General features: G+C 38.0%; 1 protein-coding gene across 1 annotated transcript; it reads right to left on the bottom strand.

The window, feature by feature from the left end:
• Positions 1-42,366: 42,366 nt before the first annotated feature.
• elfn1a (extracellular leucine-rich repeat and fibronectin type III domain containing 1a) lies at positions 42,367-44,838 on the bottom strand. The gene has a single exon (XM_085405256.1). The coding sequence runs from the start codon at positions 44,836-44,838 to the stop codon at positions 42,466-42,468; it is 2,373 nt and encodes a 790-aa protein (XP_085261382.1). The 3' UTR covers positions 42,367-42,465.
• Between the last annotated feature and the right edge of the window lie 27,251 nt (positions 44,839-72,089).

The raw sequence follows: 72,089 nt of genomic DNA, 5'->3' as shown, positions 1-72,089 counted from the left end.
CTGTGTTAGGCCTGTGATTGTGTGAAGACATGTCCATGGTGTTCAGTGATTTACCTTGTTACAACCCTTGCTGGATTGGCTGTTTTTGGATGCAGCTGGAAGTCGGATTTAGTCGTTCGTTGCATCACATACAGATATTTTGGGATCAAATTTAGCCCACGTCACAATCACATAGTTTAAAAAAGCAATAAAATGAACTCTATGCTAAAAGTTCATTGCCATAATATTTTGCTGTGCAATCGTTTGGATCATTATTGGTTGCACATGTCTTTCCCTTCAAAGAGTTGATAATACAAATTTGTTGGCAGTATACAATTGGAAAGTAGAATGGAAATATTGGAAATATCTCAGAACCAATGTTTTCACACTATTTCAGCTGATATTGTGAACATCTATGTTAAAGTCAAATTATATTTTGCTGGGATCAGTTTTCATTGTAAGTCAGCTTCTTCCACTCCCTGTGTAGGCCTTCATATCTGCTACAGAAGCAACATGTCCAGCTTGTCAGCTCATCTGCTTTCATTAAGTGGTGCTCTCCCCTTTTACAATAATTGACATGTTGGTGAGCAATGACTTACAGTGTGGAGTTTCACAGACAAGCCAGCTGAAGTGTGTATCAAGAACCAATCAATATCGATAACAAACAACCCAAATTAGAAGAGCAGACTGCTGGGAGGGAGTTTCTGTTTAACAGTCTGCAAGAGCGGACCGAGAGACTTCATGGGTAGCACTGGGAGTTTTAATAGCATAGAATCAATGAGCACTACCCGCAAACCTTTCACGGTGAAGTTATTAATTGGCAGTGGAACAATGCAAAACTGCAGAGCTGCAGTGCTGTGGGCTTCCAGCAATTTAAACAGGGTCCATTTACCACGACAGGAAGGATCCGTGTCTGATTTGTAATGATGCTTTGCAGTACTCAGCCAAGCTATGGCCACTCTCTCTCCTCTCTGTGTAGTTAACACCCATGGATTTGGAAGATGTGGAGAAATTCAGTCTGTGGTCTCCCGTGTAAAATGATGTTGTGAGAAACACCCTTTCAGTGTCTTGTTACTTCTCTATATGATCTAGAGGTTGCAGAGTAGGAGAGCTTTGTCCTGACAGTCCAGCATTACTCACCAAACAAAGCAGAGTGATTTATCTCAAAATCTATTATCAAAATGAGTAGGCAGAAACCAGGGCTCATAATTCAATTGACACTTTATGATGTTTGTTATTGGGAGCAGAGGGGTGGGAACAGATGTTAAAATATGGCTGCTGACAGAGTCACTAATAGAGCCGCTGCTCTACGAATATAAAACACACACTGCAGTGCCCTCATTTTGAAAGTATCTACCTGACCAGAGTGTGGATGAGAGAGAAAAACTGAATACTGTGTTTTATTTATTTATTTATTTTAAAATCAGAATCATCCTGAACCCATGTCTTGATGGACCTTTAGATTTAAAAGAAAGAAAATGAATTTGTGCATTTTTGAAACAATATGATTCTGCTTAGTTAATTTGTTACACAGGATTTTAAGGTGTTTCTTTACATTTCTGCAGTCCTTCCTCACAGCAACAAAAAAGGACCCTAGGAGACAAACCTAAATCCTGCAAAAGCCAAGGTTGGCCTACGTGTGCAAAAGGACAATCCAGAATAATTTACTTTGTTCTTAAAGGTAGAAAAGCCAAATGGCTGCTCTCTGGGACGCTGTTCACATAACAACACATCAAATGCCAAAATGACGATAATGGAAAGCAGACTCTGAAGCAAAACCCAGGACATGCAGTTTCACTGGTATATTGAATCAAGGTGGATTTGCACTGCAGAGAATGTCAACGAAGAAAGTTCGAGGAGACTGAGTGTGTTACTGGGAGAGGTGTCAATGAGAAAAAAGAGAGGTAGGTTAGTCCAGGTGTATCTTGCCCAGGTTTAAATAGAGATTCTAGAGAGATGTTTCAAATAATGATTTGGAAAATAAGTAATGTAGCTTACTTTGCAACTCCAGAGAGGGTAATCGGAGGGAGACCACTAATTAGTGGGCAGGCAGGTGAGTTGATGCAGTGAGTTCTCCAGTGTGGGATCTAAGATGGAATGGCTCAGCTCGACAAGAACAGATAAGATGAAATGAAAAGGGAATTGCTCTTTGGCCATTTGGAGAATATTGGAAATGACAAAACAAGGACTTGAGAGCAGAGAGTTTAATAGTCTGGACAGATAGACAATCCAGAGCTGGTCCTTAAGTACTGGTTGTTTACAATCACACTATAACTTTTGAAATAAATTTTATGAAATGGTGTTAAATGTGTTAAACAGTCAAAATTACTATTGATACTTAATAAGGATATTCAATATTTGAATAATATTGTCAAAATAAAAATGGGATCTGACTTAAATACTCCCATGGGAGTCAAAATACTTGGTAAGTCTTTGACCGTTTCTGTAATTTCCTTTGAAAGGTACTCAAAGACACCTTTGCCAATCATTATAATTAAGATAAGATAACTCTTTATTGTCATTGCACAGTCATACATAGTACAGTAGTACAATGAAATTGGAAAAACTGTCCTACGTCGGCACTACATATAACACAACACGACACGATATGACACATCACAACGTAACAAACAACACAACACAGTATATTAACTTAGTATAAAAAAGAAGAATAAGTGTATGTGTATTGTACACTGTTATTATTGCACATTAATTATTATTGCACCTTGTTATAAATATAAATATTATTGTTATTGTTTTAAACATTGTTACCTCCCCCTAAAAAGTCCAGGGAGGTATCCAGTCAGGTCAGCTATTTACATTGATCAGGGCTATTGCCCTGTTGTAAAAGCTGTCCTTGAGTCTATTTGTTCGGGACCTCAGCAGCCTGAACCTCCTGCCAGACGGCAGCAGCTTAAACACCCGGTGTCCTGGGTGTGTGCAGTCCCGTAGGATGCTGCGTGCCCTCTTGAGACAGCGAGTGCTGTACAGGTCCTTCAGGGAGGGAAGAGGATGTCCAATGATTTTTTGGGCCATGTTGATGACCCTCTGGAGTGCCTTTCTGTGTGCTGTGGTGCAGCTGGAGAACCACGCACCGATGCAATATGTCAGCACACTTTCAATGGAGCAGCGGTAGAAGACGGTCAGCAGCTCCTTCTTCAGGTCCATTTTTCTGAGGATTCTCAGAAAGTGGAGACGCTGTTGGGCCTTCTTTAAGACCGCAGAGGTGTTAGAGCTCCATTGGAGGTCTGTGTCTATGTGCACACCCAGAAACTTGAAACTGGAGACCCTTTCCACGCACTCCCCGTTGATGCTGACAGGCTGCAGCTCGGACTTCCTAATTGGCCCATCTGGACATAATGTGCCTCTAATAAGAAGAATAACAGCACAGGCAGATCGCTGAAGTCATGCTGGATTTGGCTGATTTGCATCATTATAACCTGACACCGCTCACTATTACTCTACTGATGAGCTCATGTCAAACTGTTTCCTGCATCATCTCACTCCACCTGCTCTTTACCATTTAATGTGCTATTATTGAGATTAGACTGAGGTTCTTGTTCATTTACAATACTTAATTAATGTTTGTTAAATAGTGGGCTGTCGGTTCAAAGTTGAGAGCAGTTTTATTTGAGTTCTTTTTTATTTACACACTTACATGCCGGTGATGTATCAGAGGACATTTGGAATTCAGTATTTGCCCAAGGACAACTACATGCAGACAAAAGGAGCCGCAGGTCACATCACTGACCTTCTGATTAAAGTATCTGATATGGTTCACCCGCTCCACGCTCTGAGTCACATGCACTCTCAGCATCCGTGCACTTGTGCTGATCCAACTTTTTCCATTTCCTATACATTAACCAATACTGCGACTTAAGGTATCTTTCAATGTAAAGATGCCTGATTAACAAGTACCAATCTGATTAATAAACACTATCCTCCACGTCTTTTGTGTAAGACAACATCTCACTCAAGTTAAACATTGTTATTGCTCCTCCTTTATCTTTAAAATGCAATGTTAAATTTAAAACAAAATTAAAAATTAAAATTGATTGTCAAGCGCGGCCTTTTATGATGTTTCTGATTTGCATCATTGTGCTTTGACTCTACATGAGAAGTCCTTTGATGTCAGTGCGGTGCATAAATAGACCAGGCACCTCTGTAAATGGTGCAGAGACTCCCATCCCTATAATTTCAGAGACTGATTAGAGATCTTATCTCATGTGAATTGGCCATTAACATTACAGATGCCCTATGATAGAAATTACTTTGTGACAGCCCAATCTGTTCATAAGGGACTTAAGATCATTATGAAGAGCTTTGTCAAAGTTGTGTATATTCACGCTGTGCTCTTGTGTTGCTTTGTTTTCTGAGTTGGGGTGCATCATGGCTGAACCCATTAATCATCTTCAGCATGGTAATGAATGCAGTCTTGCCAGCCTGTGCTGTTTGTTCTTCAAATAATTATAAGAAGACTACACCTAAAGTTCACAAGGCTTATTAGATCAGTGATACTGAGTACATAGAAACTGACACTTTTGATGTTATATGAATGTCACATGGATGCTGACATTTGGCATTTTGTCACAGTGACACGTTCCATTCTGCAGAAAGTGCAGGTGTTTCAGGAGAGTGGCTACAATGGCCACCTTAACCCAGTCAGCTGCTGCAGGAAGACGATGAACTAAATAGGCTTTAGGCTTCAGGTGCTTGGCTGATCTGTCGTTGAAAGTCAAAACCAACAAAGGTGAGAGGGTTGCAGTAAGTGCAATCGAGTTCAAATCCTTAGCTTAGAATAGAGTTTCAGCATGAATTAATGCCATTGTGCTTGAGGGACTATAATATAAATGGGTTTCATGAGGACTGAAAAGATCAATGCACAAAATAGTGGGGCAGCTGTGTGATGTTGAAACAACCTAGAGTGGTAATTTCCTGAGAGGCATTGTACTTAAATGCAATGTGAATGTTCAGATAGTAAACATAATTGTATTGGCAGACATGAAATGACACCTGTGTAACTCTAATGGCTTAAAGGTCCCAAGAAATGAAAAATGTATTTTCTGTAGTGTTAGCCTGTGGCCCTTGGTCTGTTGTTCTGATTTCACATGGCAGAAATCAATGTTTGATCCATGTTTTGTATCTAAACATTTTTCCCCAATAAAATAATGACTCTATTTTTCATTGAGCACAAATGTATTCATAGAAATATATAAAACAGAATCTGTGATATAAGTACAGCCAACCTGGAATTGGACACAACACTTAAGCAACAGCCACTTCCATGAGGAAATGTCATCTTATTTGCCGACAAATCGACGACCGTCAACAAGGCAAATATCAGCTCATCGGATGTTTGGATGAATCTTTAAATATCTGTTTTGTAAATTAAAAAAGTGAGAAGTCTGAGCCTGTGTGCTCTTTATTTAATCAGCAAGCTTAATATTCACACAGTAACATGAACACCTGGGAGCTGCCCAAATGAACCATTATGTTCCGAGTCAATTTTAGACCAATTAGCAGCTCTACTGGAGCCAATAGTGGTGGTAATACTTTGCTCAAGGGCACTTTGGTAGCTGAGGAAACTTGTGCTAATTTTTATTTTTTGAATTTATTTTTTTAATTCCAGGGAGTTTGGCTGTGGGGGTTCAAATTGTAACATAGCACTAGCACTTGACAATAACATCCTGGCTCTATATTAATATCATACTGTTTACTTTTACTGGGACACTGTGAGCAACAATGTAACATTTTATTACATTGCATATTTGATGCAATTTTAAACAATCGAATAATTTTAGGAGTGCAGTATAACAATTAAACCGTTTTATGTAGGCTACAGAATAATATATTCACAATTTTAATGAAAATTAGACTGAGAACTAACATTGTGTGGCTTTTACACCTTTTTGTTGGAAGGTTTTGATTGTCATACGTTCCATCTAGTCAGTCAGGTTTACAGCCTAGAGCTGACAGCATGAGTAAGTAGTGCCACTAAAGCTGTCATTTCAGTGAGAGAAATTACTGCTGTCTGCCAGTTATTGTCGAGGGTTGAAACCTGTGTTACTCAGGTTATTGTCACCTGTGCACACTCCTACGCTTTTTATTTACATTTATTTAATCATGCCGTCACTGATGAATTGCATAGCTATATTTAATATTTCAGTTATTGTTTTAATTTTTAATCAAGATGCGTAAAGATCAAGATGTGTAAATAAGAAAAGAAAACATAGTTTAACAAGACAGGTAACGCAGAAAAAGTCATGGTAATGAAGTCTGTAGGAGGCAGTTATTTATGATGAAAATCATCATTTCTTCGACAGGATTTTAAAGACATTGACATAAGACAGTCTGTGATAAAACACTAAACATATTCTGACCATAATGAAGTTACATAATAAATAGCACTAAAGGAAACGGATTTAGTCATTTAAGTACACTTCACCGATAATCCCCATTTTCTGAAATATCACACCCTACAAAATTATATTGTAATGTATTATTATATTGTATTTAAGTGCAAAGAAAGTGAAGAAGAGTTGTTTTATGTGTTCAAAAATATATTCAGTGCTGTGCAAAAGCTTTATACAATTCAGATCACACAAAAAGACTCACCCTTGACATTTATTTTTACGCCGTCTGCATAAGTATATAAGTATTTGAATATACTAGGCTATAATATATAATATAATGTATGATATTTCCAATGAACTACTGCAAACTAAGAAATATGCCAGTATCATACCTTTATGTAAGACAGTCCACTTTCCAGATGAAAAATCCAAAGCATAATTAACCAGAAAACTAAAACATGTTTATTCTTTTTTATATTGTGGAAAAAAACACACACTAAAGTTTAATGTGATGTTAAAGAAACTTGTTTCATCAAAATTTTTTATCCCATGGCAACAGTGAACACAGCAACAAGACACATGCTGGTCATCGTGCATCAGCCAGTTCTGTCAGGCAGAAAATTTGCAGCAGACAGGTGTTGCCAGATATTGGCTCTTCTACAGAAGCACAAAGGAAAGGACATGGTTGAGGACTGCAAACTGAGGAACTGGCAAAGAAAACCAAGCACAGCAGACTAAAGACAGATCAAGCTGACTTCCTTTCGAAAATGACCAGCAGCAACATCAGCACTGGACTGGCAGAAACCAGTAGGACCCTGGTACACCCGTACAGCTCACTGAAGCCAAGTGACTCAGCTATGCATGAAAACACAAAAACCTGTGTGTGGATAAATTGATGCAAGTCATCTGAATTGAAGAATGGAAATTTTAAATATTTGGCTCAGAAGGCACTTTGTTCACCCGAAGGAGTGCAACAATGAAGTAAGCTGGCTACCCCATTTCAGGTTTGGTGGGGTAGTTTTGCTACTGCAGTTAGGGACGCTGTGAACACTGAAATAAAATGATGCACAATGTGAAGCAGTCACCTTAGAAATAAACAGCACCACAGAGAGATAAAATAATTAACTGGAATTAAATTGTTTATCTTACCACTCTGTGCACTAAAACGCCAGATTAATGATTTGCCACAACATTCATCACTTGTCCCTTTTACAACATTGTTGCAATTTACTGGTGTGTATATATATATATATATATATATATATATATATATATATATATATATATATATATATATATATATATATATATTTGTGTGTGTGTGTGTGTGTGTGTGTTGTTGTAGGTGGCACTAATAGGGATGATTTTCTTTGGAAGAAAAGTCATATAGCCTGCAAAACGTCCCATTTAGATTGGTTAGATGCTGCCAAGACCACCTCTTATATGTAAATGTGCTAATAGTGCTTAATAATATGTATAAGAGCCCCCTTTATTGTACAAATGTACAAATTGAAAATGTTCACATTCAGTGATTACAAAACAGATGATTAAAAGCCTGAAATAAGGCACTCAAGAGAAATAAGTACAATTAAGCAAAATGTTTCCAATCAGCTGCTGTTAGTTGTACGTTACAATTTTCTATATCACAAAGGATCTACAAAGCACAGATGTCAGGTTTTTGATAGAAGCAACATTATTTCAAAATTTTATCACCCAAACAATTACATTCTTATAATTTTTCTTGTATAGTAATGAGGCTTTCCTCACAGCTGGAATAGCACTTCATTTTATTGATAAAATTTTAATGACGCCTCTGCAAATTTCCCACTTGGCAAAGCAATTTAGTGGGACGTATTGGTCCCTGCGGCCAGCCGGTTTTGGCTCTTGGGCCACATATTAGACCGTGATAAACATAAACATGGAGGATTTTTTAAAAATGATCTACTCTTGTTGAGTACAGACATTCAGATTCGCGAGGTCACTTGTCTGGAAAATGTGACCTTACAGTAAGTCAGCTTGATCAAACAAATTATGGGGAAAACTTCCATCTATACATTTAATGAATCACAGCACATATAAGAAAAATAAGCCCATTTCCATACTTTCAGACAGATGAGTGAGTCCTTGTCTACTTTGTTATGTCTAGTCGCTCCAATGTGATGACCTTAGGTCGTCAGCACAGTTAAAGACAGGCAGCCTTGTAAATTTCCCTCACTTCAGTCTTTTCCTCTCTCTTAGGTTAGATTTTCAGAACCTGCCTTTATAATGAAAAGTGAAAATATTACATCAGATTTAGTTACACAGGGTTATAATTTTACCACACATGTTTGAGCTGTTTATTTTGCACAGGAAAAATCTGCTGTACCTTAACACAGATATTTGTTTTTGTTTCAAGTCTTGGTCACAGCCCATTTGCCACTGCTGTGATTTATGCCACAATCTAATTTCGAGTCTTTTATTATCCTGGTTGTTTAAATCATGCTACACGAGCACAAGGGAGATGTGGGAAGCATCAGCAAAGAGAAAGTGAAGAAGAATTCAAAGAGTCTGTAAGAGCGCGAACTGTCCCCTGCCTCAATGAGTTCATTTTACACAAATAAGACCTCCAAATCTTTAAAATAATCTGTGTGTTTCACAGAGAGGGGGGAAAAAATCTCTCTGCTTTAACCCTCCTGCCATCCTTTAAAAAACTCACACCCATCACCCTAGGGACCATTCTCAGCCACGCCATAAAAAGACCATATATCCATATTTTATTCCACTTTAAATTAGCCAACCTTGTAAAACTACTTCTCCCTGAAATATTCATGTAAAGTTTTAATTATATTTTCGTTGTTTTAACCCTTCAAATCCCAGTGTTATTACATGAGCGCCCTGTGTTATAAGCCCCAAAAACCAAAAAACGAAACTAAATATTTCCACAAAAAACCAGTTGAAGTAATATGTGATTGTCATTATAAGTAGGCCTTTAGATGGACCAAAGATTGGCACCAACATACATTTTGACCTGCCATTATTTTTTTTGCATTTTTTTTGCAATTTAAAAATTAAAACTTCAAGGCCCTGAGTCTTCATTGACATCCAAGAAAAGAAGAAAAAATAAAATCATATGATGATAATTTGGGGTTGAAAAATAGCGTTTATAATGGAAGTCAATGGGCAGAAAATGGTCCCCAGGGTGATGGGTGTGGGGATTTCTGCTGCTCAGCCATTTTAGGCTGATTTAAGGAATTCACACTGGAATATTAACATTGACAGGTAAAAACTATCCTGTGGCAAGTTTGGTTATATTCCACTGAACACAGTGGAAATGGCAGCCATTTAACACATAGCAGTGGCACAAAAAGGTCCCAAGAAGGCAGGAAGGTTAAACAATACTTCTTTTAGCTTTTGTTTTCTATTTTGAGTCTTAGATAACACATCTATGAAAGAACACTGAGCGTCAGTATCTCTCGCAAGAAACATTTTTACCAAAGAGGAATTGCACTGTTTCACTGATGTGCTTCTCTTTGTTTAATGTCCTTGCATTATAATCACATTAGTGCATTGTCCATCTTGTTAGGAAACTTGCTGTGCGATTTCCAGCTATATGTGTAGATCAGAGCCAAGGGAAGTTAAATGAGAGCATTTCATTTTAATCTCATTCTCATTTGCAATGAAATACTTATTGACTTTTATTGGGATATATACATACTCCAGCCACATAGTGCCCAGAAAATAAAAGCTGTTTGTTATGTCATAATATAAAAGCAAAATATGTATTGTGTACATACTTCTAATCATTAGTTTGATTGATTTATACAATATTCAGATTTAAAATCTGTGTTCTATGTTTTTGTGTATTTTATTGGTTCGTATATTTATTCGGCCATCATTTCTTTTATTCATCACAGTGATAACGATTTATCATTTGGATTCTGGTGTGGATGATGTTAGGACATTTATAAAAACAGCTCTAATACACCGTATGTCCTTGGTTTATATACTTGAGTCATCTAATTTGCTGGATCTTTCCTTCATGTGTCAAGTCAGATCAAATCTATGAAACTGGTTATTTTGCTTTTAAGTCAGAAAGTGCAGAGGCCAGAATTTGTTGAAAGAGATCTTATCAAACAAGCTAACAAGACACTGGGAAAGTTTGCAGTTGAGCATTCATCTTACTACCCCCGCAGAAGCGTTAAAAAATGTCTACCGCTGCCACTGCTGCACCATGACCACAAGTAACACAAGATTAAACAACTGTGAAAATAAACGTGGATTGTTGGAGCTTATTTTGAAGCAGTCTGTATATTGGTGCTTACCAGGGCTTGAAATGAGCACTTACCTTCAATTAATAAGAGTGTAATTGTTGGGAGCAGTGAAATTTGCTACCCAATTTGACACGTGACAAATTACCTGTGTTGAATATACCTATGCAAAGTATAGTCACCTGAATAAATTCTGTGAATTTAGTCTTACTTAGTCATCCCGTGGAGCTTGATGACTTGACAGCATGCTCACATCACAGCAGCACATTAATATAGAATAATGATAAGACCCACTTTGTAAAAGCTATATCCTCTTATCTGAAATTAAACATCCCTCAAGTCATTCTGAATCAAGAATTTATTGCACCCACGGTGCAAAAGTGATTACATTTATTAGATCTAAAATTGTGTGATCCTGTTGTTAGGACCAATGAGAATTTGAGACCCAAAAGCAGATTTAGGCTAAGAAAAGTACTTTAACAAGGTTTAAAGCATAATAACATGAAGCTGCAGTGCTAGTGGTGGTTGGGTGACTAAGAGGATGAGAAGAATGCTGCATGCAGCTCTGTGACGAGTGAGAAGAGCTGGCATGGCTGATGAGGCAAGCTTGGTTGAAGCAGAGTTGGAGGCGGAGAGGAAGAGTAGGAACCTGAAGCACAGATGCAGACCTAGGAAGCCCGAGAGAATCTGCTAGCTAAGTACAGTGAGCAATCTTGTGAACAATGACTGAAAAACTGGGATCTAAATGCTGTTTGCTGATGAGATGAGGAATGAGGAAGAACATGCAATTTGGCAGAGGCATTGAGGACCAGGTGTATTGGCTGATGCAATCTGAAGGAGGTGTCACACCCAAACACAAAACAAACAAAAGCCACAAAAGCTGAAACCATATCGAGCAGGCACTAAGCAAAAGCAAAGAAGAGGGGAGAAAACTAACAGCATGGCCTAAGCAGTGAGACTTAGAAGAATAATGCCAGAGTTATTGAGCCTATTGCTCATCTCAAAGAAGAGAAATGGCTTTCTTTCCTCCACAGATATTTTGGTTCTATTCTCTGCACCAGAGGCTTTGATCTTAGATGTACTTACCTAATATCTCCCAGTGCCTACTCAGTGCATTTAAATGTTTATATAATTTGGATTTAGTCGTAGTTACTTGCAGTATTCCCATGTGAGCACAAAAAGAGCTTGACTGCTCTATTTCTATTTCGCTCTGCGTTTTACCTGCTAACGAAAAAAAAAAAAATCAGTGGATTAGATGATGAAAGATTGGATCCCTTGATTTTCTTGCAGTCTGTCTGTCTTTCTGTCTGTCCTCCCATCCATAAATAAGCTGGAACATTGTAAGAGCAGCATATAATCACCACATTGTGCTCTTCAGTCCACCTACACTTTTTTTATATAAAGACTGCTGCCAGGAGCCAAAATATGAAACTATTCTGTTCAGAGAGCTGACAAACGCGACAAGGATGTCAGAATCGAAGCTCCTTAGTGACTGATGTAGCGACCTGAAACAGTGAATTAACAGTAAATTGGTCCCGTTTTTGAAGACCTAACTTTAATACAATTGATCAATAACTGCAGAGGTCCCAACTCTCTGTGCTATTGTTAATTACCACTACCAGTGTACCGGCCAGGGCTGTGCTTAGATATATCACTTGTTTAAGTCACGATGCTCTCTGCAATGAATTTTGTTTAAATGCAGGGCAGCATTTGTTCTGGAACTCTGCTTAATGGTTTTAAACTTCATATAATTGTACTTGTCAGCGTAAAAACTAGCCACTGTCCACCATAATAATCATTTCTAGGAATTACTATAAACAGTTGTGGAATAAAATATGTGTATTTTGATCTGTGTTCAACTGGAGAAAAATTTACAATGCTGAGTGGAGTTTAGGGGTTCCTCTCATTTTCTACAGACTCCAATCTTCCCTCTTGATCACCACTGGAGTGAAGGGTGAAGTACTTTTGTGTTTTAACTGCCTTTTGTGCCATGTAGAGTCTTGATATCTGTCAGAATGAACAGAGTAGGTGATGAGAAATTTTTCCTTTTGTGTGACGGTGTTTGATTTCAGTATAATTTTCTTTTTTATGTATTTTAAAGCAGGACACATTGGGGTAATTTAAAGCTGAATATTGTACTATTGTGATTTTGTAAGGACATGTTAGTAAAATAAAATATTAGGAGGGTTGCGAAAAAGACTAAAGCATGTTACATATAGCACAACAAAGCACACATGTCAGAACAAGTATCCTGTACAATGTTTCATCTTTTAAGAGGTCCTCACTGGGGAAAACAGTGGCTTTGACTCTGATGATTACTGGCAATGTATGCACTGCTCCTAATTAAAAATTTCAATAAGCATATCTCTTTGTGAATCACAGTATGGGCAAAGAATCCAAGAGACACCCTCATTTGTAATGTAGTTTGTAATTTTCTGTTTAAAATAACAGATTAAGTGTACATCTTCTTTCATATCTTTCACTTCAACACACCTGCAGCAATTTTAATCAGAAGTTAAGTTCATCGATCTTCCAGATCTGTGCACTGCTTTTAATACATCTGTAAAAATTGTAGGATTAGAGGCATAATGGGAACAACCAGCAGATTGGACACACTGCTAATTTGCAGCTGCAGTGATATGCATATGAATATGGCTTTAATTTATGCATAACATTATAATGCACACTTAATATTTTGCATTTTCAGTAGTTTGCAATGTAAAAAATATTTATGAAAATATTCAGATTGCACAAATGGTCATAAAAGGACAGACTCACCACTGGAAATTCCATTTAAATTTATATTTAAGCGCCTCTTTATAGTCAAAGCAGGTCATCGAAAAAGTTGTCGACCTGAAACTGATGATGTGCTGTCTTGAGTGCAGAAGCTGTGAAGGATTTTGAGTTTAAATATGCACATAGACTGAGTCTGTGCCCAGAACTGACCAGAGAACACTAATAGGAGCACAGGAGGCACTGGCTGAGGGACACTGTGTCTGACCATTGGGTACAATTACAGAGTTTCAGATTGCTTTATTGATTGTTGTTGTAAAAGGGCATTACCTTTAACTAAGTTTATTTTGAAATAGAGTAGCTATTAAGGCTGGGATAAAGACAATTGTCACTTGGCATACACAAGATTAATAATCACTAAAACAACACTGGCTTTACTTTGATATAAGTTTTCAATTTAAGGATCTGCTAATAGACCCCAGAGGCAGCACTGTTAGCCCTGATAAAGGATATTAAAGCCAAAACAGGAATAATCTTAGAAATCCAGCTAATGTTCCTTTTTCCTTTGATTATGTTTTGGGCTTTTCTTGCCTTAATTTGATAGTTGAAAGCAGGCAGGACCCATACACTAAAATATACACCACAAACACAATCAGGAGATTCCGTTTTGTGGCTTGAAATAGTTGAGATGAGTAAAATTAGACTTTACCTAACTCCTAATTTCAATTACTGAATTAAACAAAAATATTTCCTGTATTGATAACACAACTGAGGAAGTTATAGCAGATGAAGAGATTTTTTTTTAAAGGAGCCTGTAAAGTTGTCTCAAGCCTGCCAATAAGCTGGAACCAACAGGCAATTTAGTTTGCCATTTATTTTTATCAATGAATGCCATGCATGATTAATCAATTTTAAAAATTGTTAGGAATTAATTTTCTGATTACTATTAATCATTCCACTTACACAACTGCATTATTGTGTCCATGAAATCTAATCTTGTCATTATTAACAATGCAAAGAAATGCTAGATATCGCAGTGAAGATTTGGGGTGGTATCAATAGAAGAGAGGTCAGAATGAATACATTTGATGGGAAAATCCAGCTTTTTTTTCAGCACAGAAAGAAATAAACAGGATTAACAGAGGTTTTTGTTTTCCACACTTGATCATCCTTTCTGCACATGTCCCACCGACCTGCTGGACAGATTTCCAACTACTTCTGAGCCAACTCATTTCAGAGTAAATCAAAACCAGTCAGTACTTGAGTAGCTTGTGTGCAGTACTTCACAGTAATGAAGTGAATATATTCCAGTACAAATGGACACTTCACCCTCTCATTGAGACAGCCTACTTGCAGTAGTCCTAAAAAGAGAGTGAAAAATTAAAGCAGGAACCAGTCACTCAAGTTTTTTTTTAAACCTTTAGCCCAGTTTGATTTGAGAAGAGCTGATAGTGGAGTACAGTTAATTATATTCTGCACATATAATACTACATAATTAATGATGTAATTTGATTGCCCAGTATGGCAGTGAGACAGCATGCACAATACCATAAAACCTGAACAGGAAAAGCTATGAAGCTGAATATCTAATAATATTATTAGGTGACGAGAACATACATTTTCCTTATGCTTAGTTTTTGGGCAATTATAACTTGTAAATGCACTGGTATCAAATTGGTGTCATTTCAGTACCTGATTATAGTTGCCATGTTTGCCCCTAACATTTTAAAGATGATGATTAGGAGTCCAAAGTCTCTACACGCTGTGCTCCAGAGACTAAACTGAATGTTCGTTTAGTGAATAGTGAATGAGTAAAGTTGAGAGTGACAACCAGCCACCATGAAAAATACTTCAACCCTTAAACTTGAGCAGTTCAATAGAGTTCAGCCTTCATTAATTTTATTATTTACACAAGTACATTTTTCACCTCGACATGTTAAAATGTCTTTATTGAAAAAGGCACTGAAGCAGTGATTCAGTATTGTACTGCATAGCTTTACAGAGATTTGAGTGAGTTGTTAGCATCAGGTAGTCTTAGCCTGCAGCTACCAATAAGAACAGTACAATACAGTCAATGCGACTTTATTATTACAGCGTTAACATTGTTAACATTTTCCCAAACAAAACAGCTGGTCCTTGAAGAAATACCATCACAAATAGAACTGGCATATTTTAACAATAAATCCATTGTAAGAGCTCCTATCAAGTTTCAAGGTTGTCCTTAAATTTATGGCATATTACAGTGAGTGTTCCTTCCTGTCTATAAACATGCCCACACATATAAACTCAAAGCTGCAGAATGTTGCTGAGAGAAGGTAGGGCTATTAACATGTATATTTTTCTGTGTATGCCTTCTTGAACAGATACTTTATTTGTCTTTGAACTATGTAACTGAGCTTAATTTAAAATACCACTTTGCTACTGCTTTGATGTTTTCACTTACGAAATCCAAGGTCATTACTACTTATTTTCAGTGTCGCAAAAGCTTCTACTGAGATCTAATAGAGATTCTTAGGACTCTATTTGTGAAACTACAGTTGGCTATAAAATGCCTTTTGAATTTATCAGTGTGAAGTTGCATCTTTGCAGCTTACGCATGTACGGGTGTTTTTTGGATGGTCCACATCTCCCATCCAACTCTCATCCTGCTCAGGTTCAGATGGGGCCTGACTATATCCCAGTAAGCAATCGGTAAGAGGTACCAGCACCTTCACACTCACATTCACAGCTACAGGCAATTTATAATTTCTTTTACCTGACCTGAAAGTCTTTGGGCTGTGGGAGGAAAACAGATCACTGACAAAGCATTCAAAAGAACCTCAAGACAGATGAAATAAAATAAATTCCCTTACTGTACAACCTGGCAAATTCCATCATTCATTGTGCAGCACATTTAAAAAAACAATCCATAAGTGCTCAATACTTGCTTTTGTTTCTATTATTTTAAAATATATATATTTTTATGCTTTATTACCAGTTAGAAACTGGGCCTTATTCACAACCACCTACAGAAGCTTTAATCTTAGAATTCAGAATGCATGCCAGAGATGAAAAACACAGAACAAAGCCTTATTTTAGTCACAGTACATACTAACACACCATTCCCTGGTCTGATGCACCTCATTCTCTATTCAGCATGAGTGTTGCTGCTAAGTAGAATGCAGAGGAGGTTGAGTCCAAATTATCACTAGCTTTTCTTTTTTTTTGTACACTTTATCCTTCAAAACTAGATTTTGTTGCAGTGACAAAGCACATTCTTATGTCAAAAAAATCTACAAAGAGCAATGGCTTGAAGGCCAAGTGATTTTTTCATAGTGGTCTTTCATACACAGTATTTAGTCACAGTATGAAGTCAGCATTTGTTATTCGTGTGAAGTTTGTTCAAAGTACCCAAAGGATTGAATGGAAGCACAAGCAGGGCCAATGGGCCCTCATACAATCTGATTGGCTGGCCCTGATCACAAAGGGATTCCTATGAAGAATAAAACAGATACAAACACCTCCAAAAACACTGCAGAGAGATATAAAATAATAATTTGCACACAACTTTGAAAAAACCATAATACATAATCTATGGCAGTCTGCAAATTCCTATGATCAGGAGCTGACAAAGCAACCTTGCCACACAACTAAGCTTCTGAAGATTATTATCTATGTCAGATATTACAGTGTCATCATGCTGTGTCGCAACTACTTAATTACAGGCTAAAATAACCTCTTACACAAGCACTGTATTGTAATTTCATGGCAATAGCATCTAATTACATCTACAAAACTTATGATGCACACTCATCTGCCACTCTATTAGGCACACCTATTCAGCTGCTTATTAACACAACTATCTAATCAATCAATCACATGGCAACAACTCAATGAATTTAGGCATGTAGAGCTGATCAAAACTGTTCAAACTGCCGAAGTTCAAACTGAAGATCAGAATGGATTATAAACATTGGTCTTTTCAAAAGCTGATAATCTACTATCTGTTTTCCCACACAACCATTTCTAGACTTACAGAGAATGGTCTGATGAGAAACCATCCAGTGAGCAGAAGTTCCCTTGATGCCAGAGGTCAGAAGATAATAGACTGACTGCTTTGAGCTGATAGGAACTCATTACAACCAAGCTATGAGGAAGAGGATTTCTGAAAGCTTACTGCAGTTTATTATTATTATTATTATTATTATTATTCCTTAGCTCCAGACCCCCTTTTGTCTGATCCATCATATTTAAAAGTCAGTGTCCTTCATGCTGTCTCCGTGCAGATGTTCCATTCATGCTAATCCCCCCCAAATGGTTCTAAGCTATTCTATTACAGCTTAATGTTTGGATTCTTATGTCAAAGAAGAGAGAAAAGAACACAAGAGTTCAGCATTTGCAAAAAAGTGTGACAGTGAGCAGACTGAGAGCTCCTGCATATGAGAATCATGGCACTTCCTTCCTTCTCGGTGTGAGTAAATACTTAGTACATAAAGAATGATAAAGAAATGTTTCTTCCTAAAAGGAGAAAATGTATTTAGAGAAATCTTAACATGGTCTTATCAGAAATTCTTAGCAGTTTGATGTACATGCTGTTAAACATAATATAAAGACTAAAATAACATAATTCAGATCAACTTAGATCGTATAAAGAATAAAGTTAGCTAATATGGAGACACTGCAAGCTGTGTATTAAAGCTATTTATTTATCTAGATTTTTTAAATACTGTTAGATTCCAGTTAATAATGTGAGCCAATTATTTTTTATTTACTTTTCTTTATGTTTTCAAAAATCATGTCACTATCAGGGCAATCAGGGACACCTTCCAGTGACTTTATGATTATTGAACAGCTCAGAGTACTGTAGTATGCATCAGAGCCTCATCCAGGAAATAATAAGTGCCTCAGCAATCAGAAACATGTCCTCTGGAGAAGAAAAAAACCCAGTGATTGCAGTGCTTTGAGATTAAAAGACATCACACTGAGGACATTGCTGTGGTGAATTCCCAGCTGGAAAAGCACCAACAAGTATGGGAGAAAGAAATCTCACATTTTGTGACATCGCTGTTCAAGAACATGCAGTGTTCACAAAAATCTAAAGGCATTTTATTTTATTTTATTTCGTTTCCAGAAAAACGTAGCTATTCTTATTGGGTAATGCATTTTATTTTATATTTAAAAATTGCAGATAAACACTGAAATGTGTGTAGACATCTGCACAATATGTTGAACACTGTATTGTGTACAGCCATGTCATTTGTTATCTGGACCACTCCCTTTTACTTTTATTTTTTTTGGTTTTTCACCTTTTTTTTTGACATTTTACCACCACTTGAAAATTGTTGTGAAACCGTTCCATCTATTTTCTTAAACTTATCCAATTTATTGTCATGGGGGTCCTGGACCCTATCACTGTTTTCATAGGGAAAGAGGCTGGTTCACCTGGACAAGTTACCAATCTGTCACAGGGTAACCATCCATACCTATGGCCAATTTAGAAGCAAATTACTGGACGTGGGTTCCAGGAGAAACCCACAAGGACACAGGGATAACATCCAAGCTCCACATACCAAGCCCCAGGCTCCATTAAAACCCAGAATCTTCTTGTTATGAGGCAGTAGTGCTAATCATTGGCAGGAATACAAATGAATTGCATGTGCATCCTTGTGAATGACAAAAGACAAAACAGGTAGTGTTACAAACAACAAAATCTTCAGAGCGTACCTTCACAGGTATGGTTGTTATGGTTATTACAAACACTTTATTAAACACAACCACACACATTACTTATAATAACACAAAGCCATACAGGGGCTGCAACTTAATATTATATACAAACAGAGAAACAAACAAAACCCTGAAAATGTTTCGTTTACATAGCATATTGGTGCAATAACATCCAGGGCTCACTCTGGTTAGGTCAGAAATTTTCTTTGAGGAGTTTGGATGGCAAAAATACAACAGAAGTCTGTGGCACAACTTCACCTTTCAAAGTGTGCAGAGAGGAACAAAAAGTCTAAAGAGGTTAAAGCTCCAGCAACACTTGTAGCATAAAAAACGTTATAGTCTTTCTTATGCAGGCCTGTACCTGGGTATATAGGAAGAAGACTTTGTTTTTACTTAGGAGAAAAATACAGTTTGGTGGGAGCTCTACACTGATGATATTTTCCTGGTTTGGATCATAGGGAGAGCTATAGGCTGTTTAAATGTGTTTTTATTACATTAATCTCAATATTTAGCTATTTTTGCATAGCAACAACACATATGAAAACCAACAGACAGAAACAGTTCAATCAATTTCAATGTGTGAGGAGAATGTGTAACCAGGAAAGAAAGTCTGAAGCAAAATCTGAGGAAATGGATTCATATTTTCAGGATTACGGATATAAACCAAAACCAAATTGTGGCAGATGGATGCCCCTCCCAGAGGCTGGTTCTGCCACAGGTTTCTTCCTTTAAAATGGAGTTTTTCCTTCTTACTGTTGCCAAATGCTTGCTCATAGGGGGTCGTTTGATGGTTGAGGTTTTCACTGTATTGTCGTAGACTTTCTACCTTACAATATAAAGTACTTTGAGGCAACTGCTGTTGTTATTTGATGCTATATAAATCAAATTGAATTGAATTGAAATGAAAGACAGCCTACGCTAAGGCCAAACAGGCAACGACAACAAAATCTTCCCAAACAAACAAAAGATAGAGCAGCCTTTGTCACGACACAAACACTTATAGAGTTAATTATTTAATAGGTATATAGTAAATATTTAAACAGATAATTAAAAGGGAGTAGAGTATTATTGAGAGTGATGATGCAATGAGCCAGATCTTCCTTGAATCACTATTAATTACTTTTAGGAGACTTCCCACTCTGCAGGATAAACTTGCACATAGCCATCTTCAGCCAGACTCCCAGGAAACGTGACTGGACCCTAAACCTAGAGAATCCTAGAAGATCATTGCAGTGATAACTCAGATGTAGTACAGAGCTAGTCATTTGTTGATTCCACTTCTCAAAATAAGATTGCTCTAAAATCCTTATTTGTACTCTATGGAAGGCCCTTCTTGGTAAAACGGCACTAAAATATATTCAGTGTGTTCATGTACTCTTATTTCTATTGGTTAACGCCTATATGCTGAAATGCATTGGAAATGCATTAAATATATGCATGCCGTGAACATAAAGGTGATTAAATTTCATATCTGAAGAGTGTCTTGGAGTTTTTTTGATCAGGAGGTAGGGCAGTTCATCTGCTGATTGGAAGGTTGGTGGTTCGATCCCTGGCTCTTCCAGTCTGCATGTCAAATATCTTTGGGTATGATACTATCCCCAAAATATGTGAATGTTAAATACAAAGCACTCAGTACTCCGAAAGAGTAGAAAAGCACTATATAAGACACTCCATTTACCATTAATATTTAACCAGTGCATTCTGGTTTGTACCTTGTGACCCCGATAAAGACTACAGGGTGAAATGTGCCTGTCAGTTGAAATAAATTATAATTGCTGCTCTTTATACAAGCATACAAGTGCTGCTAAAGTACAGTGTTTCCCATGGCAATGGCTCTGAATTACATTTTCATCACACAATGAACAGGCACAGTAAACACATACAGTAGCAACCTGAAATGGGCTAATTAAGAACCTCCCCTCCAAACCCCCAAACTTTTATTAACATGCTATACAGTCACACTCACCATGTGGCCATCAGATTGATATCAGGGTTTTCGCTGATACTGTAAGATTAAAAGTGATTTTTTTTTACCGTGAGTGAGACAAATGAGCAAGATGAAACTCTCATAAAGGTTCTCACCCATCTCTGACACACATGCACATAGTGAGCAGCAGAAAAAGGCAGCATTGTAGCTGAAGATAACCGAGGAGAAGTAAATGAGTCTGTTATTCTAAGAGTAATCAAAATGTACAGAATACACCACATTTTCAACAAATATTTTTTTGACATTTTTTGAGATGACTGGCAGTAACCAATGTCATAGTTTTTTATGAATTTTTAAATCCATGAACTGCCTGTTGTGCCCAACAGTGTTGGGTACCCAATACTATAAAGTAAATTGTAATACATTTGATTGCAATGACCTTTTGTTAACTTTTAATGATGAAATTAAAACACTAATCAAAAAACAAACAAATAAAGAATCAAAGGATAAAGACTGTTGATTAAAAACAAGAGTCAAGATAGTTTAAATAGATTTCCTGCCTTTAATACAGTCACATAGCCACATGGGGCGATCGTGGCTCAAGAGTTGGGAGGTTGCCTTGTAATCGGAAGGTTGCCGGTTCGAGCCCCGGCTTGGACAGTCTCGGTCGTTGTGTCCTTGGGCAAGACACTTCACCCATTGCCTACTGGTGGTGGTCAGAGGGCCCGGTGGCGCCAGTGTCCGGCAGCCTCGCCTCTGTCAGTGCGCCCCAGGGTGGCTGTGGCTGCAATGTAGCTTGCCATGTGTGTGTGAATGGGTGGATGACTGGATATGTAAAGCGCTTTGGGGTCCTTAGGGACTAGTAAAGCGCTATATAAATACAGTCCATTTACATAATTAGCATGATATTTTAGATGTGGTCAAAGAATGCGTAATGATCCAGCCTATTGTATCTGTGTTCAAGGAAGTCCTCAACTTTTATTTGAGTAGTAAGCAAATTCATAAAGAGACAAGGGGGAGATAATTACAACCTAAAAGCTTTTTATCTTCTACAAGAATGAAACCATTGATTTTTTTTTTTTTTTGGCTCCTCTCATGTGTACTCCGCTATGATCAGAGGACTCTTTGTTTGACAGCAAAAAAGAAGAGGAGGACTGAAGATGAGGGGAAGAGAAAGGATGGCTCATTATTTCTGGAAGCAAAAGTTTGGGGAACAGAAGTCACGTGAACTGTGTGGTTACACGTCTCATGTTTCCTAGTGTGTGAAAACTCTTTGATTTCCTCTCACTTTCATATCATAATCAACCGTTCAGACTCTCCTGTTCCTGTTCTCTGCCAGTAGTGTTGACCGGTGGTCCCTGTGACCTGCCTCTGCATGATGCTTATTTGAAAGATCATTCACGTAATTCGCTCGGTGCACACCGAAGCGTTCGTCTGGAGCTGCTGTGCCGTGTATTAATGAGCAGGTCTTGTGTCTATTTGTCATCTATCAGCATAAATCTCCTTAACAAGAGTGAAGAGTTTTAGCCCATCAAAATGAAGGTGCTCGTAGATCACAGTCTTCAACACCCTTTGGTAAAAACATGATAGATTCATTCATAATGTTCTTTCTTGGGCAATAAGCCAGAACAGTAGGCATAATCCTTTAGCTGTAGTACAATGCTAACGGTGAACAACCTGAATAAAGTCCTGTGCTTTGTTGCTAAGGCACCAATAGCACCATTTAGTCGGCTGTTTCACAGTTGAGAAGCTTAAAAAAGTTAAATTAAGTGTGAAATTATCAATGGGAGGATAAAAATGGCATATGTAAATTTAAAAATATTATAACAATAATAATAATTAATATTTTGATGACTTAATTGATTAAAAGTGAAAATAATTATCCATTAACCAGTAATGAAAGCAGTCAGCAGTCCTTGAATGTTTTTGGTTTTTTAAAATAATTTTTGAAATGCATAACTTACTCTTGGGTAATTTAAAATTGGTGTTATCACATAGATTTTGTCCAACAGAGCAGCTCCAACTGCTTTGTTTAGAATACCTTTAGTCCTGCCTGCTGCACATACAGCAAATGACAAATTGCAATAGACTGGTGTAGAGTCAAGGGGCATGCTTACACTAACTTGATAAAATACGTGACATACATAGCAGGAGAGGTAAGAAACAAGGATTCAGTTTTCAGGATTTCTTCCAGAAAATGTGTTATTTTCAGCTCTGGCTACTTTTTTCTGTGCAGACACATTATTACTGATGAAAGCTGAAACAGTACAAACTAGGCCTGACCCACCGCCTCCCACTACCTAAGCATAGGGTAATGTCATTTTTAAGATGTTTGGTAGTGTCATGTTTAAGATTTGCTTTGATTCAGTCACAGGTCTCATAGTTTCTTTGTCCAGTGGAAAAGTGGAACATGTTGTTCTTCAGCAGTGACATCTGTAACAGACTTCACTTTTTGCTGACATTTTTTGATGCTTTACAAGCATACCGTGACAAGGAATGTCAAACAGTGTAAAGGAAAAAAAAAGAACAAGAAAAAAGTACAGTGTAACCTGAATAAATATACTTTTTTACAATACACAGTAAAAAAAATTATATGAAAGGTTTATTTGCGTGAGAGCCTGGTTGTTTCATTTCAGGTCATCAAAACCTGGATGTTGCTGTGGAATTCATCAGTTTTCAAAGCAGCTCTAAACAAACTCACTCTGCTAACTATTCTAACTATCTGACCTTTGTGCATATGTCATTTGTAGAGATTGCTGTAAATGCAAATTCTTTTAAATTGATTAACCACATCCAGTTATTCAATTATTTTGACAAGAATTCAAGAACTTTGCTTCCCCTCTTTAAATAGTTCAAGATTAATGCATTCTTCTATGTCCAGATATGTGCCATGTCTCATCACCAGTGTTGGGAAGGTTACTTTTAAAATGTATTCCAATACAGAATACAGAATACATGCCCCAAAATGTATTCTGTAACATATTCCGTTACGTTACTCAATGACAGTAACGTATTCTGAATACTTTGGATTACTTACTATATTATCATGCTTTTTACAACAACGTGAATGTACTATTGCTGCGATTTATTACTATTACTGAAGGTCCGCGACTCCGAACTGTAGTAAAGGGACCTCTGACTAATACTGGGTCCCTGTCGGCTCGTAGCCGAAAAATAGCTTTACTTTGTTGTGTGGGTCAACTTTTCTTGCGAGAGACAGAGAGAGGCGTTGAAAGGCTGCTCCAACGGAACTTATTGTTTTCGGAGGAAAACACGAACACAGCGTACAGTCGAGTCTTAATAGCTTACTTACAACTGGGCTCGTCAGGCACTCTTCTTGGCTGAAGTGGTTATTATTATATTTACATGCTTCCAGCTCCCGTTTTTCACTGCGGTCAAGTGAGCCCTCACTTACGAAGTCGCAGTCAAGCTAGCCGCCCCGCCAGCCGCACCGAAAATGTGGTTGCACTACTCTTACGTATATTACGGTATGGGTGAAAACCGGCTTAGAAACGCAGTGTTTTGTGTCCTGACACTATTTTACTTCACAATCCACTCCCATTTTTAGTGTATCTCCACTTTCCCCCCTGTGATCCACAGCCCAAATTACTGTATGATTCAGAGAAAATTAACAATAAAATTTACCCAATTTACTCAACTATACTTTTAATGTCCTCATCTTTGACCTCAGATTACAGGAAAACTGTAAGAGGTGACGCAGATATTTCACTGGATTATGACTCTGGGTGACCCCCACTCTGCACCCTGTGATCCACAGCCAAAATTACTATACGGATTTTGAGAAAATTCATAGCAAAATCTTCCCATTGTGCTTTACTGTACTCCACATATTAACATCTTTGAGCTCCGATTACAGGAAAATTGTAAGAGGTGACGCAGATATTTCACTGGATTCTGACTCTAGGCTGTCGCCACTCTTCACCCTGTGATCCACAGCCAAAATTACTGTATGGATTTTGAGAAAATTCATAGCAAAATCTTCCCATTATGCTTTACTGTACTCCACATATTGACATCTTTGAGCTCTGATTACAGGAAAACTGTAAGAGGTGACACAGATATTTCACTGGATTCTGACTCTGGGGGACCCCCACTCTGCACCCTGTGATCCACAGCCAAAATTACTGTACGGATTTTGAGAAAATTGATAGTAAACTTTGCACAATTTACTCTACTGTACTCTATATATTCTCATCTTTGAGCTTAGATTAAAGGAAAACTGTAAGAGGTGACGCAGATATCTCACTGGATTATGACTCTGGGTGACCCCCACTCTGCACCCTGTGATCCACAGCCAAAATTACTGTACGGTTTTTGAGAAAATTGATAGTAAACTTTGCACAATTTACTCTACTGTACTCTATATATTCTCATCTTTGAGCTCCGATTACAGGAAAACTGTAAGAGGTGACGCAGATATTTCACTGGGTTATGAATCTAGGCTGTCGCCACTCTGCACCCTGTCATCCACAGCCAAAATTACTGTACAGTTTTTGAGAAAATTGATAGTAAACTTTGCACAATTTACTGTACTATACTCTATATATTCTCATCTTTGAGCTCAGATTACAGAAAAACTGTAAGAGGTGATGCAGATATTTCACTGGATTATGAATCTAGGCCATCTCCACTCTGCACCCTGTGATCCACAGCCAAAATTACTGTACGGTTTTTGGGAAAATCCATAGTAAATATGCACAATTTACTCTACTGTACTCTATATATTCTCATCTTTGAGCTCAGATTACAGGGAAACTGTAAGAGGTGACGCAGATATCTCACTGGATTCTGACTCTAGGCTGTCGCCACTCTTCACCCTGTGATCCACAGCCAAAATTACTGTACGGTTTTTGAGAAAATTGATAGTAAACTTTGCACAATTTACTCTACTGTACTTTTAATATCCTCGTCTTTAACCTCAGATTACAGGAAAACTGTAAGAGGTGACGCAGATATTTCACTGGATTATGACTCTGGGTGACCCCCACTCTGCACCCTGTGATCCACAGCAAAAATTACTGTACGGATTTTGAGAAAATTGATAGTAAACTTTGCACAATTTACTGTACTATACTCTATATATTCTCATTTTTGAGCTCAGATTACAGGAAAACCATAAGAGGTGACGCAGATATTTCACTGGATTATGAATCTAGGCTGTCGCCACTCTGCACCCTGTGATCCACAGCAAAAATTACTGTATGGATTTTGAGAAAATTCATAGCAAAATCTTCCCATTTTGCTTTACTGTACTCTACATATTGACATCTTTGGCCTCAGATTACAGGAAAACTATAAGAGGTGACGCAGATATCTCACTGGATTCTGACTCTAGGCTGTCGCCACTCTTCACCCTGTGATCCACAGCCAAAATTACTGTACGGTTTTTGAGAAAATTGATAGTAAACTTTGCACAATTTACTCTACTGTACTTTTAATATCCTCGTCTTTAACCTCAGATTACAGGAAAACTGTAAGAGGTGACGCAGATATTTCACTGGATTCTGACTCTGGGTGACCCCCACTCTGCATGCTGTGATCCACAGCCAAAATTACTGTACAGTTTTTGAGAAAATTGATAGTAAACTTTGCACAATTTACTGTACTGTACTCTATATATTCTCATCTTTGAGCTCAGATTACAGGAAAACTATAAGAGGTGACGCAGATATCTCACTGGATTCTGACTCTGGGTGACCCCCACTCTGCATGCTGTGATCCACAGCCAAAATTACTGTACAGTTTTTGAGAAAATTGATAGTAAAATCTTCCCATTTTGCTTTACTGTACTCTACATATTGACATCTTTGGCCTCAGATTACAGGAAAACTATAAGAGGTGACGCAGATATCTCACTGTATTCTGACTCTAGGCTGTCGCCACTCTTCACCCTGTGATCCACAGCAAAATTACTGTACGGTTTTTGAGAAAATTGATAGTAAACTTTGCACAATTTACTCTACTGTACTTTTAATATCCTCGTCTTTAACCTCAGATTACAGGAAAACTGTAAGAGGTGACGCAGATATTTCACTGGATTATGACTCTGGGTGACCCCCACTCTGCACCCTGTGATCCACAGCAAAAATTACTGTACGGATTTTGAGAAAATTGATAGTAAACTTTGCACAATTTACTCTACTGTACTCTATATATTCTCATCTTTGAGCTTAGATTACAGGAAAACTATAAGAGGTGACGCAGATATCTCACTGGATTATGACTCTGGGTGACCCCCACTCTGCATGCTGTGATCCACAGCAAAAATTACTGTATGGATTTTGAGAAAATTCATAGCAAAATCTTCCCATTTTGCTTTACTGTACTCTACATATTGACATCTTTGGCCTCAGATTACAGGAAAACTATAAGAGGTGACGCAGATATCTCACTGGATTATGACTCTAGGCTGTCGCCACTCTTCACCCTGTGATCCACAGCCAAAATTACTGTACGGATTTTGAGAAAATTGATAGTAAACTTTGCACAATTTACTCTACTGTACTCTATATATTCTCATCTTTGATCTTAGATTACAGGAAAACTGTAAGAGGTGACGCAGATATCTCACTGTATTCTGACTCTAGGCTGTCGCCACTCTTCACCCTGTGATCCACAGCCAAAATTACTGTACGGTTTTTGAGAAAATTGATAGTAAACTTTGCACAATTTACTCTACTGTACTTTTAATATCCTCGTCTTTAACCTCAGATTACAGGAAAACTGTAAGAGGTGACGCAGATATTTCACTGGATTATGACTCTGGGTGACCCCCACTCTGCACCCTGTGATCCACAGCAAAAATTACTGTATGGATTTTGAGAAAATTCATAGCAAAATCTTCCCATTTTGCTTTACTGTACTCTACATATTGACATCTTTGGCCTCAGATTACAGGAAAACTATAAGAGGTGACGCAGATATCTCACTGGATTATGACTCTGGGTGACCCCCACTCTGCACCCTGTGATCCACAGCCAAAATTACTGTATGGATTTTGAGAAAATTCATAGCAAAATCTTCCCATTTTGCTTTACTGTACTCTACATATTGACATCTTTGGCCTCAGATTACAGGAAAACTATAAGAGGTGACGCAGATATCTCACTGGATTATGACTCTAGGCTGTCGCCACTCTTCACCCTGTGATCCACAGCCAAAATTACTGTACGGATTTTGAGAAAATTGATAGTAAACTTTGCACAATTTACTCTACTGTACTCTATATATTCTCATCTTTGATCTTAGATTACAGGAAAACTGTAAGAGGTGACGCAGATATCTCACTGGATTATGACTCTGGGTGACCCCCACTCTGCACCCTGTGATCCACAGCCAAAATTACTGTACGGATTTCTGATGAAATTAAATCCTATTCCATTACCAAACAAAATGAGTTCATTGAAGTATTTGCTTAACTACAAGAAATGTCTTTCCACACACAATTTAAATTTTTCAAAATGTCATTCACACACCACCTCAAGTATCAACTTCAGTTTTAGACATTATTTATTCAGTGCTTAATCACAACAATAGTCAACTTAAGGCACTTACATAATAAGTTAAACCTTACAATAATACATACAGAGAAAAACCCAACAATCATATGACCCCCTATGAGCAACAGTGGGAAGGAAAAACTCCCTTTTAACAGGAAGAAACCTCCGGCAGAACCAGGCTCAGGGAGGGGCGGCCATCTGCCTCAACCGGTCAGGGTGAGAAATTACATTTCTCAGATTACTGATTTCTCATATTACTACTACACAGTTTAGATACACTCAACAAAAATATAAACGCAACACCTTTGTTACTGCTCCCATTCCCCATGGGATGGACATAGAGACCGAAAATTCATTCCAGATACACAATATAACCATCCCTCCCAAACAGTGGTCACAAATCAGTCCAAATGTGTGGTAGTGGGCACATCTGCCATATTGAGATAATCCATCCCACCTCACAGGTGTGCCACATCAGGATGCTGATCTGACATCATGAGTAGTGCACAGGTGTACCTCAGACTGCCCACAACAAAAGGCCACCCTGGAATGTGCAGTTTTGTCTCACAGCAAAATGCCACAGATGCCACAAGCAATGAGGGAGCGTGCAATTGGCATGCTGACAGCAGGAATGTCAACCAGATCTGTCGCCCGTGCATTGAATGTTCATTTCTCAACCATAAGCCGTCTCCACAGGCGTTTCAGAGAATATGGCAGCACATCCAACCGGCCTCACAACCGCAGACCTCGTGTAACCACACCAGCCCAGGACCTCCACATCCAGCAGGTTCACCTCCAAGATCGTCTGAGACCAGCCACCCAGACAGCTGCTGGAACAATTGGTTTGCACAACCAAACAATTTCTGCACAAACTGTCAGAAACCGTCTCAGGGAAGCTCAACTGCATGCCCGTCGTCCTCATCGGGGTCTTGACCTGACTCCAGCTCGTCGCCGTAACAGACTTGTGTGGGCAAATGCTCACATTCGATGGCATCTGGCACGTTGGAGAGGTGTGCGCTTCACGGATGAATCATGGTTCACATTGTTCAGGGCAGATGGCAGCTGAGAATGTCCCAGTTCTTGCATGGCCAGCATACTCACCGGACATGTCACCCATTGAGCATGTTCGGGATGTGCTTGACCGGCGTATACGACAGCGTGTACCAGTTCCCACGAATATCCAACAACCTCGCACAGCCATTGAAGTGGAGTGGACCAACATTCCAAAGGCCACAATTGACAATCTGATAGACTCCATGCGACGATGTGTTGCACTGCATGAGGCAAATGGTGGTCACACCAGATACTGACCGGTTCTGGGTCCCCAGACCCCCAATAGCGCAAAAAACTGCACATTCCAGGGTGGCCTTTTGTTGTGGGCAGTCTGAGGCACACCTGTGCACTACTCATGATGTCAGATCAGTATCCTGATGTGGCACACCTGTGAGGTGGGATGGATTATCTCAATATGGCAGATGTGCCCACTACCACACATTTGGACTGATTTGTGACCACTGTTTGGGAGGGATGGTTATATTGTGTATCTGGAATGAATTTTCGGTCTCTACGTCCATCCCATGGGGAATGGGAGCAGTAACAAAGGTGTTGCGTTTATATTTTTGTTGAGTGTATCTAAACTGTGTAGTAGTAATATGAGAAATCAGTAATCTGAGAAATGTAATTTCTCACCCTGACCGGTTGAGGCAGATGGCCGCCCCTCCCTGAGCCTGGTTCTGCCGGAGGTTTCTTCCTGTTAAAAGGGAGTTTTTCCTTCCCACTGTTGCTCATAGGGGGTCATATGATTGTTGGGTTTTTCTCTGTATGTATTATTGTAAGGTTTAACTTATTATGTAAGTGCCTTAAGTTGACTATTGTTGTGATTAAGCACTGAATAAATAATGTCTAAAACTGAAGTTGATACTTGAGGTGGTGTGTGAATGACATTTTGAAAAATTTAAATTGTGTGTGGAAAGACATTTCTTGTAGTTAAGCAAATACTTCAATGAACTCATTTTGTTTGGTAATGGAATAGGATTTAATTTTATCAGAAATCCGTACAGTAATTTTGGCTGTGGATCACAGGGTGCAGAGTGGGGGTCACCCAGAGTCATAATCCAGTGAGATATCTGCGTCACCTCTTACAGTTTTCCTGTAATCTGAGGTCAAAGATGAGAATATTAAAAGTACAGTAGAGTAAATTGTGCAAAGTTTACTATCAATTTTCTCAAAAACCGTACAGTAATTTTTGCTGTGGATCACAGGGTGAAGAGTGGCGACAGCCTAGAGTCATAATCCAGTGAGATATCTGCGTCACCTCTTATAGTTTTCCTGTAATCTGAGGCCAAAGATGTCAATATGTAGAGTACAGTAAAGCAAAATGGGAAGATTTTGCTATGAATTTTCTCAAAATCCATACAGTAATTTTTGCTGTGGATCACAGGGTGCAGAGTGGGGGTCACCCAGAGTCATAATCCAGTGAGATATCTGCGTCACCTCTTACAGTTTTCCTGTAATCTAAGATCAAAGATGAGAATATATAGAGTACAGTAGAGTAAATTGTGCAAAGTTTACTATCAATTTTCTCAAAATCCGTACAGTAATTTTGGCTGTGGATCACAGGGTGAAGAGTGGCGACAGCCTAGAGTCAGAATACAGTGAGATATCTGCGTCACCTCTTATAGTTTTCCTGTAATCTGAGGCCAAAGATGTCAATATGTAGAGTACAGTAAAGCAAAATGGGAAGATTTTACTATCAATTTTCTCAAAAACTGTACAGTAATTTTGGCTGTGGATCACAGCATGCAGAGTGGGGGTCACCCAGAGTCAGAATCCAGTGAGATATCTGCGTCACCTCTTATAGTTTTCCTGTAATCTGAGCTCAAAGATGAGAATATATAGAGTACAGTACAGTAAATTGTGCAAAGTTTACTATCAATTTTCTCAAAAACTGTACAGTAATTTTGGCTGTGGATCACAGCATGCAGAGTGGGGGTCACCCAGAGTCAGAATCCAGTGAAATATCTGCGTCACCTCTTACAGTTTTCCTGTAATCTGAGGTTAAAGACGAGGATATTAAAAGTACAGTAGAGTAAATTGTGCAAAGTTTACTATCAATTTTCTCAAAAACCGTACAGTAATTTTGGCTGTGGATCACAGGGTGAAGAGTGGCGACAGCCTAGAGTCAGAATCCAGTGAGATATCTGCGTCACCTCTTATAGTTTTCCTGTAATCTGAGGCCAAAGATGTCAATATGTAGAGTACAGTAAAGCAAAATGGGAAGATTTTGCTATGAATTTTCTCAAAATCCATACAGTAATTTTTGCTGTGGATCACAGGGTGCAGAGTGGCGACAGCCTAGATTCATAATCCAGTGAAATATCTGCGTCACCTCTTATGGTTTTCCTGTAATCTGAGCTCAAAAATGAGAATATATAGAGTATAGTACAGTAAATTGTGCAAAGTTTACTATCAATTTTCTCAAAATCCGTACAGTAATTTTTGCTGTGGATCACAGGGTGCAGAGTGGGGGTCACCCAGAGTCATAATCCAGTGAAATATCTGCGTCACCTCTTACAGTTTTCCTGTAATCTGAGGTTAAAGACGAGGATATTAAAAGTACAGTAGAGTAAATTGTGCAAAGTTTACTATCAATTTTCTCAAAAACCGTACAGTAATTTTGGCTGTGGATCACAGGGTGAAGAGTGGCGACAGCCTAGAGTCAGAATCCAGTGAGATATCTGCGTCACCTCTTATAGTTTTCCTGTAATCTGAGGCCAAAGATGTCAATATGTAGAGTACAGTAAAGCAAAATGGGAAGATTTTGCTATCAATTTTCTCAAAATCCATACAGTAATTTTTGCTTTGGATCACAGGGTGCAGAGTGGGGGTCACCCAGAGTCATAATCCAGTGAGATATCTGCGTCACCTCTTACAGTTTTCCTGTAATCGGAGATCAAAGATGTCAATATGTAGAGTACAGTAAAGCAAAATGGGAAGATTTTACTATCAATTTTCTCAAAAACTGTACAGTAATTTTGGCTGTGGATCACAGCATGCAGAGTGGGGGTCACCCAGAGTCAGAATCCAGTGAGATATCTGCGTCACCTCTTTCAGTTTTCCTGTAATCTGAGCTCAAAGATGAGGACATTAAAAGTATAGTTGAGTAAATTAGGTAAATTTTATTGTTAATTTTCTCTGAATCATACAGTAATTTGGGCTGTGGATCACAGGGGGGAAAGTGGAGATACACTAAAAATGGGAGTGGATTGTGAAGTAAAATAGTGTCAGGACAGAAAACACTGCGTTTCTAAGCCAGTCGGCACCTATACCGTAATATGCGTAAGAGTAGTGCAACAACATTTTAGGTGCGGCTGGCGGGGCGGCTAGCTTGACTGCGACTTCGTAAGTGAGGGCTCACTTGACCGCAGTCGTTTTTCCTCGATGACAGCTCGTACCTTTCCACTCCCCTTTTTCTCCCTCCTCGCTCACAGACACATAACGTGTATGGCAGTCCATTCTCCCTGCAGCACGGACTACACTGCCCACGATGCTACATTCTTTAGAGCTATGCTTGTAGCATTCTGCCTGTTAGCTTAGCACAACAACAACAACAACAACAACAACGAAAAGGCGCTCTCTCACCTAGGAAGCACACAGTCGCAGAGAGAGAGAGAGCGTCGCCCTGTAACCATGGCAACCGTAATGCTGCCGCCTGGAACAACAGATCGTAGCTGTCAAACAAAACCCAAACAGTCCTGACCCGCGACAATATGAAACAGGAAAGTACCGCAGTGTAATCCATTTATTTCAACAAAGTAACTGTATTCTGAATACCACCTTTTTAAACGGTAACTGTAACGGAATACAGTTACTCATATTTTGTATTTTAAATACGTAACGGCGGTACATGTATTCCGTTACTCCCCAACACTGCTCATCACTAAACTTCTTTGTGGCTCATGTTCAAGTGTAAATGATTATTTTGTTGTTGTTTGTTTTTAGATAAAAATCAGTGATTAACATGAACATAAACCCTTGAATAATTTCTCAGTTCTGTCATTGGAGCACTGCGACTTTTCAAAGAATTATATCTATGGCTCCTCTTTCAGTTTGCGCTGTGTCCAAACCCACTCATCAAATAATTAGCCCATACGTTATAAACACTTAGCGGGTTATTTATTAAAGAAGCAGCAATTTAGACTTTTATGAATCATCTGGCATTAATCTAAAATACAAGCCTTGTAGACTCAGTAGGTACAGCTAGAGGAGCTGAGTCTTTGAAATACAATACTCACCCAAATATCAGCGAGCACACTGCACCGTTTAATTTTGATAGACTGTTGACTCTGCATTTAGTGTGTCGATCAAGATGCCATTGTTGGCCTGTCAATTCTGCAGTTGTTACATGAAAATAAGTCTTCCACTTTTGTCCCAGACTGCCATGTTCTGGCAATTACTTGTGTTCCACTGTTAATGACAAAATTTTGGCCCACCCACATGCTAAAACATTAAAATGTATCATGATATGGTAATGCTGGCTTTTAGCACAGAGATTTCAGAAATTTACTAAAGTCATCATTGTTTTGTATCATCAGAAATGATAGAGATGATGTTTTCTTCAAGGAAAACAGTCGTGCAAACCCTTAAGACTTAGTTGAGATGGAAAAATGTTTTGCACTGAGTCAGATTTCCTGCATTTTTGTCGAGGATACTTTATCATTATTAATACTATTTGAATTTTAATCAGTGACTCACTATGAACAAACAACTTTGGTGCAGCTCAAAAAACTTTCCGCTTCTAGAAGTCATTGCTTCTGCAGACAAAGATTAACTGGGAAATTATGTGTAATTTCTGCCTTGTTGCCAACCTTTGTTGTTCAATGATGTGAGTAACAACAACAAATCAAAGAAGCCTTCTGGAGTCTCTCCCCTTCATTTCCCTCCAGGCAAGCCAAACAAGCAAACTGCAATAGAAAGGCAGAAAAAGCAGCACTGTAAACAAGCTATTGATGGCTGAGGTGAGTCAAGCAAAGTGCATCTATACGGTCAGTGCTTTGTTGTTAAAGTTCAGTGCATTTTATAGGAAAGTAGTAATGAGCACTTCCTAGGTAGTGTACAGTATACGAGGGTAGGTAGCTTGTTGATTTTCTTCTTTCGGCTGCAAACATCTAAGTGTTGCTATATATTTGGGGAATTAGTGGATATTACATAAAGACAATTTCAATATGTTGTGGAATATAGGAAACCTAAGCAAGGTAAATGAGACAACATGAATGATCAGAAAACAGTTTTGCAATTTTCCCAATGAATGTCTAACATTATACGTTTCGAATAATAACATCAGCACATGAAAAAATCAGCCTCTCAGAATAAAATTAGCCTAAGGACCAAGTCATAAAGGCTCAGAGACAGGCCGGTGACTTCCAGTAACCATCGGTCTTTACGGAAGGTAGTTGCAGGTAGTTGCTTGCTGTCAGAAGGTGAAATTGTTCACAAAGAGGTGGTTTGTATGGAAGATGCCTGCAAACATTCACAAACTACTTGCAAAGCAATAGTTAAAATATGAACAAACAGGAAACAGAGTGTGTTCCCTTTAAAAGTAAAAGCTGTGCCTTTTGATATGTGTTGAAATATTTCTGGTAGGTCAAAACTTTTACTTGAAGGGTGAACATTCTTCATTCACCAATTTCATCCAGCAATCACTGTCACATTCCTGGGTCTATTGACCCAGCGTTTTGAGTTTTAGTTTGAATGTTTTAAGTTGGATGTCAGTGTAGTCAGCTTTGGTTCCTTTGTCTCGTTATGTCAGACTAGTGTCAGCTGTTTCCCCATGTGTTTCCACTTCCCCTAATCACTCTTGTGTGTATTTAGTCTGTGTATTTCTGTTCATTCACTGTCAGGTTGTCACCACAGCTCATAGCAGCATGAGGTGGGTGATTATATTCTGAATCCACGTGGTTTTTCTAAGGAGAATATTGAAACAAACACTGTCTTAAAGATTCATGGGCATGTTTATGAGCTGACTGCACTGACATAGGACACAGACCTTCAAAATAAAACAGGAAACATGAGATGTAGACAAGACAAAATAAACTTGACACCATAAGAAACGCAGCATGAAACAGGGAGAGGGAAACTCAAATACAGGGGTAGAAAACACAAAGAGAAACTAATAAACAAATGAACTTAGCTACCCTAAAGAACTTAAAACATCCAAACTAAAACTCAAAACGCTGGGTCAATAGACCCAGGAATGTGACAATCACTTGCAAACCAGTCAGTGAATATGTTTCCCTACAGTTTCCAGCAGTCACCAGGGTGTTAGGCACTGGTCTCTAGACCTAATAAGTGATGGCACCAAAGTGACTTCTTTAGACAAAGGATGAACTGAAAGGCTTCTCTTTGATCAGCATATGATATATAATCATTATTTTTAATTGTAAATCATGCAAACCTAATTTGCTTGAGCGTAACAAAACAAACACAGGGTTGGAAATTAGTTATGCTAATTTCCAACCCTGTAATTCTTATACTGGCTTTCCAGGAAGCACAAATAGGATGAGCAAAATTAAAAAAATTAAATATGACGATTCTGACTTGTGAGGCTTTGTTTTTTGTGAAAGAGAAAGTAAAGTTTTGAAAGCCTTTTGCAGTCTCTCACAGTGAAAACTGTGCCGTCACGGCACTGGCTGAGTTTTTGCAACAGTAGCTACATTATGTTTTGGTCTATTGAAACAAAAGGTTTTTTGGTTCTCCTTTTGTCCCTGTGTGATGGGTTTAAAATGGCCTGGAAAGATGACATTCTGTAAACATAACCAGCAACATGGGTTTAGAAAATAGAATCCATCACTCAGTACTTAGTGTCCTCATTACCTTAATCACATTACAATGTGTGACTAGGTGAGCATAGAAACATATCTGCTGGATAAAGAAATATACAGACAAAATTAGTTAGACAAGCATAACCAAGATGAAAGGAGATTATGTGATTTTTAGCAAATGTGATGTTTCGCCATCAGGAACTGCAAGTTTACAGGATTTTAATGCATTTTAGTGCACCAAATGCCCATTATAACATATGTGATGCCACAATGTGCCACAACATGAGTATGAATAGAGTGACAAAAAAAAATCTGTTTATATGCTTAAAAATTTACACTGTAATATCCACAGGAAAAATATGCTGGCTTGAAGAAGGTCATACTGTTAAGTAACAAAAAATTAATTGTTGAATTAATCATATTAATAATTAAATATTGTAGCAATTAGTGTTTCCACATCATTTGGTAGTGTTAAATATATCAAGTTCAAGTTCAAGTTCAACTTTATTGTCACTTCAACCATATACAGTTTAAAAATACACAGTGAGGCGAAACAACGTTCCTCCAGGAACCAAGGTGCTACAAGACAAGTTAGTGCAAAAAAAAAAAAATAAAATAAAATAAAAAATAATAATAATAATATATAATATATCTAGTAATAATATTGTGCAAAAGAGCATTTACAGGTTGGTGTGTGCGATGGTTTGGTGGTGTAGGTCAGTGTGTTTGCGCTTTGTGTTGGTTAGTCAGTCCAGTCTCAATGTTTTGAGGTATTTGAGTTAAGCTGAGTGATAATGTTAGTGTATGTGTGTGTGTGCGTGTTTATCAGTCAGTCCCTTTTTGCTGAGGAGACGGATGGCTTGTGGAAAAAAGCTGTTGCACAGTCTGGATGTGCGTGCCCGAATGCTTCGGTACCTTTTTCCAGATGGCAGGAGTGTAAAGAGTGTGTGAGAGGGGTGTGTCCGATCAGCCACAATGCTGGTGGCTTTGCGAATGCAGCGTGTGGTGTAGATGTCCTCAATAGAGGGTAGAGAGACCCCGATGATCTTCTCTGCTGTTCCCACTATCCGCTGTAGGGTCTTGCGGTCTGATATGGCACAGCTCCCAAACCAGACAGTGATGCAGCCGCTCAGGATGCTCTCAATAGTTCCTCTATAGAAGGTGGTCAGGATCGGTGGTGGAAGCCGGGCTTTTCTCAGTCTTCTCAGAAAGAAGAGACGCTATTGGGCTTTCTTGTGCAGGGAGCTGGTGTTGAGGGACCAGCCGAGGTCCTTCTCCAGGTGTACACCCAGGAATTTGGTGCTGTCAACGATCTCCACAGAGGAGCCGTTGATGCTCAGCGGTGAGTGGTCGCCTCGTGTCCTCCTAAAGTCAACAACCATCTCTTTTGTCTTGTCAACATTCAGAGACAGGTTGTTGTCCTTACACCAGTCCGTTAGTCTCTGCACTTCCTCTCTGTTCGCTGACTCGTCGTTCTTGCTAATGAGACCCACCACGGTCGTGTCATCAGCGAATTTAATGATGTGATTTGAACTGTGTGTTGCTACACAGTCATGAGTCAGCTGGACAGATATTTTTTGGCTAATGAAGTATTTTTCCAAACCTGCCTGAACCATGAAATATTGTCCAGAAAAGGAATGTTTAATGAAGTTTTTTGTTTTTACATGATGCTGTGATAAGTAAGTAATATGATAAGTAGTAAGATTGATTGTCTTTCACCTGTCATATAAATCCTCTTCTTTTGTCTACTCAAACAGAAGAAAACATGCCCAAATGCTGACCAATTTAATAACATGTAAATTTTCCATATAAATTTACCTCATTGGTATACACTCAAGCACATTTTCATTGATTAATTATGTTGTATGATTATTTGAATAAATAAACCTTTGTTTTCATATAGTTCAGTTGCATTTTATTCAAAAATGATGTCTTCATGTTTATTTGAGGGTGAATAATAATTTTTTTGAATGTGTAAGGTACCCTTGAATGCTCTGAAATCTGCCTAAAGTAAAAGGTATTCTTATTATTCATAGTCATTATTATTATTATTATTATTATTATTATTGTGTGAAAAGTGGTCAATAAAGAGATGCTGAAAAGCATGTTCATGCAAAACTCGTCTGGTCTGCCGTGGTATGTTTACAATGGGACTTCTGCTTCTGAACCTCTGAGCACAGCGTCTGCAAATCAGGGCTGTACGAAGTCACTTTCATCTTCACGCAGGACTGTAAGCTGTCATCTGTGAGGGGTGAGCGGTGTTTGTTTTTAACATAGTTCACGGTGGAGAATAGCTGCTGACATAATGTGGATCCGAAGATCCATAACTGGCCTACCTGGGGTTGAAAGTCTCGATAAATGCATGGCGTTTCTGCGGGTATATCGGCTTCCGCGAGTGTGACGCTTATTTTGAGTGATGAAAAAATAACAGAATATAATTTTATTTTTATATTTCAATATCACAATAATCTTCCTATTTAGAACTACAAGTTAAAAAAGAACTAACGTAAATAAAATACACTTCAGCTAAATACTTCTAATTTATTTTCCCAAACCACGCGGAGCTGCACTATAAGGACTAAAGAGCCGCAGGTTGCCGACCCCTGCACTAGGGGGATGGGGAATTCAAATATATATTCCAGGCAAAAAGGTATGCATTTACTGCAGCCAAATTCAGGGAGGCAACCTGCACACTGAGGTCCACGGGATATCCAAGAGATGGTAATGCCGTTTGACTCGATTGTTCAGTAGGTCAAGCTGATCTATTATCATGAGTATAACCTGCATCAGGCAGTTTACGTATACAGAGTTAGTCATCATGGCATAAAATCTTGGGTAACCATTTCTTATAGCACAAGTTAAATGGGAAGTTATACCCAATTTCAAACAGTTACCCCTTAGGTTACTTATATAAGCCAGTTGCATTAATTTATAGTACAATACTTACATGGAGCAATTCTGATATGACAGCATATAATAAAGATGCTGAGTGTACACTGCATGTGCACCCTTAACTTTATTTCACAGTACTTTGTCTGAAAGCAGATAACATAGTATTAAGAAATAAAATAAAAAAACCACATTTTGTGCTCTTGTTTGTTTTGATGCACTTGGACAACAACTGTTGATCTTTCTAAAGGTTTTCTCAACACTTAAAACTCTTATTAGACACAGAAGTGCTACAATATGCAGTATAAAAACAGGTTGCTAAATAGCTAAATGAACAAGAAACCTGACAGCTCTCATGAGATACTGAAATGCTTTTTATAAAAAATAACAAATGGAGACTTAACGACAGTATCAACATTGGAAATAAAACAAAAGGAAGTTTACTCTTGTACACATACAGTATCCCAAAATCTTAAGGCGGTTGAAGTATTAAGTCAGACAACCCAGTTAACACTTTACAAGGTGCTTATATAAGACATTCACATCAGGCTCATGAATGCTTCATTTCACATTAATGAATAAAAACAGCTTCATGACACACTTAGATGGAATGGACACAGAATTATGACAGAAAAAATATAAATAGGGTAATAAATGCCTGCAGTTACACTTACACACTCAGTGTTGGATGAAAAGAAAGAGCTGATGAAAACATTTTTCACCAGACAATTGTCTTTCCTCGGGTTAGCTCTATTGTCAGATTGTAGACTCTCAATTCTCGCCTTAATACAAAATTCATACATAACAGCATATGTCTGCCATTCTTTCATGTTTTAATTCATTGATCATCTACTGTTTAATATTCATTTGCATTTGAAGTGCTTGCATTTGTACGCTACTAAGAAATGCATGTGGTGTTTTTTTAGAAACAGCAGCAAGGAGACACCTGACAAGAAATGTGTTTCCTGCTCCCACAGAGGAAAATTCTGACCATATTTTAGGTGATGCGTCATCAGCCATCTGAGGACTACAGCCTCTTTTATCTAACTCGGATTGTTGCAATAGGGTTGGATTCGTACCCAGAAAAAGATAACCAACTGGTTGTAATTTGATCTGTTAAGTGTAAAGGCTTTTGCGCTTGGCTAAGGAGGATGGATTTGTAAATCAGTGAAAACAAAAAGTGCACCAAGTGCGGTGGAGACAGGCTTAGTGTCACATATGTATCAAGTGAACAGATCTGATCTGTGTGAAGCAATGAGGAGACTTTATGTCTCTCAAAATAATGCAAAAAGCAAATCAAGATGTTATATTTACATAAATGGAAATTACTTCCACATTGCTTTTTTTTCATTTGAAGTTTGACCAATGACTCTTTCAGGTACTTGATCTCACTACATTTTCTTCTTCTGCATCTTCAGTACTAGACTGTCCATCAACTGTTTTTATTCCGATTAACTGACTTTTAATTTTCATATAAAACTTGGACGGATGGAAAATGTACATTAATTTGCATTTTGCAAGAAAAAAAATCCATTGGACGAGTGAACACATGCAAAGAGATAATTGAAAATAAAACTACCTCTACTTGGATAAGCAGTTTTCCTTGTTTCCTTAAATTGACAGCGATGAGAACACTTTGAAATCATGACTATAGAGTAAATGATGTAAAATGTTACCACAAATTCTTTAATAAACCCAAATCCTACATTGAAGATACATTACATCATTGCCCTTCTTCAAAATGAGCAAGAGAGAAGCAACTAATTATTGATAAATATGTGATAAATCAACATGAGCCTGTTTGGAATGATTTATATAAACAACTTAGAAAGAAAAAAGTGTTAAGTATTATATGTATTTAAAAAAAACCCTCAAAATATACAAATTCACAGCCAGTAAGTCAGAGGATTCAGTTTCACATTCTCAAATTTCACTCTAGCTGTTGATATTTGCCTGGTATGAAGCTTTCATAATATACAAAAAGATTTAATAGCCTAGCAGATAAAAAATAAAATGAAACCTCTCAGCAAGCAACACGGCCCATCTGAAAAACCAAATACTTTCCTCCATTTATTGGATCAGACATTATGCAATATAATACACTGGAAGAAATATTGAAGCAAAGGAAAAACAAAAACACCGTAGTTTATAACATTAAATAAATATTTCCTTGAAAATATACATAAAAAGCTGCCATAGACAGATCAAAATACATATCTGTTACATTCATCCATCGGGCTCTCCTGCAGGGCACAACATCTGTCCATGTACCTAAATGACAGGTGACAAAGTATAGCCGTCTTCCCTTTGAAATTTTAGTGATTAATAGTAGGCTTGGACACCACATCCTGTGTGTAGATATTGTGATTTCCCAATGTTTCTCTTTTGAAGAAGTAACTGATAAGACAGAAAAAGCAAAATCTTCATGGACCCACTGCATGTTATGATCCCCAGGCCATGAAGAAATATTGTAAACATTTCAGCCTTTTTTTTTTTTTTTTACTTTGGTACTAAAGTTACAAATGGTGGTTCGTGAAACTAAGAGAACATCACTAAAGTATGACATATACTGCACTTTTGAAGTCTTTCAAGATACTAAGTGAGTCAGGGTACTTAATCCATTTGAATCATGTAAAAGATGTAAAAGCCTTCATAGAAACAAAACAAAACAAAACAAAAAAACAAAAACAGAAATCAGGCATTGATAATGATAAAATGATAAATGATCTCATGGGTTTAAAGTGGGGCTTGCGGTTTTTTATAGACAAGATCATCTGAATGATCAGCGCTCCATTTGTTAAACCTGATTCATCCACTAACACTTTTCCATTTACACAGAAAACACTGCAAATATAGAAAGTCAAATCTGTACATAGTTTTGAATTAAATATATGCAAGGAGGGAAGAAAAAAAAGTTCAAATTGAGGGTCTGAACAGTTCTTCAAAAAATACTGAGGTTTCAGTAGACATATCTTCTTATAATAGTTTCATATTACACAACAGCAAATCCACTGTCACAGGACTTGGCCATGCGATACCCAAAAAACCTATTATCCATTTTAACATATATATTATTTATTTGCAATATAATTTTTCCCATGAATGCTTTACATAATAAGACAAATTGAAAGAATCTTAACCCCATTTTCTTCACAGTCGAAAGAGAATGTGGTACGTGTGAGTGAGAAGTTAATTCTATTATGGAAGTATCCACTGATTCAGTTGTCAGATGAGGTGGTTGTGTCATTTCTGCAATGTGTAGTCCACTAAAAAAAACAAAAACTAGATAGGTTACGATTTTTGTTGGGATGATACGCCTTTCCAGTAGTCTAAAATATCATGGAGGTCCTCATCCTTTGCAAACTGGACTTTCTTACGCAGTGCATGCCCTGCAGCCATGTACTCCTCATCTTTATGCCGTTTCCGGTGGAGTTTGAAACGCTCCCAGATGCTATGTGAAGGTTTGCAGTAGTATTCAGGACTGGAGGAATAGCTTAGATTGTGGTACTGAGAGGACATCTGTGAATATGTTAAGTCTCTGGAGCGGGAGTGAGTAAGAGGCTCCAACATGGAGGACTTGTGGCTGTCAGGTCCTTCGAGCTCCTCTATCTGAGCATCGGGATAGGAGTGTCGGTGGGCACTGTACTGACGGATCTTTTCTGCCTCGGCCCTCAGGATGGCAGCAGCAGGTGTTACAGTGAGGATGGTCTCTCCTGTTGGAGAAGTTTTCTCTATATACTTGGATTCAGAACGATAAGGCCTGGGGCTTCTCATGGGCCCTCCCGTGGCTGTACTGGGCCTCTTTGGAGAGACATCAGAAGACCGATGTCTCTGCAGAGAGTGGTGGTAGCTATCCTTATACACTGGAGACAGAAGGCCAGATTTATTCTGTGGGTGTTCTGATATTAGTACAAGCTGGGGCTCTGCAGTGGATACTGCTCCAGATTTCACTCCTTGAAAAGAGGTGGATTCTGACTTTAACGCATCTATGCAGTTGTTTATTATCTGATTGACTTTATCCACCTCTTTTGCAATTGTGGAAATTTCTGCCACTGATCCTTGACTATTCCCAGCCATTCCCATATCACACTCCCGGCGGTCATGGTGATCCACACTTCGCACCTCCATGTAATTTCCTTTCATCATCTTAGGAGTATCACTTATATCTTGAAATTTGTACTGCTCCATTTCACTTGCAGATGGTAAGTATGGCATACGTGCCATGCTCTCTCCTGCCAACAACTGCTTCTGCGACATTCGAGATATAGTCCCACCCTCAAGCTCTTGTCCATATTTAAGTTCCATTATGTTTTTCTTTAAACTTCCTGATTTTTTGTGCTTTTCATCTTGTTGGCGCTTTCTTCGCAAGCAATAGTACACAACTCCAAGAAATATAACCATGCTGAATAGGCAGCCCAAAATTGTCATAATGTAGTGAGTAGGAGTCGGTTCTTTCACATTTACGTCCTTTCCATTTCGATGGGCAGTAGAGACTGTCAGACATGTGTGGTTGTGTCTAAGAGAATTGCGTATTGAAGCAACACAATATGTGTAGTTGGTGTGGGGTTTAAGGTTTTTTAATTCAATGTCCTCTTTTATATCTTTTAGGTTTTGAATGTCTGTGAAAAAACTGTTGTTATAAAGAACCAAGATGTACATCTTCTTATAGGGATGAGGAATCTGAACTGTGATGATAGCACCTGTGTGTGTTACTTGCTTCACTTCCATCAGAGGAGTTCCCTGAACATCATTTTCAGGTGTACTGATGGTAGTGTCTTCTGGTTCTGTGCCTGATGGACAGTCTTCCACTCCACAAAGCGTTGAGTCTGGTGGTAGTGTTGTTGACTCAATGGGCACAGTTATAAATGGTGTTACATATTCATCAGTGCACACTTTGGTAAGCATGTACAGTGCATTTCGATAGTTTGGATTGTTAGGAATCTGGCTCAGTAAGCTATAACCGGAGACCCCGGGTGGGGAGTCGCAAACCATTCGTTCATTTGTTCTGTTTGGGAAAACTGAGAGCCATTTGACAAAACCAAGTAATTCACATGAGCAGTTGAAGGGGTTTGTGTACAACTCACAGGTGGTGAGTTTAGTTAAACTGGCAAACGTAGACCCATCTAACTGCTGGATTCGGTTCATGGAGAGGTCAATATTCTCTAAGTTGGGGCATTCCCAAAAGGCATTAGGTGTCACAGTCTCAATCAGGTTTGCCTGGAGGTAGAGGTACTGCAGCTTTCCTAAACCCCTGAGGATCCCCTCTGTCAAGTTCCGCAACTTGTTGAAGCCCATTTGAAGGACTTGCAAGTTAAACTGAGCAGAAAAGGCCCCGTCTTCTATGTAGGAGATTTCATTCTTGGTCAGGTTCAGGTAGGTCAAGTTGGCAAAGCGGCTAAGGGCAGAATAGTGGATACTTTTGATTTTGTTTTCATTCAGACGAAGGTCCACAATGGTGCTGTTGATATGCTGTGGGATGGCCTCATAAGGTGGCTGGTTTTGACTACAAATTGCGAGCCATACAAAGCCCTTTTCACCCTCAATTAACCAGCAGTCTCCACTGACTCTGCCAATATGAGTCAAATATACAATGGCTACAGACCAAAACAAGGCACTCATCACCATGCCTAAGCTGCAGGCCATTGGTGCTTCTTTGAGAGTCATGTGCAGGGCCAAAAGAATCAAAGGGGTGTGATACCGCTGCCGTTTCAGTACAGCTGTTCAGCTAATCTCAGGGCCAGAGACAATCCTTTTATTTGCCTCCTCTTCATTGATAGATGTGTGATGCTGGATGTTATCGCCATGTATCAATTAGAAAAATCTGCTTTCAGATTGAGGCTTGCCTGCAGTGAACTTGTAGCAACACTTAAAAGAGCATCCAGCACCTCAACTTGGCTTGTGCTTTTTTCCTTAGTGGGTACCATCATTAAATGGTCTCATCTTGTTGTTTCTGCCAGTTTCCTGCATCCTTAGCCTCTCTGGTGTGCATGGATGAATAACCTGTAAAATACAGAAAGGGACACACAGTTGACATTAAGTACACTTACTCAAGCCCTCCTTGTTTATTCCTCACCAATTATTTTGTACACCATTTAAGAAGTGTTTGCTGTTGCCTATGGCAGCCTGCTATTAAAGAAGACTGTTGACCAATTACCATTTGACAGGTTGGGGGAAGCAGTGTCCCTGTTTTCACACCATTAACCTGAGGCCTGTCAGATGCAACTGAGGGAGGCCAATGTTAAGAAGCTGCATTAAATCAATTATACAGCACCATGCAAAATGACAATTTGCATCATGTATTTAGTTTTTCTCTCTGAAAACCTTCATGAATAAATTAAAACCTTTCTGAGCGCTGGATTATTTTGGAGGAAAGAGGGAAATCATGTAGCAGGTGTGATTACCATAGTGTTAAAATTCAATTAAAATCTTTTGCGTGAGGGAACGGGAAAGTGAGCAGCAACTCTCACTTTTAATTCTGCAAGTTTTTTGTTTTTATACAGACTCATCATTTTTCTTTGTAATATCTCTTTTGATCGCTGTTTTTACTCTTTGTACAGTTGATACTATTTCACTGTTGAAGACTTTATGGTAACATATCTTATTCCAGAATTTGGGTTAAGATAACTTTATTCTGCTCTTAGATTTCTGAGATTTTACTGAACATTTTGAGTCATATTTTTTTTAATAAAGTTAAAAAGTAAAGTTTAAAAAAAGCACTTGATCCTATTTTGTCATTGTACACAAATATCTAGTTGTTAGATAACATAGTAGTGCTGTTCCTCCAAAACCCCGACATATGGTAAACATATCAAGAGGGTTTTATAGCTTATATACACAACTTTTCAATGATAAAATAATAAAAATAATTAAATACTGAGTGTATTATTTTCTCTTTGAAAATTTCATAGCTTTGCAACAAATTGTAGTAATACATTCAGTTCCATTCCAGAGCACAGTCATATTCTGTTACATCACGACTCAGTATTACAGACTCCATTACAGTGTTTAATTGCTCAAGGGTCGATTTCCTACTGCTAACAAAGAAATAAAAAAAAATGTCTGCCGCGCAGGTATACAGTGGTGGGGAAAACCTCAATCACCTATAATAGCATGTCATTAAAACAATTTCCTGGATCAATTTTAACTTGCAGTGTGGCCATATTTGTACCTAATTGCTGTCTAAATGATGTTTTTGTGGAAACCAAATTTATTAACTGTTCTAATGTGAGAGAAAGGATTTCATCTGTCTACTTGTTAAAGCCAACTGTTTATGCATTTTAATCAGTCGAACCTATAATGGGCAATTTCTATATTAATTTGAACACAGTTAATTATGTAGTTACTAGCCTTTCTAATTATTTACGCCGAACTTCAATATCATTTTATTGTATAGCGTAGTTAACACGAATTATATTGTGAGAAAACTAACTGGACTTTAATTATGCAGATACTACAACCAAAATATAAACTACAAAAATCTTCTCAAGTTTGCTTATTGTGGGGAATTAGGGGTCACCTGGAGTGAGAATGTGCTTTTGTGTGTTAGAGGACATGGCTCTACACACCACACTCAAGTAGATGTGACAGTTTATGGCAGAAAGAATATACTTCAACTTGAAACCACACATGCCACTGTGGATTTAAAGACCATTCATGCTGTAATTTGACCTTTGTGTAGGTTTATCACATTACAGTCACACTATTTGTAGTTTTGCTTATCATACACTCTACACTCAGGGGTGCCTCCAGAATTTTTTCTTTAAAAAAGATGAGGGCGACTAAAAGTCTTGGGTGGCACACCAAAAAACATAATTTCCAGTTTTGGAAATGTCTGGCCGGGTGGCCTGTGCTCCTCCTGCCCTCCCCGATGGTGCTCCTGTCTACACTAAATAGTAATCCCTAATCTGTTGCCTTTTTGTCTTTTAATAGGATGAGCATCAATAACCATGTGTTGTGAGGCAAATACTTTAGGTCATAATAATGGCAGGAGTGTAAATGATGGCTTACCATTCAGTTAGCGTACATCCTCATGTCTCAATTGAATAACTGTCTGCCTGTAATGACTTTTACTTGCTGCTAATTTGCTTTGTGAATTAATTTGTGTGAATGTAAGTGTTGCCAAATTATGTTTAGTATATTTTTTTGTTTAGTCTTTCAAGGGAAGGAAAAGCCGTGATTTTACTGTATGCAAGTATGTAAGTAAGTTGGAGTGGGTGATGGAGATTCATTTTTCCTGAGGACTGTGTGGTAGGGTTATGTAACATGGTGATAGAGAAAGATGTGTTGTCTTGGGTCTGGTTAAGGTTAAGAAACGTCATTCATCCATCCATTTTCTTTACGCTTATCAAACTTAGAATTGTACAGGGGCTGCGGCCTATCCCAGCTGACTTTGAGTGAGTGGAAAGGCACACTCTGGAAAGGTTGCCTGTCCATCACAGGAAGACAAGACAAGCACACACTCTCACATCCACAGCTATAGCCAAGTTAGAATCACCTATTAACCTAACATGGATGTCTGTGGGTGGAAGCTGGACTACCAGGAGAACACACAGATGTAATCAGACCTGGCCAAAACCTTCTTGTTCTGGTGAGTGTAGTACTGTACAGTGCCCATGGTTGAAATTCCACAATTGAAGCTCATATATTACAGAATGATTTTTCTGCATGTTTTCATCTGTTCCAGCTCTGAATTATTTCAAAAATTGAAAATACACAGCATACTGATAAACTGACATTGGACATTAGTACTGTTACCCAGGGCTTTGTATATTTAAAACTGATTTAAGTTGGTTTAGCACGGAGGTGTCAAACATAAGGCCTGGGGACTAGAATCAGCTTGGCATGGATTCCAATCCGGCCACTGGACAAGTTTGGAAAATGTGAATGGGGGCATACATTTTCTACAGGCCTCCTCCATGACCATTCATACTACACCAAAGTAATTAAGTAATTCATAAACAATTAAATGAAAGAAGCAAATGTTGTTTTTTTCACTATCTAATATAGATTTTTTTTTCTTCAAAACAGGTCCCAAAAAACAGTTTTCTGTGAATTAACAAAAAGTTCCTGCGTTATAATTACAACCCATTTGCCCAATGAGCTACCAGAAATACCAAAATACCAAAGATTTTATAAATGTAATTTAGCAAATTTATTAAAAAACTGGAACATAATGTTGGAACTGTGTTTATTTTTATTTTTATTTTATTTTATGTTATATTAATATATCCAAGGAAATAAAAGTGTGGTTAAACTTTACAGTGGCCGACTTACGATCAAAGTGGGCAGCATGTTGCCCAGACAATAACATGGCTTTGATATCTGTGGCCTAGAGGATGAGATTATATGTAATTTTAAATATACACATTAGCCTGTTTTTCCTTTTATAGTTGATAAAATCGCCAGGTACAAAGCTAGTATGTTTTCATTGTCAGTTCAGCATTTCCACGACATTATTGCTCGACCAAATGTGTAGATGCAGAGCACAGCAAGATGTTTACTGTATATATGGAAACAGGGCTTTGAATTACCTCTCATAATATTTTGTTTAGTGTCAGGCAGTTTGAGGATTTTATGCTGTTTCACAATTGAGTTCTATTTATTGATCTTTCAAGTTATGTCCGCAAATCTGTCCTTATAATCACTTAAAAGCAAATGGCTCAAATTTTATTCAAAAATGCAACAAAAGACATCGTTTTGCAACACAAATGAAGGGCAATTTAGGTGCAGAGAAACAGTTTTCAATTACAGTTCTCCTTGGTTCACACAGTACTAAGCAATTATCTGCAATGAGGCTAAGATAATCAAGTAAAAGCACTACTCAGCTATTCAAGTGCAGATAAAGAGCAGAAATAAATGCTGTGGTGGAGGACACTGGAACAGAATGCCAAAGGCTGCCATTACAAAACCACCTTCATGATGACAAAAGAGCAGTGGCAGAGGAGCATTGAAGAAAAGAACACTGAAAACCCCTGGGAGGAAAGAGGTTCCAAATCAAATGTTCCATGAAATGAATATGAAAAATACAGCTCTGCAGAATATCTGGTGATTTTCTAAGGAAAGGCTGTATTTTTATTTCTTGATCCACTATGGCAGACATGGAGCTCATCTGATCTAGGAACCAACTTGTGACATACAGACTCTTGGTCAGGACTGCTAGGTGAATGCACTGGGTATTATTTGGTAGGATTTTCTAGCATGCTTGGTTAACAGTGCAGCCATTGGTAATTTTCTCCTACTTCGTGGCCTTTTCCTAAAAATGGCCAAGTTTTTTCATCCATCAACCTAACCAAAGAGTGGGTAAAAAAGAAAGTGTATATTAAAAAGAAAGAAAGAAAGAAAGAAAGAAAGAAAGAAAGAAAGAAAGAAAAACAAGGCACAAAAACAAGCCCTCCCACACAGGGCATAAGCTTCTGTCACCTAGTTGACATCTGTGTGATTTTATGCCAACGTTATCATACCTGCCACCTCATGGGGACTTTTTGGGTCTTTGCTTTCTCTGCCCAGGGTGTCAAGAAACCAGCGCCGAAGGGCATGTTGTATATATCTCAGAGATGCCAATGGCTTTGTCAAAAATTGTGATATTTGATACCCTGAGAATTAGACCAAGCTTGACCTAAACTGGCTCACAGCATGGCATTGGTGTTAGATTATTTTAGACTCTAAATTGAAGTTTAGCTTTAAATTTCCTTTAGAATGCATTACTTGTGTTTTGTTTATCCGCCATGACTCAATTAGACGAGCCTCCAAATGAGTCACTGCCTCACCACTGAAACCAGTGCACAAATTAGAGCCATGCTTGTTCCCCTTGTAAGGGTAAACACAACCATGGCCTTATACTGATAGTTAATACTGCAACTTTTAGTTAATAAAACATGGATTTTGCATTTAAATATTGCATAATATTTTACTTATTTGTATCCCAATGTATCCAAAACATATGGCAATAAAATCAAAGCCTGAGGTGTCAAGTTGTTAAGGGATAAACAAAGTAAGCTACATTAAAATTAATTTTTTGAGCTTTAGTTTCATGCAAATCACTCCATACTGTATATTCAGATCTCTACAGCAGTGTACGTTGCTTTGTGAGTGCTTAGGTCTATTTGCCACCACAGACCCACTTTCCATAATGGCAGCAATCTGTATGGTCCAGTGCTAGCCCTGAGTGCAGCAGGCCAGAACACCCAAGGCATCAGAGCTGAGTATATTCCCCTATCAGACACAGGCAGCCATTCCACAGTCTCTTTTCCATTTAGGCTTTATGCACTGGGTAATGAAAGCTTTTCTTTTTCTTTTCCTCTTCTGTGGATAACCTATTGAAACCCTGGTTTTGAAGAATGATTCAAACACAGCTTTGTAAATTTCTGTTCCAGTTGCTCGCTGCATCCTCACTTCTACTCTGTAAATGTTGGCTCCTTTTTCATGAAAAAGGTTACAAAATATGACAATACAAAAGCTGCTGTACATATAGACAGATGGGGACCTAGCCTGTGATTTTTGGTGGCCTATAAAACAACTAAATCTAAGAAAAGGAATGTGTCTGTAAAGTTATCCAGGTAGATGCCGCAACAGGTAAAATGTTGAGAGGATTGAAGTAGCTGGAGCTGCAATGGAGCTGGACTCTCTCTCATCTCTAACATAGAGCCTAAGCAGTGCTTCTCTTCCACAAGAGTCAGTGCTTCAAGGCAAACTTTGACAAAAGCGTCTGAAAGTCACATGGACAAAACAATTCTTGAAAATAGTTCACCACTCTCCCCACAAACATTTTATTGTATGCAAACCCACAAACACCTCACCACCCACTCTGGCTATCTCTGTCTGTCAGTCCCCTTCTGTTTGCCGCTGTGTCTGTCCAAACAATTTCCCTCTGCATGCTAAACAAACATTTTTCTTTTCATTGTCCAGGTTTCTACAAAAGTATGCTATCAAATTATCTGGTTTTAGAGTTTGTGGGCCCCACTTGTTCTTGTTTCGCCTTTTATTTCCTATTTGGTCTTTGTCATGGTGAAAGTGCCCCAGTCTCGGAGGGCCCTCCTCATCCATACCAATGATTGCCTTTTATTTGATGTTATTCAAAATGCAGGGACCATCTTGGTGGGACTGAAAAATGTGGCAACGGGAAACCACAAGTGCAAAATCAATTGAATTAAAATGGAACTACTTCTCTTGGGGAAGGGAACCATTACATTTTACTGGGCTTTTGAATTGCTTAGACGCAGTGAGAGCTTATATATTTTAGGTTATATGAGAGGATATTTAACTCATACATTGATTACTTTGAGATTATTGCCTGGAAAAAAGAGCTGATATTTCTGCCTTTGTTGAATACTGTTAAAAGTTCCATATGACCTCCTTTGGTGGTAAAAAAAAAAAGATAATGTGAAAAAATTCCATGTTTGATAAGCAAACTGAACTGATACAGCACTGTAGCTGGACCAAGATAATAAAAGATCATCAGGAGTTTAGCAACCAAACTACCAAGGTACATCTAAAGGCTCCAGTGTACCCATTGCAATGGTTGCATTGCAATGACCTCTGTAACCTCATCTCAGTCACTTATATTAAATGCAGGAATCTATCAATAGATAGATAATATATATCTACAGTGGTCCCTCATTTATCGCGGGGGTTTACGTTCTAAAAATAACCCGTGATATGTGAAATCCACGAAGTAGCCAACTTTAATTTTTACAATTATTATAGATGTTTTAAGGCACAAGTGTCGAACTCCAGGCCTCGAAAGCTGGTGTCCTGCAGGTTTTAGATGTGTCCTTGATCCAGCACAGCTGATTTAAATGGCTAAATTGTCTCCTCAACATGTCTTGAAGTTCTCCAGAGGACTGGTAATGAACTAATCATGTGATTCAGGTGTGTTGACCCAGGCTGATATCTAAAACCTGCAGGACACCGGCCCTCGAGCCCTGGAGTTTGACACCCCTGTTTTAAGGATGTAAAACCCCTCACTACACTCTTTATACACTTTTCTCAGAGAGGCACAAACACTTTCACACTTTTCTCTCTTGTTTAAACACTCTCAGAGTTCAAACCTTTGTAGAAAAACAAGTCCAGTATTATAGAATCAAAAGCACCCGCGGTTGCCTTTGAGGCTGCAAAACGTTTCGTCGACATTGTTGTGTTTGTTGGGGAGAAAACTTACAAACATACAGTACGGCACTTCAGAATCACACTGCTAGTGATCGATGATTTATGAGTGCATTGACACAATGCGCTTTAAGAAAAAAAAAAAAGCATGCAAAATTGCACCCCAAAAAATTGCGAAACAGTGAGACCGCGAAAGGTGAACCACGTTATAGCGAGGGACCACTGTATATATATTATGACATCATTGCCTGGCAATTACATTTTTCTTTTACTTGCACAAAAAGGCCAAACAATATTTATCTGTAGCACTACTAGTATGTACTGGTAAGAGTTATACAGTATGAAAATAAGTAATTTAAGAAGAGTAGATGTGTTTTCTGTTTGACCTCCCTGGTTAATTGAGGTTTTTTTAATCACATAGTTTACATTAGATGTATTGGGATTACATGTGGATATTATCAGCGTTGGAGTGTTGTTTCAGACTCATCTGAATAGCTCTAACAATACTATACATGTTTTATATTTAATAGGGACAAGTTTGATGATCACAATCACAAATGCACCTTCACTTTAGCCAATCAGAATGGCAGTTCTAGAAGGGGAGACTGATGTATCCATGTACCCATCAATCTGGAAACCTACTGGCTAGGCAGCAGTAAAACTATTCTGTTATCTTGGTAGGAACTTTGACTCTTTGCCAGTCATTATTTAAGTGATGAATATAAAGCTAAATTTTTGTCACACCAGTGGTTTCCAGACTGCATTTACTCTTTCGCTCAAACATCACTGTTAAATACTACTTGAACTGCAATAAGATTAAAAATGGAAACCAGAAAGCTGCTTTTAATTAAAATGTTGTCTTTGCCTACATATTCTGAATATTTATATGCAGATATTTGTTTACAGAAAACATATTTATATATGCATGTGCTCAGTTTAGATTGTTTGAGGTATAGCAAGGTTGCCATGGGTAGAATCATTGGTATCCTGCATTGTGTTCTGCACTATTATTTCTAAATGTAGTGTGTGGACATTTTAGATTTAGTTTCTCCTCATGCATGTGTTGAAACTTAAACTGAAATATAGTAAAAATTGTATTACTTCCATTGATTAAGCTAGAATGACAACAATAAAAACTAAGACTTATTCTAATAGGTATTTAAAATTCAGTTCAATTACATTCTGTTTTATTTATGTGCACAAAATCACAACAACAGTTTCCTCAAGGCACTTTATATCGTAAGGTCATAATCTTATAATAATAAAAAGAAAAAAGCTTACTGTCACATAGTGAGAGTGGAAAAAAATAATGTAAAAATGAAAAAAAAAAAGAGATTTAAATAAAAACCAAGAAGAAGAAAGAGAAAGACAAGCCAGAAAAAGCTGAATGAACACAATTCATGTCTCCTGTCTTAGCATCCTAGAATTGTTTATGTTTTCCTGAAATTAAATCAGACATAAAATCTTATAGCTGCCAATTAGTACTGGCCCCTGCTAATTAGCTCCAAATTAGCATTGGAATAATTAGTATTGCAGAAGTATTGGTTGATTTCAATTAATGCTGATGATACATTAGTGGTAAATGTCAAATAACATATCCTTTTTGGTTAATTAAAGCCTCAAGTGCAAAGGTTGGGCTTATACACACATGCACAGGCATCCTGAATTTTAACTGCCTCTTGGTCTATTCAAAAGTTACATTCAGCTCTCTTCCTACTTGGTATTCCACACAGGTGTCATACTTTGTAAAACTTTAAATGACTTACTGCCCTGCCATCTCTTGTAAATTCCCAATATCTCACTCTATTGTTCTTCAGTGTATCAAGAGTCCTTCAGCAGGCTCATGACCTAGTACGATTCAAGCTGAGACGAGAGCAAAAAATCTCATTACAAACTAAAAGCTCCACTTTGGGTGACACCTCTTATAAAGATGATAAGCCACGGAGAATGGCGTGGAATCACACTGCGTTGATGGAAACAGATGCATCAGTGAAACCCTGCAGGAGAATTAAAGCAGCCTAGGACAACAGTTGGCAGAAAACACAAAAGCAGAAACTGTATCCTGTCCAACTATCCTCAGCATCTTGAAGTGCTGTGATCTCTGTGCCGCAGAATAAAAAATTCCATCCTATAATAAAACCATAACAGGTCAGCTCTACAGAACGCATGCTGAACAGAGGAAAAGCAACTCGGCTATAGAGAGCATTTATCAAACGGACAGGAGAGAAGTAGAGTTTAATTTAATTCTGTGTTTGAGAGTAAGATACAACTTGGAATAACACCTAAAGGTTTAAATGCAATTTTCCAGGCCATCGACTGACCATCAACTTGCCACGTTATTCTGCCCTCCAAGCCAAAGCATCTGTCAGCAATGTCTCTAGCTGCTGACTCATGACATATTGAACTAAAGTAGGAGCTCCTGTGCAGTTCTGAGCATGACATAAAGTTATGCAGAATTTACAATCTATGAGGATTCAATTTACCTGCTTTTTGTTAACTTCTTTATAGTTTTAACGTTTACAGAAATGATAAAGTTCACATGTGCTGACAAAATCTGACAGATAAGACGGCAGTTCTTATCTTTGTCAATTGCCTTGCCATGCTCAGCAGAGGTTTCCCCACCAATTAACCTTCAGGAAGAGACAGTAGCTAATTCAATTATACTGGACTGCGGCGCCGTGTTTCTGAGTGACAGCTCAACCTGCCTTGGTGCTCTGATTGACAAGTTGTGAACCAGAGCAGTCATTCCCTGTGCTGAATGTTTATATCTGTGTGACCCAGTGGGCTACCTGACACATTTAGGAAGAGGACATTATCACTTTCAGATTAGCTCCATAAAGACAATGCAAGACGAGTTTGACTACAATAATCTACATAGTGGGAAGTTAGTTTTGGTATCAGGAAACTATAACAAATTTACCTTCTTCAGCAAATTAGACTTTTCAATCACTCAGCTGATGCTTTGAGGCCTGTGCCCAAATGTAATATTCCCTTCATGGCTGTTGCACTTAAGCATCTGGTGCTGAGTGACAGCCAGTAGGAGCATCAGAAAGAACAGATTTATTGAGAACATGTTGTAATCTGTTATGCAAATGAACTGTGTAGTTAGTGGCCAGAAAGATAAAGTGATTATTACTTGATATGATTGAAATCACGACTACATAGTCTCTCATGATCATTTCTTTCTGCAGAACACAAAAGTCCATTACGGATGGACAAGGTGGTAAGAAACAAAATCAATTGGTGGTAGCAAGGATGCAAGAAAAATGTAACTTTTGTAGGCACTGAAACATCTGCGATGAGTGCAAAAATGAAAAGGAACACCAGGGTGGCAAATGGAAACAACCACCTTGTGTGATCGCTACTCTAAGAAATAAAACGATCCCTGCCTTGAAAGGAAAGTTATTGTTTCTGACAGGACAAACTCTCTCAGGCTCAACAAGGGGCAGAGGATGTAATGCTGAGCTTGTGCTCTGCTATCAAAGGAGTGAAAGGCATTTTGGTCCACCACAGAAAACATGGGTGCAGACTGGAAGGAGATTGCAACAAGAGATGATAGCTACACTGCTGGGAGGACTTTTATCCCTGTTAGTATGCAGGATGCAATGGATAAATCCACAGAGAGCAAACATACATTTTGGATGATAAACAAATAAATGCTCTAATGATAGTGTCGCACAATTTGCATTTTTACTGTTGATGTCCATTTGAATTAACTTGCACATGCATAATGAGGAGTACTTGCTTTGCTATATTTTGAACTATTTCTTCATGAGGTTAAAATATCTTAAGTTATAGGTAAAAAATAGAGGTTAAAAACACTGCGTGTTGTGATGTAATGTGAGTGAGCCCCCTGTGTGATAGGCATTAAGGTAGATCTCGCTCTAGTTAGAGAGCCATTGCAGTCAGGCTTTTAGTCATGATCATAGACTTTAAACTGTCAAACTGTCAGATAAATATGCTTTTTTTTCAAGATCCAAGTACGGCAGGAGCCTTGTAACATTAAAGCAAAGCTGAAGGTCTAGATCACACTTTGCAACCTTTATTAGTACATAAGGACTAGTGCTTCATTGCTATGTATTTATTTTTTGTTTGGTTAAAGGTCAGTCAGAAATTACGCTTTACTGGATGGAAGAAATCTGACAATGCGATGCCTCAGGAGAAAGAAGTGTGCTCATGGTCACCTGATGCATCACTTTAAGAGCTGGGAGAGTGAGCATTCTTCCACTGATGAGCTGCTTTTTGGTCACCGGGTCATGTCTGGAGAACAACCTCCCATCAGTGTTGATATCAAAATCGAAATCAGATTAATCTGTCATAGAAACTGAAGTTTGAGTTTCACTGTGTCAGTCACTGTCACGGTGAAGAACAACTACAAGCAAGTCACCAGATCCACGGAGCTATCTAAAAACACTGGTCAGGCTAGAAAGCTAACAGTCCTTCTAAGGAGCCAGACTTAATGGGGACAGCAGCCAAATGTATTGAGTGTATAGTCTGCACTTTTCTACGGTTGGAAATTTTTAAGAACCACTTACAGTGATGATAAATACCAATAAAATATTAAAAGTGCAACAACTGTTCCTTTTCATATTAATAAAGATATATCTAGTTGCTTGTAAAAACCACAGGGAGCCACTAGATGTGGGCAAAAGAGCAAGATGAAGCTCCAGAGCCACCTGTGACCTGTTCTCTTTCCCAGGGCATTGCTAAATGCAGTTTTGCCAAAGCCAATGGTGTATCATACTTATGGGTTACTTTGGCGATGCTACAGAATCCACCTGATTGTGAGAACAGTCTGTCAGTTCTCCTTTCAATATGCAGCATTACTTTTCAAAGGGGCATATTTTAATCCAAACCACTTTCCTTTTTGTAAACCTAACCAAGTAGTTTTTGGCATCAACACCTAAGCACCAAGTCAAAGTGTAAATAAAAACCAAATGAAAATTAAATGAATCACTGACTCAAATAAATTGTAAAACACAAAGGAGCGAACAGGATGCTGAAACAAAACAAATTTATTTCCATCTCTTTTAAAAAATGTGAAAAGAAGTGATGCTCTAGGAATTTTATAAAGCTAGATCCTCTCTGGCCTGTTCAGTGGCGTGTCTAGAAAATTTTTGTTGGGGGGGCCAGGTAGGGGCACAGATTTGGAGAAGGGTGGCAGATTTAATTGGCAGATAATGTTTAAAAAAAAAATTCTACCAACCCTTAACCATAATTCAATAATCCTATAAACCTAATAACCAAATGCACTTTTAACTCTTATTAGAATGAGATTTTAACCACTACGGTGCAAAGTTTTTAGATACTGCGTTGATAAAGTACAAGAGATACAATCAGTGCTTTGTCAGTGTTTACTCAGCATTCAAGGACATCAATATTTGCATAGCATTTTTACTGACATGTAGTGCACATATGTTTTGGGCAAAAACATTTTTGAAAATTAAAATACGAACATTTGTAACAAACAATTGACAAATTAGCCAATGCCAATGCAAAACTTTATCTGCCTGTTAAAAAAAGAAGATAATCTTCTCACAAACTGGTGTTTGATTTTGAAACAGGAAAAAAGTGGGGAAACAAATGAAAAGACTAACATTTGAATAAAACCTGAAAGCAAGTAAATACTTTCTATGCTGCCTTATGGTAAACTTTGGTAATATTGATAAAGAACAACACTGGCTGATGATAAAATACAGTCAGCTGGCATGGTGACACTGCCAGTATTAACCTGCAGGGCTGGACTGGGACAAAAAAATTGGGCATTTTTACTACAGACCGACCCACCAGGTATTAAAGCCATAAAGCCTTTGAATGAAAACAAATGCTGTTGTGACAGTGATGTACAGTCTTTTTGGTATATGTATGATTTCTATACATTTTACGTCAGATAAAAACTTTGGTTGTAAGATTTAGATAATTATTTAATAAAAACTAGGTATTTTAAATGAGAATAAGAAAGAAAAGTATTTCTTTGTGCCCACCTTTCCCTGTTAATGCCCTACCTGGCCCCCTGGCAAAACTTTGCTAGACCCGCCCCTGCACAGTTACCAGCTGTCAGCTACATAAAAAAGGATCCTGGTGTTATTTGTCTCTCAGAAACAGTTCATAACTTCAACTCATTCATGTCACCTAAAAGGTAAACCTGTTTCTCCATCACCTGTTCAGCTCTGATGATTCAGTAAGGACATCTCCTGGTTTCATCTTCATGTTTCCCTCTCACCACATATCTAAACAGACATCATGACCAGCAGCTTTACAGCTGTGGCTCCAGCAAACATCAGCTGATACTAGAAATTAATATTAAATACATTCTAACAACAGCTGATCAAGCTTAAACGTGCTGCTGTTGTTTAGCGCAATATCCGCTGGTTTCCTCTTTCTGGCGCAAAGTGGGCGATAAACAAACAAGAGAGAAAAGCCGATCAGCTGATCATTGATCAGTTTCATGATTGAAGTAGCAACAGGAGAGGGAGGGGGAGAGAATGAGAGAAGAAGAGGCAGCTGTGCAGCATAAAGACAGAATAAATCCAGCTTTGTGTCTTTTTTCCAGTCTAGCTAAAGTCCGGGACAAACTGCGTCTCTTCTCAGCTCAATACGAAACGCGTAATATTTTCTCTGAATGAGGGACCATTCCATTTTTTTAAGGAGCCGTTGGCAACTCTACTAACCTTATGAATAAAATAAAGTTCACTATCAGTAACATCATAGCACCCACCCAGCTGTATAAAAACTCCGTCAAACTGGCTAGAACGCAGTATGAGTTATTGCAACTGACAGTAAAAAGTCAGCAACATGAAAATAAACTCCACCTAAACTTGGTTTATATCTGACCCAGATAGACTGCAGGTCATAACTTCTTACCTGAAGTTCAGTTCACCTGACACTCGGACTGGTGGCTGCCTCGGGGCTCTCCTCCTGCCTCCCCTTCCCTCATCCACCTGTTGCCTCTGTGGAAGCCCCGTCATAGCCACCACCAAACAACGGAGTTATTTCTACACATCGACCTGCATCTGGCCAATCCACCACCTCTCATTGTTCATGCCATTACAAAAAAAAAATAATAATAATAAGTCACCGGGCACATGCCCGGTATGCCCGATGGCCAGTCCAGCTATGTTAACCTGCAACCAAATCTGCAGCTCCATACAGCAATGTTATGACTTAGATTATATCTTATAACTCATAACTCTTATGTTAGCTGCCCTCAGTAGCCTACTGTCTGAAATATTCCACAGCTGCAATAATTCTTTAAGTGTTATTTTTTTCCTTGGTATTCTAATTTCACCGAAGTTTACTAAACTCAACAAACTTAATATTACTTACCGGGACATTTATTCTGTCCTCATTTTCTTTCACCGAAAAATTGTTTCCTGCAGTGCCGTCTTTCGCGCTTGGCTCTCCTACCTTTGCTAACGTGATGCGCATAGCGCAGAAGCGATGCTGCATTCACTTACACTCGGATATCTGAGCGTCACCGTGAAAACATAATCGGACATTTGATATTTGATTGAATTTTATTGTTTTGCCTTTGGGGTGGCACCTGGGGTGGCCAGTCTGGTTTGGGGGGTGGCCTGTGCCCCCCCAGGCCACCCCGCTGGACACGCCATTGGGCCTGTTCAGCAAAAGTACTTGCCGAGTATAAAGCACAGTTGCAAATTTCTTAAAACATTAATTAAATACCAATGTAACAAGCATCATATTCCCGCTTTCTCCACTCAGTTACATCTCTTAAATCTGGTTTTCAAAAGCAGTGTACTCATTAACAAAAAACAGCTTCTTTGTGGCTTGCTTACAGTATGTTTTATCACTGAAATTTCCCGTACAGGCAGGGGGTTTTGTTTTCAGTTGACTCACTAAATGAGTGGCATGTAATAAGATGGAAGAACTGAGGTGTCATTATGGGAAAAGTCCCCTGTCATGCAGAGAAAGGTGCTGCAGCATTTCATCAGCGGTGTGGAAAAAAAATCATTAGGGAGTCTGTAATGAATGGCTGACAGCTGTCTGTCAAAACTGGGCTTCCATGTTTTAAATTCTATTCATTTTCTCCATGATTGCTTTTCTCATTGCCGAGTCACAGACTGGTTTCCTGTGCACATCTTTATTAACAAAATAGAGGGTTTAATTAAAATAATGGAAATGACAATATATGTGTTGATTGGCTTTATGGTTGACTTGTAAGTATGTTTGTCGGGACTGTCAACATTTTGGAATCATGCATTTGTTCCAGTTTGTTTTTGCTCTTTTATGGTGAATTTAATATAATCTTGTCTTTGGACAGTGTGAATGAGAAACCTGCGGTTTGAATAAATATTTCCTTTGTTTCCATTTTGCTTCAATGAGATTGTACATCTGCACGTTTTATGTAAAATCTGACAACATGCAGTTACGCTGCAGTATGCATGCTTCACTCAGATGCTAACCTGAAAGTAAAGCACTGTAGTGCTGCTCCAGAGAGAAAAACACCCCCAGACTTTAAATATTCTCACCATCGTGGTTGCCGGTTGGTTTGATACATTGAATTATCATTATCTTTCTTGCTTGTCACCCCTTGGTTGCTGCCATAAATCTCAAACTTGGACTCATAAATAGGACTATTTTCCAGGCACACACTGTGAAATTCTTGTCTGTGTACTTGGCCTTGTTCCCCCTCCTCAGAAGTAGCTTAGCAGCCAATATTGGTTCCTTTGAGACCACCGCTACTTCTTTACAGGATTTTTCCTGATCATAGTCTCACATTCTACATTTTTCAAATTATCTATGCATGCTGAAGATGCTTAAAACATCTCTTAACATTGCTCTTCTGAAGGTGTAGGCACTTTTAGTGGATTTGATTATTTTCGGGTGCAACTGACCCATTTGCTGCAAAGCATTTTGAAGTGAAACGACCCCTTTTGAAATTTTACTTTTGTTTTTAATTTTTTTTAACACAAGTCTATATACAAAAGTAGTAGAAGGTGTACAGGATATTGGCTCATGTATATTTTTGATTTCAGTGGTGCAAATTCTAAAGCAATATTTCTAATAGATATATCTCATCAACAAATTAATGTACTGAGGTATCATCAAGTGAGTGAAGTGATTACTAAAACTGCAGTGCATTAAGGCTGATGACAGCCTGGGAAAGGCAAGTGGATGAGTTAATTTATGGGAAATGCACCAATAGAGAATTGCAACAGCACCACAGAAGATGCAGCAGTTTGGGATTTTCTTTTATTATGCTATAGCACTGTCATTCCCACCAGTAATGTTATCAAAGGCCTAAAAAAAGCCTTTTTATCTTTCAAATATGGTTGGTTCAGTCATATTCAGAGAATACAGCACGTTGCATCAGTCTTTCCTCAAAGACCATAATGATTTAAAGAGACTTTGGTCTCACACATACTCGCTGCAGTATGTGTTACCAGCTTGATGTCCTGGCAACTAAGTAATCAATGACAAACCAAAGCCATGTTTACGGTCAGTTGCACTTCTTTCCTCTAGGCATTGATCACAACATAGTGTACTCTGCCCATGCACATCACAGCCAACGTAAGGTTTAACAGGCCAAACTGATATCAATGCTTTGAGGAAATTACAAGAAGGGTTAAACTGCTTTGATAAGGAGGGAGCCCAATCACTGCCGACCATATGGATGTTTTATAATCACTTTATGTGACTAATTTAAGACTCCCTCAAGATCCATGTCTCTCACTAGCTAATCCATGATGCTCTTTACGGTAATCCATTCAAATAACTCTTCTCTAGCACTATCAATTAGGAATGCAGGTTAATGGAGGAGCTGGCACTATACAACTTGATAGGGCTAGCTGTCTAGGTAGGACAGTGATCGAAGACTCGATATTCAGAATCCTGTATCAATTTTGATTTAGATTTTCACAATAGAACTAAATTTCTGTTGAATTTCTGAGAAATTACCATTAAAAGAGGTTGGTGCAGCTGTAAAACTAAATCCTAAGGAAAAGGCAAAGGGGTTTAACAATCAATTTAAAAGAAAGATTATCCCTCAGTGTGATTTAGATGTTTCTTCCTTTCGTGCTCACTGCAAACCCAGCACAAATCAGTGAAGTAAAACCACATACGTCTCTACAGAATCGAGGAAATATGGGTGCCCTAAAACAATATTGCTCTAGACATTCTTTTCAAGAATAAAATAATTAAACTGGGAGTTTTGTGGTCCCTCTCCAGCTCTGAACTCACAGATCTGTCACTTGAAACTCAGCAGACCCACATCTTTTATTGACAGTGGTTAAAGCATAGCTGCACTCCTTTTTTCAATGGCTGCCAAATTTGTTTTAGGATAGCAGTAAATAACAAGAGCAGATCAGCTTACTATGCTCTTTGCATAATATGGTTTAAAATTTATACCCTAGCAATGGGTAAAGAAGTAAAAAAAATAAATGAATCTCTTTAGCTGCACTTGAAAGGCAGCAAGGATTTAATCAAGTCAGTCAATTGATCACTGCATGCTTGATGTTGGGATTTGATGTTTGGTGCCTATTAAAACTGTTTATCCTTATATGATTGACAAGAATGTATATAAAGGATAAAGGACACTTAAAGACCCGTTGCCTTTGAAATTCTGGTTTTGATTAAAATGACATAAATCCACTCCCACTTTGAAAACAAACAAACAAAAAAACTGTTTTAAGGAGTGTTTTACATAAAAAGTACTAAAGATGATTTCTTTGGTAGATAAAATATGAGAGTCACTATCCATTTAGGTGTTACCTCATACAATGAATGGCTTGTCAGCGGCACATCTAATTGATGACACAAAAAACCAAGGAAAACATCTCTAACAATGCAGGAAGCTTTATTATTGATGACTCATTAATTTTCTACAGAGTCATTATTATTATTATTATTATTATTATTATTATTATTATTATTATTATTATTTAATCTACTTCATTTAAAGATTGCATAGTCTTGTTTATTAGGGTTTGATTTGTGGAGAGTTATTAGGTATACTTTGAAATGATTACAAATAACTAAAATTTGTATTCATTTTTGTTTTTTCTTTAAAGGTGTAAGATATACTGACCTAGTTTTGTTATGTAAATTTGTAATTAATTTTATTGGAGAAGCTTTTGGAAAGTGATTGGTTTATTAGCTTATGGACCCTCCCATTAATCAAGAGATTAAGAGCACCCTGGATGGGTGTGGTAAAGAGGTTTTTTGTTTTTTGTTTGCCAAATGTCAGATGGGAAGACGGGAGGGTTAGAAAATGATTTTTTGACCACTTTTGAAGTTGTTAAAGCAAATTAAGTTAACTTTCGTTTAATTTTAAGTTTTAAGAAGTTATTTGACTGATTTCTGTTTATAATTTTCCACGAAATAAACGGCATATGACGGCATAACAATGGAGTCAGAAGTGCGTTCTAAAACAAACCTCCCGTTGCCACCCACAGCCTTTTCTTGGACTTTTTTGGTGTTTGGAACGTAAAAGGCCGCGACATATTTTCTTCATAGTGCCTGGATCACTTGTACCACAGCAGTTATTTATCAATCAGTATCAATATTTTTGTATACATATATGTATGTGTGTGTATTTTTTTTTTGCTAGTGTGACTTATGTTTTCCTTAAATATGTCATTTGAGCATTCTGCATTCAAACTTCTATCAAAGCAATCTATAAATAATATTTGTTTACTATTATTATTATTATTATTATTATTATTATTATTATTATTGTTGTTATTTAAATGCTATTAAGAGGTCATAATTACATTAAGGTCCTGTTGTTCAGAAAATGTCCTTTTCTCACCTGTGAATACACCAAGAAGGCCAGTCATTCACGTGTATGTGCATGTATTTTTAATTGTGAAATTACCAACACATATAATTTTATTTTAGACACATTTTACTCATTTCGGGGGTTTTTTCAACTACTCATTTCAATTTGTTTAGCTCTTAGACCCCTGCCTCTACTCTTGTTCGGGGTAGGGGTCGAGGCTATAGTCAGTACGATATACTAAAAGGAAACTGATGTGATATTAATACACATTTTCATAACAGATCGTTAAACACAACCTTCTTTCAAGTCACTAAAAAAACATCAGCACTAATTGTTTTCTAACATGCTAACAGTAATGGACCAATTATGTCCCGAATGTACAGCTCAAAATGTAAATTAGTCATGAAAAGCAATGTATCTTTTCATGATACATGAGCATGAATTTTTAAGTAACGTAGTTCAATAGGAAGCATAAATTGTATTAGAATTTCATATTTTGTCCTTTGAAACCAGGCGAGTGTGACTGAGAAATCAAAGCTTTAAAGACATTGTTGCATTGTTAACCCAAATCCTGATCTTTTTCTAAGCCAGTAGTTTTTATGATTAAACCAAACCAAGTTTTTGTTATTTGACTACAATATTTATAATTAATTACATATTTTAAAAGAATGGAAATAAATGGAAAACTGGGACAGTAGTCCAGTAATGTAAGACTTTTAGAAAAATGCTATGCTACACCAGCAACCCATCCAGCCTCGTAATGTAGACTTTTTTTGGCTTTTAAATATAGAAAATATTGATTTCATGTACATAGACATTAATCATTGCGTACCAGACTAGGCTGATGAAAGGCTGTGTTCAGTGACACAAAAATATATGGAAATTTGGATTGTGGAATGTGAAAAAATGTCAAATTCATCCTTTTAAATAGTCTGAAGGACTGAATTAAATATCTAATGTACTTTATTTTTTTTTTTAAATCTTTTTACAGGCATGTTACAAAATCGCTGGAACACCAACATTATTGCAACTTCTTACACATGTTAGTACAAATTTAGCTGCCAATATGTAAGTGAACATGTTTACATATTGACTCAGTAGAGTTCATATTTCCGTCTATGCAATTTTTGTGTATTTTCACACAATTTTTGCACCAAATACAGTATGCTTTTGAGTTGGATGTAACAGTCTGTCAGAGCCTTTACGTTTATACAACTGGACCACAGCAGTAAAGCATTATTACAGCACCTCATCTGCCCACCCTCATTGCAATGTCAGAGGAAAATTGTCACTGTGTGAACATGGCCCATAGGGCACTTCCCTCCTACTCTCTGTTACATGACAGACAAGCTGAGTAACTAGTGAGTCAGCTAAGTTGAAAGGTTCTGCAGGTTATGTAAATATATATTGCAAGGAAGTGAGTCACTGATGATTCTGCATCTCTTTTGTGAAGGGCCACTTAATGAGTTCTAATTTTTCATTATTTTTCAGTTTTATCAGAGCAAGAAAGCATAAATAAATAAATGGGAATTATCATGGAAGGCAAAATTATACCTTTAAAACGGTCAGAAAAATGTCAGAAACGTATACTGTGATCATGAAAATCACCATCTTCAGTAAGACTTTCTATTCAGTATAACATAAGTGAGGTTGCAAAAATGCTTCTCCAGTAGGATCGTGATAAACAAAGTAAAAAAAAGAAAAAAGGTCCCAGTAGGGGAAAACCATAAGATTATACAGTATGAGGTAAAACAACTCTAATCAATAGTGTGATACAGTATCACTGTTATCAGACTGTAGATATTTTCATTCCCATTTTTGCGATGATAAATTATTATCCACTGCAACAACCAGGCTGGTGTGTGTGTGTGTTTGTCTGGGTGTGTACTATAACAAAGGCTGTTTCTAGTATTTTGGCAGGTGTTTGTATCTGCTGGTCTGTCTAGATTCACTGAATATATTATTAAAAAACAGCAACATTGTGATAAGGTATTTTATTTAAATGAGTTCAAATATGGCTTTGTCCCATGAATATGAAGCAATGGGACGTAGAAAGTGGACGTTGAGGTATAAGGCCACTGACCATACTTCTTCAAGGCCCTGTCCATTTTAATGTATTTATTTTAATGCAGTGTTAATATAGGATATACTACTATGCAAAGGTTTTGAGCCACCCTTCACATCTGCAGATATACTTGAAACTATACAGCAAAACACAATTTGTGTACCTCTAACAAGCCTGAAAGTCAACATTCCCTATGATATCGCTATGACGACCTTTATTATTCAGCACAGCCTAAACTTTCTTAAATAAGTTTCCTTGTAACTTCTTCAAGTATTCTTCAATAATCATTCTACAGGCTGCTTGAAGGTCATTTCAAAGCTCTTCTTTGAAAGTTGTCTGACTTTTGTTCTGTTCTCTGTTAAGATAATCCCACATTGCCTCAGTAATGTTGAAGTCCATATTGGGGATGTGAATTCATGAATTACAGTGTTCTATTATGTGTTTTTCTATTTTGTGTTTAACCCTTTAAGACCTACCATAGAACCAAGTCCGCCAGAGCTTATAGTATATTTTTACATGCTGTGGAGCCATTTTTTGGAGCATTTTAAGTTGCTATACATCAATACAACCACTATAGCCCAAATTTTAATAATATGTCTGCATTAAGTGCATAGTAATTACATAAATTGCAAAAAAGTGCAATAAAATACAAAAAAATTTAAAATCGTTTTTGTTTTTTTAACATATATTTCTAGTTAGAGAAATTTAAGAGGCTTATCCCTCAAAACTGTAAATACAAAAAAGTTGCACAAACTAGTTTCCCACCAAAGGAAATTTATTTTAAGTGTCTTCATAGTTTTATTTTTGAGATACACCAATTTTCATATACTGCAGGAAAAATGAAAAAATATATTATAGTGCAAATTTGCAAAATAACAGCATATGCATCAAAATAAAATATTTCCAGCAGTGCAATATGAGTCCTCAGCATCCCAGAAACGACACAGAAAGTCATAAAGTCAAATAAACTTTTAAAAACACAAGTATAGGCTCATGAGGCCACGATGGTAAAAAACCACATTTCCGCAAAATGACGTCACTTCCGCTTTCGGGCAGGTCATGCCGGACATGCGATAGTTCACGCTGATGGACATAGGAAGTGTTACAAACAGCTGATCGGATCGGCAAAGCGTGTTTCTGTGCTTTTTATGCAGTTTTTGAAAAGCTATATGTGGAAGGAAACTGTGACCTAGGACAAGCTGATGGCATAAGATGTAAGTACAACTCCTCCGGTTTCATATGCAAAAAAAATTATTGTGCTAGCTTACGTGGTTGCAGTGCTACCAGGATTTAAAAATAGTTACGCAAAATGGAGCGTGTCCGCTCCGACCGGCTTTAAAGGGTTAACTGCATTGGCAGTGTTCTTGGGATCATTGTCATGCTGATGCAGATGGTATTTCATGGTGGGTCAAAATATGATGGTACTTCTCTGGTCATAATTCAGTGAATTTTGACAAGATCCCCAACAACACTGACTAAAATCCAGCACCAAACCCTGACAGAGCCTCTACCATGGTTTACAGACTTCCAGCTTTAATGGTGGGGAGTCCCAGATTTAAACCTAAATCTGGGACTCCCCACCATTTGACCTTAGAACTGAAGAAGCTTCTCGGATGAGAGGTGAAACGTCTTCAAGCAACTTAAAGAAGTCCAGACGCTTTTCTTTGCAAGCTCCTTTGACTACGATGACCTGGATGACTGAGAACCTTCACAGACATATAGATAGATAGATATACATATAGATATATAGATATAGCCAGAAAGGCAGAAAGAGCGAGAGTAATCAAGTATGGACATTTCGGGTCCATATTTTTGAAAAAAGATAATTAATTTAAAAAAATTGAGATGGTGAAATGGTAAAAGAGTTGTCCACTCTCAGAATGACATGTCCTCTGAGTAGTTTGTCTTTGCTACTGTACTGTTCTTGTCATGCATATTGACCGGTGGATTAGCGATGGATTGCCTGTTATCCTCTTAGGAGGTGATTGCTCATGCAGCACTCGAGTTGACTCAAGCTATGTGAGACTGTACCAAACACCTGCACTTACCACTGTAGTCTAGGTTGAAATCCTCAGCGAGGGAAAGCATCCCTGGTGTCCTCCAGCAATACAGATGTCTGCAGATGTCAACTGAGGAACAATAATTGAAAGAGAATCATGTAAATATTTCAATTTCAACAAAGAGGTTCATAAAATTGATTTTTTTATGTCAGTATGTCAACCATTTAACCTTAAGTCAACATCTTAATAGAATCCATGGATACCATTCTCAATGAATCATGAATAAAAAAAACCAAAACAAACAAACAACAATAACACCCCCCTTCCTTGTTCACCTTCATTTGGCTTATAGTCTCCAAAATGAATTCAGCTGCATGAATATATGTATTTTCTTTTCAAGAATTAGAACTACCTCATTAACCTTATCTAACAAGCACAAGCTAATGAAATCCTCTGTTTCAGTTTCCGGTCTTGCCAAACTTAGGCTCACTAATTAATCAAACATCACCCTCCACCCCATCCCCCATCGTCTTAATGACTGCCTATAAAGCAAAATAGAATATTCTACACACATTGCCCAGGGGAAAGCAACTTGTGCACAAATTCATGCATTTTTATTGGAAGTTAAAATAAAGAGAAAGAAAAGCTTTACACTCAAAAGAAAGCCACGCTTTGTATTCGCTGCAATAATCAAAACAGAAGGAAAACACAATTTCTTCATCCTTTGTCCATGCCTCATCCGTGCTGGTATATTTCTCTGTTCGCAATGCAAGGCTGCAATTTTCACACTTACATAAATATTAATATCTACATAAGCAAGCTCTAAATGACATTTACACTCAGTATTCATGTTACTCTTTTTACTCTAAGCAAACAATTCTTTGTTCTCATCTCTTGTGATTCAGAGTGTATAACATGTTGGGTCAAATGAAAAGCACTGGAAAAATCAAATCTCCAACAATCAGTTATGGAAAACGGCAAAATGGCTAGATTTTCAGTCTATGAGAGGACAATAGATAATGTGATCCAATTAGTGGTGGAGGCTGCTATTTGCATTCCAGTGAAAGGGGTGATAGTTAAAGTGGCCCAAGACAGCTGCCTTTCAGCAAAGACCCATGACAACACAAAAAGCAGCGGAACCAAGAGAAAAGGGGAATTTGGGAGTCTTTAGCCGTATTCTTTTAATTACTCATCATAATGACTCCATTTAGCTGTTCAATGACCCATTTTATGGCATTGAACAGGCATGGGAAGCTCTCCGTCCTTGGCAGGGTCAGTCCTGCAGCTGCCCCTGCTGCCATCTTTCAACCAATAGGGAACATTTTCCCTACACTGGGCTCTAACAGTCAGGTAGCTCAAGAATTCGCTCTCAAATACATTCACATACGCACACTGGCTTCATCACCACAAATTAGATATGCACCGAATGTCACTCCGCGAGGGAATTCAGTTCAAAGAGGTGCTCATTATATGGAAGACAATAATTATCAAATGCGCAAAACATTCATGAAGAATAAAGATAGTTTGTCGTGTTGGCACCTGCCATGAAGCTGGCAAGGAACAAGATATGCAAATAACTAGTTTTTGTTTTGTTTCTGCAGTGAATTGTTTAAAAAAGTTTTGCAACAAGACCACCTACAATTCTTTGTTAAAGACAAAGTCTTGTATTTAAAAAAAATGCAAAATAATTAAAAATCTAGATATTTTCATTTAAAGCTCCAACCTCCATTGTTATTCTTGTTAATATCAAAGATTGAACCATTGCACTAATAACAGGTTACTTAATAAAGTAAATTATGGCATAAATGTCAAGTTTTCATCATATATGTATTAATTTTAAATAATTTTCCCATCTAGACTTAAATGTTGGGATGCAAAGTAATATTCCTCCTTGTTGTTAACAGAAAGTCTTATTGTTTTACTTTTTTCTTGCTTTTTATGCAAGAAGATATATTTGAAGATTTGTCAGGTGGCAGCCCTGGAGGTAGGGATGAAGGAGGGGAGGTGCGGAGGTGGTGAAGAGAAGCAGACCCCATATGGTCGCGAGAAGCTGGATTTTCTGGCACATCTCCAGGATGCTGACCCAGAGCGTTGGAAGGTTGAGCATTGGCACCAATCTGACTGATTTTTCTCAGCTGCTGACGTGCAGAGGAGCACACATGGATATGAGTACAAAAATAGCTTGTATCGACCACAGCGTGACGCAACTGTTCAGAATTTAAATCATTGCCATTTGTTTCTGTTCCATGTAAACTTTTTCCGAGATGACTCATACAGTTTCAATGAAAATAAAATCATGAAATGATTTATGCTTTTAAGACAAAGAAAGACTTGTCACAATAAAAGAGTGCTGTATGATATTGTGTATAAATGATGTTTCATGTAATTTCATTTTATTTGTACTATTACTCTCTTAAGTGAAAGCTGTAAAATAAAAATACTTTTTAATGCTTGGAGAGATTCTCCTACTGTTTGCAGTCTGACATATAAAGAAAAAATGACAAGTCAAGTTCCAACTGCTTCCCTCTTCTTCTTTTGTAAAAATACAAATAATCTTGTTGTTTCTGTGCAGTAGCAGCAAAATGAATGCCTTAAGTGGTTTGCAGAGAAAGGTCTCCACATTAGCACTAAAAAAGAGACAGTAGAGAGATAATAAATAATATTCTGATTTTGTAATACATAAAAGAACAAGGAATGACCCAGAAAACAGTTATAGATTCTCCAACTGGGTGATGTCTCTATTCTCCTTGAACATCAAGAACTCAGTTCTATGATTTATATATTAATTCACAACGTCAGACATAATGTATCATGGCCCTTAATGTCAGCAACAGTAAGCCCTGTTATTGTAATCCACCATCAGCACCACCTCAGCTCATCTCACTGTTAAATCATAGGAGGCCACAATGGCTGGAAGCTGCTAGGCATTCTTTAACATTTAGTTTTACAGTCTGATTACAAAGTGTACAAACGCTTCCTGATGAGCAGCTCCATGTTTGTCAGTGACCTCAGTGACAAAGACCTTGGTGGGAGAATAAATTCACACAAAAGGAAATCCTCCAGGTTCTTTTGTCTGGAAACGCTCGGTTGGTTTAGGTTAGGGGTTTGCTTTGTATAGGAGAAGTGGTAGGGTGTTTGATGTCTGATTCAGCTCAGTCACAGAAGCCTAAAGAGCAGATCGTGACTCCCTGATAACCCACTGGCAACCTCTGGTCACTGGGGGAAAATGTGTTGTATTGGAAAGATGGTACCTCTTTGGCTACGTTCACACTGCAGGCGAAAGCGCATCAAATCCGATTTTTTTGACCCTATGCGACCCATATCCGATCATGCTATGACAGTGTGAACGGCGCAAATCCGATATTTTCAAATCCGATCTGGGTCACTTTCGTATGTGGTACTGAATCCGATACATATCCGATGTTTTAGAAAGCGACTGCTGTTTGAACGGTCAAGTCGCATTAAATCCGCCTTTTACGTCACCGACACAAGACTGAAGCCAATTATCAGCGCCAGAGAAGCGCCCGAGAAGACATCGCGAACGCTTCCTGGCCATCCAGTGTAGATGTTAGTGAAACTGTTGGGAAGACAATGTGAACATTTTATTTGTACTGTAATCTGCAGATTCTGACAGAAATCTGCAGCTATCATTTGAAGCACCGCTCCTCTCTTAAACAGCAATAAGGATCATTATTAGGTTATTTACATTATTATGTAAATAACAAAATAACTTAAAGCAAAAATTGGGAAACGAAGTCCGAAGTCTGCATATTAAGGGCCATCAGTCAAACAATACTGTTGCTCTGGGTCTAAACAGAGCTCGTTGTGTGTGACAGCTTCTTTTGCGCATGCGGGCCGCTTTGAGCGTTCACACTAGAGCGCGTTTGCTGTCGCATTTTATTTGTAGTGTGAACGAGCAGACAAAAAAATCGGATTTGATCAAAAAATCGGAATTGAGCATTAAGACCTGCAGTGTGAACGTAGCCTTTGTGATTTGGTCAGTAGCAGA

The sequence above is a fragment of the Rhamphochromis longiceps genome, linkage group LG4 (assembly GCF_057381845.1).
Source record: "Rhamphochromis longiceps isolate RC_006_pf linkage group LG4, R_longiceps_female_GT1.1, whole genome shotgun sequence".
NCBI lineage: Eukaryota > Metazoa > Chordata > Actinopteri > Cichliformes > Cichlidae > Rhamphochromis > Rhamphochromis longiceps.
This window is presented reverse-complemented; position numbering and strand designations above follow the sequence as displayed.

Coding starts and splice junctions, on each gene's coding strand:
- elfn1a (XM_085405256.1), bottom strand. CDS start 44,838: ATGACTCTCAAAGAAGCACCAATGGCCTGCAGCTTAGGCATGGTGATG.